Below are 72,089 nucleotides of genomic sequence, written 5' to 3' on the forward strand. Positions count from 1 at the left end.
ATGGCCATACTACCAAAAGCACTATACGAATTTAATGCAATTCCTATCAAAAGTCCAAAGACATTCTTCATAGAAATAGAAAAAGCAGTCATTTGGAAAATAAGAGGACCAGAATAGGAAAAACAATCCTCACTGAGAAAAATGAAGGAAAAGGTATCACGATACCACAACTTTTACTTCAGAGCTACAGTAACAAAAACAGCAAGGTATTGACATCAAAATAAACACGGAGATCAACGTATAGAACAGAAGATACAGAGGGACACCTAAATAAGTACAGTTATCTCACACTAGACAAAGGCACCATATACATACATTGGAGAAAAGATAGCCTCTTCAACAAATGATGCTGGAAAAACTGGAAACCATATGTAGCAAAATGAAATGAGACCCCTATCTCTCATCCTGCACAAAACTCAACTCAAAGTGGATCAAGAACGCATAGGTATTAGATTAGAAATCCTGCATCTAAATCTCCATCATGTCACCTTAGAAACTGAACCCCTCAGCAAGACTCCTCAAGTGCAAGAATTAAAGTCAAGAATCAATAAATGGGATGGTATCAAAACACAAAGCATCTTCCAGCAAAGGAAACAATCAAGAGCATGAACAGAAATCCTACAGAATGGGAGAAAATCTTTGCCACCTGCACCTCAAATAGAGTGTTAATCTCCAAGATATACAAAGAACTCAAAAAACTTACTACCAAAATAATAATAATAATAATAATAATAAATAGGCAAAGAACTGAACAGGCACTTCATAAAAGAAGAACGGTCAAAAAATAACATCTCTAGCAATTAGAGAAATGTAATTAAAACTACACTAAGATTCCATCCTGCTCCAATCAAAATGGCAATTATCAAGAAAACAAGTAACAAAAAATGTTGGCAAGGATGTGGGGAAAAAGGTTCACTCATATATTGCAGGTGGAACTGCAAATTGATACAACCACTCTGGAAAGCACTATGGAGATTCCTTAGAAAACTTGAAATGGAACCACCATTTGACCCAGTTATCCGACTCCCAGGCATATACCCAAAGGACTTAAAATCAGCATACTATAATAATGCAGTCACATCAATATAGCAGCTCAATTCGCAATAGCTAAACTATGGAACCAACCTAGATTCCCTTCAACAGATGAATGGATAAAGAAAATGTGGTAAATACATACAATGGACTATTACTCAGCTATAAAGAAGAATGAAATTATGGCATTTGCCAGTAAATGCATGGAACTGGAAAATATCATGCTAAGAGAAATAAGCCAGTCTCAAAAAACCAAAGGTGAAATGTTCTTTCTGGTATATGGATGCTAACCCATAACAGGGGAGAGTGTGGGGGCAGAAGTAAACAAGTTTGTTGGATTAGACAAAGGGGAATGAAGGGAAGGAGGAGGGATGGGAATAAGAAAGACAATAGAATGAGTCAGATATAACTTTTCTATACTCACATATGAATACACAGCCGGTGTAATTCCCCATCATGTTTGACCACAAGAATGGGATCAAAATTTTAATGGGTTGCACCTATGTATATATAATATGTCGAAATATACCATACTCTCATGTATATCTAAAAACAACAAATTCTAAAAAAGCAAAGCATTTCTATCTTTTGTATATATGTGTGTGTGTGTGTGTGTGTATTTTTTAATATTTCACATTCACCAGGACAACCAGGCTAAAAACCCGCTAGGCAGTTGTAAATACAATTCTGTGTGGAGGGAAAATCTAAGGCAGATCTGATTGTTAAGAATCAACATCTTGTGATGTGAATCAGATCTCACAGAGGTTACAGAAAGAGGAGGGGAGGGAACAAGGGTGGGCAGATACCATCAAAACATATTATATACACATTTGAGCTCGTCACCATGAATCCCATCTTAGTGTGTACAATTAATATGCACTAACAGCCTGACATGGTGCAAGCATGTAATCCTAGTGATTCTGGAGCCCAAGGCAGGAGAATGTCAAGTTCAAGGCAACTTAGTGAGATCCAATCTCAAAATAAAAAATAAAAAGTGCTGGATTTATAGCTCTGTGGAAAAGCCAGTGTCAAGACAGCAGGTTCAATCCCTGGTACTAATAATGAGGGATATAGGTGGTGGAGTGTGCACCATCCAGAGCAGGAAATCACGGCTGGCTTAGGAACTGAGCAGGTTGAGATTCATGAGGAGGGAGGGAGGCAGGAGGGGCATGTATGCTCTGCATTCCTATTTCTTTTAATTAACTCGTAAAGAAAATCTATAGGTTTAGGGCTGGGGAGCTAGCTCAGTCGGTAGAGTGCTTGCCTTGCGAGCACAAGGCCCTGAGTTCAATCCCCAGCACAAAAAAAGAAAGAAAGAAAAAAAGAAAAAGAAAATCTATAGGTTACACAAATGCTGTTCTTTTATACGGTTCATTCCATGCACACAACCTCTTATTGTCTTCCACCAGGATATTTTACTCTTTAACTTTAAAAATGATAGTATAATATACTTCAGGTCTTATGTCCTTATAGTTTCAATAGTTTTATATGAATAAGCAAGTTTAATCAATCTAAAATAAATGCATAAGATTTGACCATATGTCCTCAAAAGATATGTAATTGCAAATTATCTAGAAATTTCATAGTAAGAGCCACCAGCATTGCTTATAGATAGATTACAATAACAATTCAGACACATATTTTCCTATTTGTATTTAACTTGAAGAATACCATACACATGAGGGTCAGTGATATATTTTTTAAAGAAACATTTTTAAAAAGAAGAAAGAAATGCTTAAACGTCACCATCTCTGAAAACTATGAAACAAAGATTACAAAAAAACATTATTTGTGAAGATATCTCAAGATCAAATTTGAATATACTCATTTGAGCATGTTATTCCATTTCAGTCATTAACATTTTTGTTTAAAACAAAAATAAAATTGCCTTCACACAGATACCACCCTGAATTGTTTATCAGACACCTGACGTTATTTTCACTAAGGCTTATATAGTCACCTTGACATGGTCATCATCAAGATCTAAGTCTCGTGATGCTGAATTTATAATCTGGAACCTACATTTACATCAAGATAGATGTGGGAATGAATGGCAGGAAATTAACATATAACTTACTACTCTACATTCCATATATTTTACATATACAAATTCATTTAATATTCATAGCGGCTATGCAAAGGGAGGATGTCAGCATTTCCATTTCACAGATAAAAACAGGAAATTTGGGGAGATCGATTTATTAGTGGTGGAGCCAAGTTTCCACAACCTCTGACCCCCACACATACTTTATGACATTTCAAAACTCTTCAGATCCCTCTGGCAGTGGATAATTCATGTGTACTGGCCCTAACAAATACTAAGATCTGTCCAATTCCTTCTGTGCAGTTTCTATTTCTGGTGATGGATATTCACTTATTCTGTAAACTTCCCAAATTGTAAATGCTGTATATTCTTTTTCCTGTAAAATTCTTGACACCATAGAACAAATTGACCACCATATGCTGCAAATAGTCAGATAATAAGATATGTATTAACATAAATGTTCTTTCTCTTTGCACATATGGATTAAACTTTATGCAGCCTCATTTTACATTCCATCTGAATCCACATGTCACTGGAAACAACCCATTGACATAATGTGGAATGTCTGGTCCTCTGTGTGGACAGATGGAGAGCCCTATTCAGACAACTGTGCAAACAGTGAACAGTAACATAAAATAAACTCTTAGCAGTATATATTCACAATGAAATCAGTATATTTTGTGAAGTGATGAGTGAAAGGGAAGTTCGAGAGCATGAGTGTTTAGATATTTAGGGAGAGGAAGAAAGAAATGGTATAGATGTGGGACATCTCCCTGTGTTTTAATTAATCATTGACAAGTTGAAAGATGGAATGAGATTCTAGGAACCGTTTGAGAGAAGGAGAGGGGATTGTGTGGCAACCTGGTGAGGGTCTGTTTTGAAAGAAATCTAAAAAGAAGGGAAAAGAGCAACGGTTTAACAACAATGAAGGAAATAACAGATGTATATAAAATAGAGTGGAAATTAGGAAAAAGAGTGGACAGGTGCTTATTACCTTTGGGGTCTGCAATACAGACCACGGAGTATATAAAGTTCAGAAGTTGTCTCATCTACAGTTGTGCCAGGATGGTGGGGTAGGTTGTGGGAAAGCCAAAGGAAGTGCCTGAAGTCATCATGGAGACATAAGATTTACTGGGGACATAGGATTTACTGGGAAAACTTACAAAAAGCCAGTGACTGCTTCAGCAAGATTTCAGTGGTAATAGGATAATAGGACCGCCATCCCTCCGGGTACTTCAACAAGCGCTTTGTTTAGCCATGGTTGAAAGCACCAGGGGCATAGTTTATTTCCACAGGGTCCTCAGTTCTGTACTAGGCACAACTTAGGGGTTTTGTATATTAGAATGAAGAAGCAATGACATCATCAGCATGCTAAGTTTGCTTATAGGACCAGCATCCCAAAGAGCAATTGTCCTGGTGTACAGGTAAGAAAAAGAACTTTCTGCAGATAACACTAACTTTCCCTAGTTCCCACTGTGTATAAGAGAGATCCAGTGTCCTTTGAGTTAATATTATCTCCACTTTGCAGTTCAGGCTTGATCTTTTATTCCTTTAACTTGGATGAGATTTTGGAGAACAGAAAAGGGGTACTTGGGGACATGATATTTGGCCATCCCCCTTTTCTCTAGGGTTCATACAGAAGTTAAATGGATAGCAGTAGCAAAATTGGAAATGCTAACACAGTTCTTTTCCCCTGGCCCAGAAAAAAGGACTACTTATTCATCTTTTAAGTTCAACCAGTTAATACTAACCAGCAACTAAAATCAGTTAGCAAAAGTGAACAAAGAAGTAGAACTGTAAAACATGAAGACATAAAATTGTTAATGTATCTTTCCATGTTGAATTGTTCCCCATATTCTTAACCTGCTCAATATTCATAGTGCCCACATTACATCTAGATAGGAAACAAAGTGTTCTTGAACCGAACCTGGATCCTTGCTGATATATTATATATAAAAAGAAGAAAGAAATGCTTAAACATCACCATCCATATATATGGATGCAGTGGGCCAAATGTAGACAGCTTTCACCAGTTTTAATCCACATTTTTCTTCTATGGCCTTCAAAAAGAAGCATCATCCAATCATTGTTCTTCTCTACAACTCCTCTCATGCCAGTTACTCCCTTTTACATTATATTTTAATCACACTGGTCTTCTGTCAATCTCTAAAGTGTATTAAATATGAAATGGGGAAGTTCTATATAACATCACAAAATGAGGAAGTCAAGGAAAAATTGTATGCTCATGGTCTACGTGTATCTTCTAAACCTTCAGTTTAGCAAGTACCTTGATGAATTCTATCATGGTCCTTTCATTGATCAATAGTTTTTAATTGAGACAAGCTAACCAAACTCCTAAGAAATTACTAAGAAAAGTAGAATTCTGAAATGTTGTCATTCCCGTCCCCAAGATGTTGTCTACAGTGGGTTGAATGATGATGTCAGAGAAAAATGTTCACATGCAAATCCCTGACAATTGTCAATGTCACTTCAAGAAAAAAGAGAGAGATGGGAAGACAGAGATGGGAGTGATGTGGCCACAGGTCAAGGAACCCAAGAAGCCTTGACCAGACAGGAAAGATATTTCCCTAGTGCCTCCAGAGGGAAGCATAGCTCTGCTGACATCCCAGTTCTGGCCTCCAGAACTGTGGAAGAACAAATTCCTGTTGTTTTAAGCCACCCAAGTTGTGGTATTTTTTTTTTTTTTTTTTTACAACCGCCCCAAGAAAATAATATATTACCTAATTAATGATGGAGATGATGAAGACATCAGGCTGTCAGGACTTTAGTCATCAAAATTAGTCTGCTAATTCCCTCTGCACTCAAATGGTGTTTAGGAAGCAATCATCTCATTGTGTGTTAATGAATGAGTTTTCTCTGATGGAAGTGTACTGGTCAGCCAGTAAAATATTATGCTGCTTTTGACATTTACATTTTATGACAACACATCAAAATGCTAGTTTTCTTAGTACTATCTTATGAATTTGGTTAGATTGCCTCAATTCAAAACTATTGATCAATTAAAGTACCATGATACAAAGTCTCCAAATTACAAAATCAGTGTGATTACTGTCTGAGATGCAAGAACCTGTAAGTCTTTTTCAGAAAGACCTGGTAGGACCATGATATTGTTTATTATGACAGAAATTTAGCTTATAAGCAAAAATAATAGTATTTAATTTACCAAATACAACATTAAATATATATGTAATATATATATGCATGTCAAAACTTTATGCACATTTTATGGGAATAAAAAATCACAAGGTGCTTTGAATTATTGATAAGTGAACTCCAATACATGTTTATATACATATATATATTTTTTTTTAGTTATTCTTGTTATATGTGTATGTTCATGTGTGCGAGTGCCTATATGTAATATATGAATAAATACATATCTTTAAGTTACCAGTCATTGTTTATTCCTATGAATGTTTAATGACTCGTAACACTTGTTTTGGGACTCGTAGTATAACTTCTATTTGACCATAGGAACCACTGTAGTATAGATGCGAAATCAGAACTTTGGTGATGTTGTGATTGGAGAACCTGCTTCCAACAACCATGCTGTAGGAAACTGAGCCCTTTCAGTTCCATACAAACATGTATGGTTCAGATTATGGCTCTATATAGAGGTAGCAGTGTGGATTCCCTACCTTGTGAAAGAAGACCTATAATAAAATACACATACAAATACATAGAATGCCACAGCATTGTTTTTTACAGAAATTATGTAATAAGGTCATGAAGGTGGCATAGGAAAAATAGAGAAGTAGAAAGAAAAGGAAAAGAATGAGAAATAGAGAAAAAATTAGTTTAAGTGGTTAATTGAAATCAGAATACCTGTGCTAGGTACTTTTTATTCATTATATCTATTTCTATCAAGTCCTGCGTATATAATTGCCTTTATTTAGTAGCAAAGAAATTGAGGCTTAGAAAGATTAATCGTTGTGTCCAAAATCAAAAGTGGCTGAACTAGATCATTATACTGTCGACAGGGCTCCAACATTGATTGGTTTTCTTTTCTCTCTTTCTATGGGAAGGAAAACATTAAATTTAGACATCCACAAACTAAAAGCATGTATTTACTTATGAAATGGGATTGTTCTTTTGCTTCAAGTTCCCCTTTTGTCATTCCATTATGAGGCCCCTGATACTCATTCCTAGGGATACTCTTTTGAATTATATAATAATTTTACAGACTTTCTTAATAGCTGCAAATAACTTGTGCTCCATTCATCATGTTTCATTAGGAAGAAACAAAAACAGAGCACTTTAATTGATGGCGTGGAGAACAGAAGGAAGGTGGGAAAAAAATCATTGATCAGACCACAAAAGCAAATCAGATTCATAATTTAGCCAATGAACTGTTTTGCAGTCCTTGAATACAAGTGAGAATACAAGTGATAGATAAATGATGTTTTCTAATAAGTTATACTAGAAATTATCTAGTCCTCCTATAAGGATTTAAAAAAAGAAAATGGATTACATGATTCAGTGAAACAGAAGTGAAAAGAGTAAGACAACTACATTCTGTGTATTAAAGGACAATGGAAGGGACCCCAGCTTGTGTGCGTGTGTGCGTGTGTGTGTGTGTGTGTGTGTGTGAAAATTCTATCTCCTAATAGTAACAGACCAGAAATATTACTTAGTTAAAATGTCCTTTGTGGGCATTGGAGGAGATGCACTTTTTTCAACAACACTATCCTCCCTGGGAGCATCATCAAATCTTGGAGAGAGTACATTAATGGCCTGATGTAGGGGCATGATATGCACATTGCCAAGGGGTTAAGAGGTTCAGAATGGTATTTGGAATCAACAGTTTGCATTAACTCCTAAGTCTGTCTGTTTGTAGCTGTGTTATTGCAAATAATTTTCTCTCCCAAGCATATTGGTCATCTGTGAAATGAGGATATTAATAGAACTGTTGTAAGGCTTAATTCAGTAGTATGTGTAAATCACTTGTCACAGAATTAAGGGCATCCGTGTCTTATTACGAAGTGGACTTGATTATCATCTTTATCATAATCACCATCATCCCATTATTTTCAAGGTTCATAGTCAATCCACATGGAGGATATATGGTGGACTATCTCTAAAGACCCTAGGAAATTGACTTAGGAGACATGTACTTGCTACACAAAATTCTTGAGATACTTATTTCAAGGGAGGGGTTTTCTTTTTCTAGTTTTCCAAAAGAATATCAACTACATGGGATTTAGTTATCCTATACAACTTTTGATTGGTTTTAATAGCATACATATATACTCAATTTTTGGTACTTAATTTAAATGCTGCTTCAAATTCAAAACTCTGATCCTTGCTAAATTACTCACTTCCAGTCTATTCTACAATACCATCTCTTTGGAGCCAGGATATAATACATATTTTTCCCAAGTGAATATACTTACCCTTCAGCAAAGAGGTCAATTAGTTTAAAAGGTATTGTAATAAAAATATTTACTATTTATTTCTTGATAAATTGGCAGTGTTTTTTTCAAGCTAGTTTTGTACATGAGAATAAATAGCTTTAAGCTCAGTAATCATCCTTATTGACTATTACTATACTTGACATTCACAGTAGAAATTTGTTAAGAACAATATAAAACTGCACATGCCTGTGTAGTGTACCTTACATTGACCCAACATGATTCATTCTCCATCTTTCTCCACATGTTCTTTACCAAGGAGTTTGACTTATGCAAGTATCTATTACATAATTATGCTGTCAATCATGCCTTAAGACATTGTGGGAAGTCTTAGGGAGGGAAGAGAGCAAAAACTGTGTCCATCACTCTGAGCTTGCCTCAACCTGGCTGAGCCCTTGAGTGAAGGTCACTAGTCTCACAATGTATTCTGCTTTATTCAACATTCTTTCTTTTGGTTTCTGGTAACCAAATGTTTTGGGTCTTAGAAATGTGAAACTTCTATACCGCCTAATCTGGTTTCCTGGAAAATATCTTGTTCTTGCAGTTGGGTCATTTGGTTGTAATTAATTCCCTTTCTAAAAAGTAAAGCAATTTTTGAAGTATCTTAAATTATCCTTTTATTGATATTCCTATTATTGCAAACTATACCAGAAAAAAAAATAGATGTTGATTTCTTTCAAGAATCTCACCTGACTTTTAAAAGTCCTATTGGTCCAAATATACACATGTGTGATTCTTTCTTTAGCTAAATGATATTTATCTCTGGATTATTTCTTTTTATCATTACAAATGATAATTTATTTTTCATCTGCTTCTCTTCTAGAGGAGCAATGTTACTTCTTCTTTACATTTATACCATGTTTCTGTCTGTCTTCAATGTGCAGCTATTTAATTTTTCTTGTGGTTCAGAGTTAGAAGTTTTATATTATTCATGCAGGTACAGAAGTCCTTGAACATTCTAGTTTCCTATTCCCCCAGAAATCTTTTTCCTGAGTTATACTGTAACAGAAGACACATAAGAGATTTTAATTCACATTGTACTTGTAAGAAGTGGATATTTTTCAAATAGTATAGAATCCATTTGTCTGTCATGGTTGATCTCAGTTTTTATGTGTATTTTAGTGGGACACTAAAGAAGTTCTAACAAAGCTTTAACAAATACAATTTTGAATCAGAAGACCTAATATTGTTTTAGCATTGACACTGAAAATTAGATAAAAGTTAATTTAAATTAAAAATTCATTATTCTAAAGTAAATAATTGCTTACAGAGAGAAAGGAGGTTTAAAAAATGGAAAACATTAATTTTATTTTGAAAAATTAAGTGGTAGAAAAGAATCAGTAAGCTCTATATAACAGTTTATAAAATGTATAACAGTTTATAACATAATATTAAGATAAAAAGATGGCAGATTCAGGAGTGAGCATATTAATAAAACAGTAAGTGTGAGTGGGTTAAATTTCACTATTAGAAGACAAAACGGGCCAAAATAAAATTCAGGTGTATGACATGCTCAAGAAGTGGTCTAAAACAATAACACACATAAACTTAAAAGGATGATGTTCACAAAAATAGCAGTAAAGCAAATAAACCAGGTAAAATAATATGGTATTAAAATATGCACAAGAAAAAAAAAACATTTAATGAGTTAACGTTTACTCATGAACTCCAAATAAAAACCAAAATCTAGACATAGTAAATATTATCATTTATAAAACACTACAATTTCAAGAAAGTAGGTCTAAAAGAAGAAAATTCTAAAGGGAAGATATGGCTAGGCAATTTAAAAGTGATGAAAACATTATCAATAAAACAAATAGACATTTAAATTTGCTACCAATAACATATATTCTAATTACCTTACTGATGGATCTCTCAATCCTTATTAAGTGGTCTCTTTCAAGCTGATAGTAATATAAGTTTCACAGTATTCTGAAAGCAATTTTGCAGTACACATTTAGTCTGCAAATAATTTGACTGTGATATTCTTAGAAAGATTTACTTTCAATTTTATCAAATATTGTTCAGAAGTCCATCAAGATGAAAACAGTCTAAATAATTAACAATATGGGATTTAAAAAATAAATGTTGATATTTTATGCACTAAGTTTCATGTTCCAGGAATTGTTTAAATTGCTCTATTGCTATATATACCTAAAATAATAAAATTAGAGAAATAACCTTATGAAGTAGGTACCATTTTTTTCCCTATTCTTACTGTGTTGAAAATTAGGCAATGAAAGTTTCAATGATTTGCTCAGAGTTACAACATCAGAAATAGTGATTACAGAGCAGGCAATCTGAACTTCACAGCCTTGGTTCATAACCTTTATGCTGTACAGTTTTCCAATTCTGATCTTCCATTATTATGAAATCATTTACATTCATAAAAAGTAGTCTTCTACAGATTTGTTCTTAAAGTATGAGAAAATGTCTACCACATAGGTAAATAAAATATAAAATTTTCTTTGCAACATTTATAAACACATACAAAAAATCCTTGAATGATATATACAAAAGATCTGTCCAGAAAAGAAAGAATATTCACATTTTCTTTCTGTGGTATATATTTACCAACATTTCTAAAATAAACATGCTCTAATAAAAATATAATAATATGGCAGTGAATGATCATTATGGTGTAATACAAATGGTCTATTATATTCTGTCTTTATTGTATTTTAATTGTAACATACCAAATGGTCAGATAAACAGCACCAGAGATTTCTGAAACATTGACCATAAAGTGTACATTTATTTTTTTCTTTCTGGTGATGCTGTTTCTTATCCAAGAAAGTTTCTGAAAAATTTTTGCGATGGCAATAAATCAAGGTCTAAATCTAAATTCCAAGCTCTTTAGAGCCAAGCTGAAAGGGATAGAGTGGGAGTTGGTAAACACAAATATAAAAAAGAAATTACACATTCTTTCTTAAAAAATAAATCAGGAAAACTGAAAAGTTATAACAGAGCGGAAAAGGAAAAGAAAAGAAAAATCTGGCTGAAATTCCATTTAGAAAAGAAAATTTGTCCAGATCTACTATGAAATAACACATCCCAACATTCCTACTTAAATACACATTGTCATGTTACAAGTTCAAGATATTCTTTTAAAACATTAATCTGCTTTTCCATTTATTCCCTCTCCATTTTTTGCCCTCTTTTCTTTACTTCTTATTTCTTTTTTTTTTTTTTTCTTGTTTTCTGCTTAATAGTAAAATGCAGAGATTAGAGGAAAAGTAATTAAACAATTCTCAAGGGAGCCACAAGCCTCCAACTTTTTCTTGCCATTCCCAGAATAAAACAGTTTTATACCGCAAACACAAGAACCCAATTATTGATTGAACTTTTGCAGAACAAATGCAAAAAGATATGAAATATATGAGTCACATTAAAAACAAATCCAATGATAGATTAGCAGAAAAATAAAATTTGTATTGAGCTGGTTTGGTAAATAGTTAATACTTATAAAATGCTATGAGACATGAATAGATATCAAGACACAATTTTTAAAGAAATGTGCTAATCAGTACTTGGGTGTGTGGGAGAATAATAGGAGTCTCTCTCTTTATCAGTGAATGCACTTATTTGTTCCCTCTGCCCTTATTTATTACTATGCCCTAATTCTCAGCCTAGGAAGGGCTCATTAATACCTTAATGTTGAAAAATACACAGTATTTCTTCTTAAAACCCTTAGATAATGCCTTCATTTTTTTCTACTGAGGTCTTGGTCCCTGATCAAGGTTCCCACAACCAGTCATAATACATTTCCAATTGTACTAATTACACCTTTTTCCTGACTCCTCTCCCACGATAGGAAAAAAAAAAAAAAAAAATCTCAACATTGCATACACATGTCAAACTCTCCAACTGCTGTTTTTGCACCTACTATTTTATCTGTCTACCCACCTCTCCTCACTTGGTAATAATGTTATGGGGTGCAACTTAAGAACAGACCGATCACCACTGAGAAGTCTAAATTTGAGAGTCTTTATTAAGCCGGCAGGCTGACTGTCTCATGCAATGCCCCAAAAAATGGCTATTGGGAGAACAGCCCCGACCATAGGGTTGTAGGGGTTCTTATACCAAAAATCACATCAATCATAAGTGTCTGTTGCTATGATTCGAAATTACAAACATCATGAGACCATCAACAGAGGAGGAAGTGGGTCAAAATGACCCTTACCTAGGTACAAACTAAAGAATGGTTACTAACTTTCACATAATCACTGTTCACATCGTACATTGTTTAGGAGCAATAGGAATCAAAAGAGAGCAATTCTTTACTACATAGGAGTTGCCATTGTATATTATTAAATATGTCACACCAAGTGACTGATGGTGGGCACAGAGGAGGGGTGTTCCCATGGAAGAAGCTTATTTCCTACATAACATGGAGTCTCAGAGCAAATTGGAGTCTGTTTAGTCAGTTCCCTTAGAGTCTGGCCTAGAACATTCTCATGGAGTCAGATCTGTCAGCCCGTCACAATAAGAATTCCTTGTCCATGTTTTTTTTTTATATTTACATTTTTAAATTTAATTATTGTTTGTGAAATGTACTTATATATGTGTTTTCAAGATATCAGGACATAACTTTTCTTAGTCTTATTCTTTGCACCCAGCATGGTATCAAGCCCAAAAAATTCTTAGATATTTGTTGGAATTAAAGATTAACTGCTGCAGGCAACCATTGACAGAAAATGTATACATAAAACAGGTCTAATTGTGCAAAATGTAGAGTTGATTTCTAAATTTTTACTGATTGTTTTAGTCAGCTTTTTCACCACTGTGACTTAAAGATCTGACCAGCACAACCTTAGAGGAGAAGGAGTTTATTAGGGACTCAGCTCACGGTTTCAGAGGTCTCAAATCATAGACAGCAAGCTCTATTCCTCAGGGCTTGAGGTGAGGCAGGGCATCATGGCAGAAGACTGCAGGGAAGCAGAGAGTGAGTCTCCATTCTCCAGATACAAAACATATACTCCAAAGCCATGTCCCAGTTTCAATCTCTAGCCACACCCTACCACTTCAGTTACCACTTAGTTATCCCTCTCAGGGGATTAAATCCTAATTGGGTTAAGACTCTTACAGCCCTATCACTTCTCCTCTGAACCTTCTTGCATTGTCTACATGTGAGCTTTTGGAGGACACTTCATATCCAAACCATAACATGCTGCCCCTAGCCCCCAAAAGCTCACCTTCATCTGACAATGCAAAATACTTTTAGTCCATTTTCAGGAGTCCCCGTAGTCTCAACAGTTCCGAGATTGCTCAAAGCTCAAGTTCAAAGTCTTTAAGGCTCAAGGCAATCTTACGTTGTGAGCTCCTATAAAATCAAAAGCAATTTACAAATATCCAACATGTAAAGGTACTGAGTAAACATTTCCATTTAAAAAAATAGGGGCATAGATAGAAGGGATGGGACCAAAGCAAGACAAAAATCCAGCTGGAAAAACAGGTTCTGTAGCTCCAGGTTCTGTAGCATCTGGGCCACATGGCATTGTGATGTTCTCTCCAAAGGACTTGTGTAACTCTGCCCCTGTGGCCTTTCTGTCAGCTTATCTCTGCTTAATTCCTGCAGCCTTCCTAGAATGATGTCCCATGTTACTGGCATTTCTTAAATCTTGCGGGGGGGTCTCCACTACAGCTTTGGTTTCCTCCTTCCATCTCCACTATTTGACATCTCAGGGGGTGCCCATTGGGAGTCCAAATCTGCTGCACTTTGCCTGACCTTCCAGGCCTTCATTTGAAATCTTGGTGGAAGCCTCCATGATCACCTAACTCCAGCATCCTACATTCCTGAAGAGCCAAATTATGTAGTTGATACCAAGTTCTGCCACCATCTACAGCAATAGCCAAGTTTCCAGACACCCTTAGTGCAGCAGCCTCTGAGTGTCTGGGTAAATGAGCACGTTGAAAAAAACTTCCTAGGCCCCCTTGTGCAAGAAGGGTGCTCCACTGGTCTCTTCTCAAGAGAATATTCACCTTTACTCCCTTGAGCTTGAGATTGGTGTGGTCCTGCCAGCTCTTGAGATGCCCTCAAGCCATCTTTCTCATTGTTTCTAGGAAAAGTCTTCAGCCTTCCTTTAGTAGCAATAACTTCTTTAACAACTGCAATTTCCTTAGTCCTGGTTTTACTCTAGCCTTTCAAGTTCACTTTTTCAAATCTTTCTGCTCTGCTATCTGCTCCTGATTATTACAATAAATTTGGTTAAAAGCTGCCGGTAATATCCATGCCACCACCTGAATGCTATGCTTCCTAGACATTTATTCCACCAGACTGAGAAGTCCATCACTTCTAAATCAGCTTCACAGAAAGTCTTAGAATACAGGCAAAATGCAGACAACTTCTCAGCCAGAACATAACAGGAATGACTTCTACTCAAAATTCCAATAGAGTACTACTTTCCTGAACCCTTTTGAGCTCAGTCTTCACTGACCATGATCCTATTGCCATTCTGTCTCCTGAGCTCCCACCAGAACCAGTCATTAATCTCTACTTTCCACAATCTAAAAAAGCATTTCCAGATTGCCTTACTATACATCTCAAAATTTCTCCCACAAATTCCGAAAAGCTCCAAAATCTTCTGATTGCAGCAGTAACTCCACTTTCAGTACCCATTTCTGTTTTAGTCAGCTTTTTCGCTGCTGTGACTAAAAGATCTGACCAGCACAATTGTAGAGGAAGAAGAGTTTATTAGAGGTCTTATGGTTTCAAGATCTCAATTCATAGACAGCAAGCTCCATCCCTCAGGGCTTGTGATGAAGCAGAATATGATGGCAGAAGAGTGTGGCAGAGGGAAGCAGAGAGAGAGAGCCTCAACACTCCAGATGCAAAATATATACACCAAAGCCACGTCCAAATTCCTATCTCCTCCAACCACACCCTACCATTTCAGTTACCACTCAGTTAATCACTATCAGAGAATTAAATCACTGATTGGGTTAAGACTCCTACAATCCATTCATTTCTCCTCTGAACCTTCTTGCAACGTCTCCCATGTAAGCTTTTGGAGGACACCTCATATCCAAACCATAACACTGATATTGTGGGAAAGAAACTTAAAAAAAAATCATAAAATCTGTCTTTGCAAATATCTAAAGGCTATTATTAATAATGACTGAGAGTGAGTCATCAGTTTGACCAAACTGATCCATAACCTAAAAGGATCTCTACCTTCCTTGCACACCCATCCACAGGCTATTAAGTTGGATGATGCATGAAGTTAATCAGGTAAGGTGATCTAAATCTGTTTCTCAATTTTTTTGTTTGTTTTTGGTTTTGTTTCTAGAAAACAATCGTTCCCATTGCATTCCTGCAGTAGTAGGGAAATGTCAGTAAGTCCCTTCCTTTCTCTTGTGTAGTTTCTGGAATTGCCCACCATCCAGCTGTCTGTTAGTCTTGAAGTTATTGATGATAGCATTGCTGATAACCCCACTCTGACCACACCCCACTCTCATTAACATCTTTGAGTATTTTTTACTAGAGGGTGCTTAACAACATATTCATTGATCAAGAAGAGCAGAATGGAGTTACTGTAATTTCTCACTAAAATATTTTCATTACTGGCTTGAATTAGTTCCCTCTCATTCTATTTATTAATTTTCTTTCAATTCATCCTTTGAATTCATCCTTACTCTTATCTTGCCCCATACATGCATGTGCAAATATTCTGCTATATGTTGTCCTTGATTTTATTTTTATACATTCTTATAAAATGTGCATAAAAATGCATTTTATAAATATGAAATTCACAAAACTTTTTTTCTATAAATGTATTAGTCTTTTCACGCAGCAGTATACTTTTACCCTGTTTCTATGTGCATATTTAGTATGTTCCTTCTACTGTTAATGTATGTTCCACAGTGAATACCCATCATGTTTTAACTTATAGTTTCACTGTATGATGACTATCTAGATGGCCTCCAACTCTTAACTGGCAAATGATACTGTGACAAATATTTTCTATTGGTTTGTTCCTGTATAGCATTGCTCTGAAATATATTTCAAGAAGGGAGATTATTAGATCAGAAGGTACACACACACACACACACACACACACATACACACACACTGATTTCAACTAAGAATTGCAAGATTGCTTTTCAAAATGTCTATACCAGTTTATATTTACAGGAGGGTTTCATAGGCCCATCCTGCCCATACACCAATTCTCAATAGTGAGCACATATTTCCTAACCTGCTGAGTCAGGGTAGCATTGTATTGTTATAATTTCTTTATTTTTTTTTTCCTCTATGAACCTGAGCATTTATTGGCATGCTTCTTTGCGGTGTTAGTACCTTTAGGCTACTAGAGCAAAATACTTTAGATGGGGCACTTTATAAATAAGAGAAATCTATTTCTCACAGTTCTGGAATTTGGGAAATCCAAGATCAAGATGCCAGCAGATTCAGTGTCTGTGAAGGCTTGCTCTCTTAGCTTCAAAGATGGTCTTGTTGCTGCATCCTCAAATGACAGAGGACAAGTCCATGCCTCTTAGTCTCTTCAATAAGAGCAGAAATCCTATTAATGAGAATTTCACCTTCATTGCTTAATGACCTCCTGAAGATCCCACCTCTTAATACTGACTTTGGTGATTAAGTTTCAAGCTATGAAGTTCATGGTAACACATTCAGATCATAGCACTTGCCTTCTGGCATTTTCATCTATAAATTTCCTCTTCAATTTCCTTGCAAATATTCTATTTGCATTCTTAAAATATTCTTTGTGATAACCTGGTACATTTTAGATTTTTATTAATGAATGCTTTTATAAAATCAAGATAAATAAATAAATTAATAAATAAAACTCACATTTATTTATTAAAATTAGCCTAGTCTATGCTAAGAAGAGATGATTGATTTTGGTACCCTATTTATTTACTCACTTTATGATTCATATTTATGTAGTTTTATTTTAAAAGGCATTTTCTGCTTTGGTTTTCTATTACATTTGCAGACCTATCTTTGGCGTTTCCGTGCTCATAGATTAAAGGTTTGGTTTTATTTTCTTCTAGTAAAACTGTCCTCCATGCTGCTTGATGGACACTATGTCCTCTACCAACTATTTGTGACACCACTTCATTCATGGAGTATTAGGTTTCTGAACATGGAACTATTCCTGAATTATCTATCCTACTTCTTATGCTAAGTTCTACTGCTCTGTCAATAAGTTGTTTTTATTAGTACAACTTTGAGGATGCGTTGTATCACAAGTCTTACATTTTCACTCATTTTTAAAGTTAAGTGATTTTTCTATGGTATTCAATGATCCAATAAAAACGCTTGCATAAATTTGTTAAGATCTTCCCCCAAATCCATTTGAATCAGTTATTTTTATTTTGAATGACTAATTTTATACATAGACAATGTCCAAACCATATATAAAAATTGAACTCTGACATAATCTGCAGTCATCAGCCCCAGGTAAACAATCTGTGGTCTTCAATATTCACCTGAGAAATCCAGACTGCACTAAGCCAGACTTGGGGAAAGTCAGACCACTATCTCTAACATAATCCAAGAAGGCAAAAAACAACACCTGTAACCATTAGCTCCCCAGCAGCCAGGATCTCCCATCAGAACATACCTCTAGCCTTTCCTTTTCCTCTGCTATAAAACTTTGCCTCTCCTCTGCTTATCGGTGAATCTCTGCCCCAGCAAAAGTGACAGTGGCTGACAGCCTGTTCTTACTTGATTGACCTTCATTTGCTTTTATGATTGTTTTAAATTTAAATTAATTTTGTGAAAACTAAAAGATTTCCAATGAATTCTTTCACCTACCTACATGAAACAAATGTTCACTTGTGCAGAATAGCCTTTATTTGAATTGTTTTAAAGCTATTTTCCTAAGTGTCTGATCTTTATCAGGTTACTTAGTTACATTTATTATTCGGATTTTCTTTAACTCTGTTTTTCTACATCGTCTAATCACTGTCTTAGAGGAAAGTTCTAGAATATCTAGAGTCACCTACTGAGTGTTTATTTCTCTTTAATTATGGTTGCTATTTGGTGTTACATTTTGAGTTCGTGCATATAGGGAGGATTATATCTTCTTGCTGTAATTTTCATTTAGCAACACATTGCCTTCTGTCTGCTATCATTTTTTTGTTCTATATGATGTTTTGCTGATAATAACATTTGATTCTTCTTTCTCCCTTCCTTCACCTTTTCCTTCTTTCTTCCCACTTTCCTTCTTTCAATTCCTTTTCTCCTTCCTTCCTTCCTACCATTGCCTGCTATAAAGTCGTTGTTCATCATATTTGACTGTGCTTTTTGTATTGAACATTTCTTAGATTTTTATTTTAATTTAGATTGAGGCTCCTGGATGTGTGTGTGTGTGTGTGTGTGTGTGTGTGTGTGTGTGTGTGTGTGTTTGCTAATGTGAAATTTCAACTTATTTCAGTTACATATTAGAAATTCTTTGTTATCTTATTTCAGAATGTCAATCTTTATTTCGATTTTTATATGTTCTTTTCTCCTTTAGTTCATTTGTTGCATGACTGTTTTTGCAAATACAAAAATTGTATTTTATATTTTTGTTTTTATGCTACTGTGATCTTTGTATTAAGATCCACTCTCGTATCTACTAGCCCAGTTTCTTACATTCATCAGTGACTTGTGCCCTCCTAATTTCGTATATTAGCTTACTTTCCAACTCCTTTTGCCCACATTCTTCCAAAGTCTAAAATTAATACTGTCTAAGGACTTCATGCTGGATGTGTTTGTGGTGGCATGATTTCCCTTTGATTTTACTCTTCACTTTTTGAACAGCAATAAACTTTCTTAAATTTTATCATGATCTGTATTTCCTATGGCTTGTAAAAGCCTTCCGAATTTATTTGTTTGAAAGGTTTCACCAAAAATGTTTTAAAGTGGGCTTCTTTGCAAAATTTTTGGGATTTTTAAAATTATTATAATAATTGTAGTATTTATTATTATAATAATTATATTTCACTTATATTAAGTGAAAATTTGTCTATAAAAGAAGAGGATCACAATTTTACCTATGTAATATTCACAATTATTCAGATAACTATTATCTTGCATTTGAAGCATCTCTTGATTAAGACACTAGGTGGCCTGAGTTATTGGAGATGTGGGGCATAAGATGGTCACCCAAGATCAGAGAGGCAGATTACACTTGAGTTTTCACCTATCTGTGCTCCTAAGCAGTGACTCCCACCAGGCCCTTCCCTTCATACCAGGAGGCGATTGCCTTTACTCTTTCCAAGGACACCTATGTATGCATGTATTTATTTATTTTATTTTATTTTTTTATTTTTACAGACTGCATTTTGATTCATTGTACACAAATGGGGTACATCATTTCGTTTCTACGGTTGTGCACAATGTAGAGTCACACCATTCGTGTGATCATACATGTACATAGGGTAATGATGTCTGTCTCATTCCACCATTTTTCATAGCCCCCTGTCTCTCATTTCCATCTACATAATCTAAAGTTCCTCCATTCTTCTCTCATCCCCACCCCCACCCCCATTATATATCATCATCCACTTATCAGGGAAAACATTCGGCCTTTGGTTTTCTGGGATTGGCTTACTTCATTTAGCATATTTCATTCAGTGTGTGCTCTCTCTCACTTCTTCTATTTCAACAAGGTTGGCTGACCCCTTACCAGCTAAATCTGGTGTTGATAAGAGTACATAATGCTCCAAAATTACAGGAATAAATGAAAATATAAGAAAAGCAGATATTTCCAGATAGCCAAGCATGTGGAAAAGGAAGTAACCATGTTTCCCTCCTTCGCCTCTCTTTCATCTTTATTCTCTTCTATTGAACTTAGAACATTTATGCAAAAGTAGATATTTTAGATGCTTCTGGATGATGCTGTATTTTTTACATGTTTGTGCCCTCAATTTAACTAATAGTAAAGGGTCACTCCATGTATTTTCTCCTCAGTGCATATGTCAGCCTGTGAGATTGCCAAACTGTATCCTATAACAAAGTCAGAATTGTGTCTAAAATCAATACTCGGAATTATATTCAAGTGTAACATCACCCACTATGAAGAATTCTACCCAAATCTTCTGTCAATCATGTCATCTGGCTAACAAAGGACACCTGGCTTCCATTTATGGAGCGAATAGTATTATTTTTCTTTCTCACTAGATAAAACCTGATACTTCCAAATACTCTAGCTGTTCAGACAATAGGCATTTATATCAAACATCTTGCATTTAAATCTGTTTAAAATAACCCTCAAAATAGCCTCTGAAATCTTCACTATGCTGAGAAATGTTTGCATAAAACTTGAGAAGAACAAATACAGAATGCAGTCTAATAGTGCAATAAACTGACCTTCAATACCTATAACAGTAAAATAAAAACCATCAGTTTCCAGGACCTGCTTCTTAGTAAGAAATAACAAGGCATATTAAACAACAAAATAAAAATAAATTATGCTAATTAGACTGGCTTGATCATCACACATATATGAAAACATCAAGTTGTACTTCATAAATATGGATAATTATTATTTGTCAATTAAAATAAAGCTTTAAAAAATTTGATGCATGCCTGATTTATTGGTAGTCTACTTCATATAATATAGAACATTTATATATGTCTCCATAAAAATAAATTTAACTAGATGCACTGTACACATTATGAAGATTATTATAATTTCATTTCTTTAATTCTCTCAAGAGTATGATATGGGTGTTTTCATTGTGTTCACTTGATGAAGGACAATGTTACTGCCAGTTTGTAGAATATAGGAAAGTAAGAAGTGTTAGGACTTGAAATTGAGAGTCACTTACTTAAAAGTTACATCACAGTTTGTCACAATCAATAACATGTTTTGCCTGTAGCTTTTTTAGACGAATATAATATCTCACTTGTTTTAAGATTTTTCTTCCCTAAAAGCATCCTGAGGCATCAATTCACATTATGAACTAATGGCAACAATTTTGTTCTAAATCCCTAAGGAAAGACGTTGTCAGAATGTTGGCCAGGATTCATTATATGTATTTTTGTTTGTTTAATCTTCTGCATAGGAACCATTTGAAAAATGGTGCTTTTAATGAAACAGATGTGGGTCTTGCAATATGAAGTTAAATTTGCTGTCCTTTCAAAGGCAAAGTTTTTTTGCACCCTCAAAATTCAAAAGCATGGAATCCTCTTGATTTATTTGGCATTTATTTGACTCTGCATCAAACAAATAACCAATCGAAAACAACCAGGCATTCTGGGCTGCCAAACTTCACCTCGGAGGTGAAATCTCAGTCAATAAAAGGCTTGTGTTGGAAACCGTGAGTGACATTTAACTAAGAGGTGCAAAGCGCATGGCTGTATTTTTGAAGCCATTCCTCCCACACAGCTGTCAGCAAGTCTAAATTAACTCTGGGAGTCTATAGGTTTCAGTGATGGATGAAGATGTTTCAGCCACATCCTGGAACAGCAGTAATGGGCTTTGAAGTTTGTTCAGATGCCTTTGCATTTGTGTTATTGCATTTGATTTTGCTTAAACCTCTTCCTGTGTTATTATAGACAAAAAGTTATAAAATCCTCATATGCAATATGCTACACTTTCCCTTATGAGAAGATTTCTTGTGGTTGCTGTCATAGGTATCATTTGTGCTAAATCTGTACCAGTTGTAAACCAAAAGCAAAATATAACCAGCTGAAAGATGTTGAATTTTTAATATTATTAGAAAATATGATGTATGTATTTCTCCTACAAATCATTTCAGATATGATCAATAAAGTTTTATTTGCTTTCATGTCCTCTCCCTTTTTACTTTTCTCACAGCATTCAGAAGTTAAAATGTGAGAAGGTAATTATCAGCTTAGTCTTGTTAAGACTCAGCACAGGATAGTTATGAAAAATGCATTTTTAATCATGCTATTTGGGGGATAGTGCCATCCACACTACACTGGTCTTAGAGAAAGCATTTCCATATTGAACTTTTTTTCTTAGTGAAAAATGTGCTTCCTTTTTGCTTTCAATTGGAAATCAGCAAACTTTTTTGTAAAAGGTAGTAAATATTTTAGGTTTTCTGAACTATATAGTCTCTCACAAGTACAGTACTTAATTCCACCATTTGTGTACAAAAGCAGCTATAGATAATATATAAGTGAATGAGTATAGTTATATTTTGATAAAACTTTATGGACACTGAAATTTGAATATCATATGTCTTATGTGCCATGAAATAGTCTCATTTGATTTTTTAAAATAACAGAAACATATAAACCATTCTTTGTGTGGGTCAGAAAAAAAGAGGGAGATTGCTAACTTTGGTCCACACATAGTAGTTTGCTGACCTCCATTTTAGATAGTTACTAAGAACCATGCAATTACTAGGCATAGATATTAAATATCAGCCTAGATCTGCTTGGTCATTGCAGAAAACATAATGAGAGGAAACTGTATCTTTAATAATATTATTTTAGACTGTTAAATTTATGTGGCAGGTGAAATCCTTAGCTTCCTGACTTAATTTGTGCATACATAGTAGGAAAGAATGGTGTCCAGAACTCTGGTGCTCTTGAAAAGTCTTAGAAAATGAGAAAGGCAAAGATGACCTTCAAATTTATACCTTTCAGAAGTTGCCTTTCAGTTTTAAGTAATAATGTACTTGTTTGCTCTGAAAGGACCTGTATTATATAAGTGATGAATGATCTCTTATGAAATAATTTCTGCTCACGATGAAGCATTTTCTGCTTCTCTAGGATGAAATAAACCAAGTAAAATTTGCACATATATTCAACTGTGTGATACTGACACTCTGCAGTTGTTGTAACTTGCCTATTATATTTTTATTCTTCAAAGCAGATTTCCAGAGGTCAGAGAAAAAGATTTGAACAAATACGGACTTTCCATCTTTAACTTTCATCAAAATGTACTTTGAAATAAGCATTTCAACCTACATAGACTAAGGAAAACTGTTTTGAAGCAACTCTTACCAAAAATTCATTTAATATCAGAAAGTTATAAAAACGATTATAGATTTTCTTTCTGGAGGATTAGGAAATTAAACACAATAGGAGGCCTATTTTCATATGGTTATTATTTCTTCTCCTGGACAGTATGTTGTAAGAGAAAACTTTGTTGCTCTTTAGTTCTGGGGTTTAGCCAAATCATACTTTCTCCTTTCACCTCAGTGTTTTATATGTGTAGTCCATTTGGAAATATATATATATAAGTCTGGTTGTTTTAGTTAGCTTTTCATTTCTGTGACCGAAATGCCCAACAAAAACAACTTAAAGGAGGAAAAGTTTATATTGGATCCGTGGTTTCAGAGGTTCAGTTCATGGTTTGTTGACTTCATTGCTCTAGACCTAAGGTCTAGACCCATCCAGGGTATATCCCCAGTAACATACGTCCTCCAACTAGGTCATAAATTCTGTTGGTTATCAGTGGATTAATCCAGCAAGTAGATTAACCCACTGATGAAGTCAGAGCCCTAATCATTGCCTAAAAGCTACATCTCTGAACTTTGTTGTCTTGGGGATCATAAGCTTTGGGGGACATTTCAAATCCGAATTGTTAACACTGGTCTGACCAATAGATTTATCAAGGGTCACATCACATATGCTGTACATTAAGGAATGAAAGGGTATTTTTCTAGGAGACAAAAAGTAGAAAAGCCAGTTAATCCAAAAGAAAGAGCGTATAAAAAGCATAAAAGCACAAATTAAAATGTAACATGTACAATAAAACCAATTTGGTGTTTGGTGTCCATAATTAAGGCTGGTGTGAGCATGGAGATCAAACATGGAGCACTTTACCTGTCATGGACAACAGTGGAGGCTTCGTCCTGCAGGTAGTGGGAGACCATTAAGGAGTTTTCAGCTGGGGAGTCATGTGATGACAATTGTACTTCAGAAACATTTCTCAGAGCAAAATTAATATCAATACCATTAGTGATAAAAGGATCAACTTCTGTCTTGTAATATTAACAAGTTATCATACCTTTTACTAAGAGCTTAGAAGAGCCGACTTTAGAGGAGAGCTGACGAAGAACCCAAGCTTTGGGTGTGCTACATATGAGGTAGCTGTGAGACATTTCAACAGAAGTTCCAGAAGCAATTGAAACACATATTTAGAACTCAAGAGAAGATTTTGGGGTAGAAATAGCAAAGACTGGAAACTCCCTGTGTAATATTTACATATGCATTCATTCAACAAATTGAATATTTACCATGTGCTAAACAGAGATCCAGGTAGTTGGGATGTAGTATTGAGATACAGCAGGCTCGTGCTTTCCAAAGTTTCCATTTTAGTCATTATATTTTAAATTTCTAAATAACCCATGCATATAATTTATGAATTCAATCCGTATGAAGTGTACAAAATGAAAAAGTATGTCTCTTTCTTATCCTATATCCTCAATTTTCTCTCCTGGAGAAAAATATTCATAGATAAACTTCCACATTTATCTTTTGCAATATAATTTATAATCAAGTATACTTACATATATCCTTATGTAATTATGTACATATTTGAAAGCACATTTTACAGTCTTCATATATTTCTTTCATTTTTCCTTCAACAATTAGTTTTACACTCTTCTACAACAACACAGAGTATCTGTATTATTTTAAAAACATAATCTAGTAAACATATATATATATAAAATTTAGCATTCAAATAACACTTTACTAAGGTGACTATGTACATTGTTTTTGATCTTTTTTCCTTCTACAGTGATATATCAAATATTCATCCAGCCCTGAATTTATTGCTAATATGTATTTTTTGAAGATTAAATGACTGTGTCAACAGTGTATACATTTTAATACCTATTTCCAAATTATTCTCCAGAGACATCATAATAATTTACTTTTGCATCAACCAAAATCTGACGGTAGAAACCTCACCAACTCAGTGCATTCTATAACTCCCTCCATTTCTATTTTATATTTGCTTTTGGAAAGTGAAATAATGTATCACATTATTGTTTTAATTTTTAAATTATGAATGATTTTGAACATTTTCCCATATATTCTTATACACTTTTGCGTCCTTGGAACTATATCTGTATATCCTTTTTTCCATGTTTTAATTGACTCTTGGCTTTGTTCTTGGTGTTTCATAAAATGCTTTGATAGACGTAAAATATTAGCCTTCTTTCCAATGTTGCAAATATTTTTTGTTTTGTAAATTTAAGCTTTGCAGAGTTAAAAAAAATACCACCCACAAACTTGCTTTGTGAGGTCTACTTTCTGTGCTTTGTGTATAAGAAATGTCTCACTTCAATGTAATTATTTTAAAAATTTCCCAAATATTCTTTTAACTCTGCAGACCAATTTAATTGAAAAATCACAAGTCTGCAAGGTTCCTATTAAGATTCCAATTTTGTAGCTAAGAAGTAAGACTGAGAGACTGAGAAACTTGCTGTTGGTCACACAGATGTATTTTATTGATCCTGTGTTTGAAATCAGGAAACTCAGGGCAATGAGAATATAAACTCTAGCCTAAAGAAAAGCTGATTGTCTTTTTAGATGATTCCTTCCTGTCCCTTCTGATAGGCCTGCAAGGCATCCATTGCCATGTGGTTGTTCTTAATGAGAACAAGTCAATCACTATAGAAAGCAAAACTCCAACCAAGTAACCAATGAAGACTATCTGCGTGTTGTTTAAATGGCAGATTGTGGGAAGCTCTCCTTATTTAGCAGAATTAGACTAGGTCGAGCCATGTGACACAAAGGTCTGGCTTCTAGAAACTGCCGGGAAGCATGTGGTGGGAGTGGTTCCCTGTCTCCTTCTGGAATTTTCCCCCTAAGAGGATGGCTCCCCTAACTCCACCTTATCCTGTTCATCACAGAAGAGGCTCCTCCCTTTCCTGGCCCCCTTTACCTGTATATTATAAATGAAGCAGAGTTAGGCGACTCCATGTTATTGTTGTGATAGGCCAGAGCTGGTAAGGCTGGAGCCTTTACGCCCTCTCTCATAAAAAGAGCATTGGCTTTTGTGTGCTCATTGAGTAGATATGTTTTTTGGGTAATAGATAGAAAAACTGCCAACATCCTCCTCTGGCAGTTAACCCTTTCCTCCTCCACGCGGGAAGTGGCAGAGAGGACCCCCACAGAAGATTGTATTCATTGATTTGAAGAAGAATATAGGAATAACATGTCTGTTATGTCAATGAATGTATTCTGCACACTTGTAAGTGATGTGCCATTTTAAAGAAATTTCAGTGGTAGACTGAAGGGATGAAATCCTCTGTCTCAAGAGCTTACATTTTGAGATTTTTGTTTGAAGATAAATTTTTTCCTATCTTGATATTTTCGTATTTATTGTAGCTTCCTGAATAAAATCAAAGAAAGGGTTTTACAAATATCATCATTTTCCAGTAATATAAAAATTCTCCACTGTGGAATCTGGCAGGATCCTCTGCCAACAGAGCTCTGTATTGCCTTAGCTCATGAGAGTGAGGGCTGGTGGTTCTCAGTGGAGTCCCTCTCCAGGGGTGATTTTCAACCAGAGCCAACATCATGACCCCTCACAGGCATAGTCTAAATCTAGTGACTGATTGATGCAGCATTATAAGGGCCTGGAACTTTGACTTCAAAGGGGAGCAGGCCTTTGAAGAATCATGGCATGTACAAGCTCCCCGGGAGACTCAGGCCTCTATTTCAACAGCATTATTCCTCACCCCCTACCCCTGCCTCCAATCTTGCTTTCCTACCTCCTTGTACTTTCTAGACTCTTCTCTTAATAAGCCCCCCCCCCCGTACATTCAGATACGCAGTCTTTCTCTGAATTTGACCTACAATAAACATACTGCTTGATCTTCTATGAATGTTTGTGTAAACATCCCTATATCTGCCATTTTTAATACCTGCTTTTAAAAATGAAGTCGAAGTTTTATTAGAAGGAGTAAAGTCATTTCCTTCCTTGTTTTGCTCTTCCTGAAGCTTTTTTATCAAAACTTTATTCAAACTGTCCACAACTGATGAACTTTACAAATTGAGGGACTGTAATGTTAGGCCTTCCTGAAAACTCCTGTTGGAAATTTTAGGATTTTTGTCCAAGAGCTTAGAATCAGCAATAAAAATTGAGGAAAAAGAAAATAACTAAATAATTCATCCATCCAAAAGCTGACCAAGGAAATAGATGTTCAGTTTTCACTTGGAAGTAATTTGCCTCAAGGTGAACAATTAAGAAGTCAAATCGAACTAACAACACTTAATACCTCTTTAACTCCATGATGCTCAAAGATCTCTCTTTATAACAATGCTGTTTTAAGGACTATTAAAGTTTATAGTTTCCTGATGAATGTTGCACAATTATTTTATTGGGTTCTTCCTAAAGAGATTTGTTTCTTTTGGGATATAATTTGTCAAAGTGCATAGTCATAATAACTAATATTGTTATTAATTTCAATGTGTCAGAAAATCTTTAAAGCTTTGGTGAAACAGTGATGAATGAGATTAGTCAAGGCCCTTTGAATGAATGTGTGGTATGGATGAGATGGCATAATTTCTCTATATTTGAAGAGGCATTGTAATAAATGTTAATGTAATATATTCTATCAGATTAAGGCCATTAAAAAAAAAACACACACACACAACAGTTGAGCAAGCGGTCTTGCCAAATGGCAACTATAAGGCACTCTATAACTCTTGGATTTAGATATGATAAAGTCTATTACACATTTACTGAGATCCCCCATGGTTAATTTTAGCCTTTGCCTTCCTTTATTTTTTTTTTTTGTTGTTGTTGTTTATTTGTTTTGTTTTTTAAAGGTAGTTGTAAGGCCACTAGACTGGGATACTGCTGGCACTTCAAATTCCTATTTCCTATTTGAACAAACCAAAGCCCAATTTTCTAGTTACTTGTAACTAGAAAAGGCACTGTTATGGTGTAAATACTAGATGTCCCTCCAAAAGCTCCTGTGTAAGACAATGCAAGAAGGTTTAGAGGAAAAATTATTGGAATGATATGACTGGGTTATGAGCTCCTTAACATAATCATTTCTTTAATCCCCTGATAAGGATTAACTGAGTAGTGACCGTAGGCAGATAGGGAGTGCCTGGAGGAGGTGGGTCCCTGGGGGCAGGCCTTGGGGACTATACTTTGGCCTTGTTCAGAAGAGCTCTCTCTCCCTGCTTCCTGGTCTAGTGTTCTGAGCAGCTTTGCTCCACCACACCTTTCTGTCATATTGTTCTGCCTCACCTTAGGCCCTGAGGAATGAAATTGGCCATTAATGGACTTAGATGTGAATCTATGAGCTCCAAAATAAATGTTTCCTCCTCTAATGGTTCTTGTTAGGTCTTTTGGTCACAATCAGGAAAAAAGCTAACTAAAGCAGACACCAATCAGATATAACCAACTAACATCCAACTAAAAACTTTCCACTCTAACCAATCAAAAATGTATTCCTTGTCTTATTTCTACAAATATTTATTGAAGTTTTTCTTCTGGTTCCTCTGTAGCTGAAGTGCTAGGTCCCTCTGTGTCCTGGTGGAACCCCAATTCTTAAGTCTGAATCCTCAAGCAAACTCTAAAATTTCAATGCCATTCAATTGCTCTTCTTACACCTTTTATATAATACCATTGGTTCCCTTGATGACATTGTTATCATCATTCTACTTCCTTTTTGTAAAGCAGAGACTATATTTCATACAACTATGCTTTCTTTTGTATATTGTTTTTATGGAAAGGAATTATCAAAAAGTTGTAGCTACCAACTAATGCAAATTGCTTTGTCATATTGTTGTAAAGAAGGGGACTGGAAAATATAAATATTGCTTCAACAAATCTTGATTCAGCACCTCCATTGTACCAAAAATTGCTTTAGATACAAAATCTAAGAGGGACAAAGTATCTGCTTTCACTGAGTTTTATCTTAAGGGGACAGGAGGCACTAAATCAAATCACTTCACAAATACTGAATTCATTGTCATGTATTCGTACATGCACATAGCATAATTTGGTGAATTTCATTCTATGTTGCTCCCTTTACACACCCCTCCTCCATTACCTTCAAAACTCTTCCTCTACTTCACTGTTCTCCTTTTTATTTCTGTTCTCCTCATGGCCTCTTTATGTCATCAAGAAACATGATAAACACCATACATGAGAGATTGCTTCTGCTGCAACATGCGTTCTATTTCACAGTAAGCTTTTCTTTTTTAACTAATAGAATTACTGTCAATTTCAGAAAAGGTGAAAAATATAATATGGTAAATAGGAAAGCCAGTAACATTATTAAGTATTACATACTGCATGTAACTGTATATGCTATACTTTTATAATACTGGCAATTCAGTAGGTATATGTTAATACCAGCATCACTAACAAACATCACAATAAATGTTGTGCTCAGTGTTAACAACAGCTACAAATTCACTAGGAGGTCAGGAGTTTTCTTCTCCTTTATAATCTTGTGAACCACTTTTGCTTATGTAATCTGTGGCTGACAAAGACTTCACTATGCAACACTATATTGTAGATTTTGGACAATGCATTATTTCAGGTCTTCCACAGTCCTATTCTCCCACCCTGTTTGCTGTCTCAAAACAATAGGTTGATAGGGCCTGTCCTAGGACCTAACTACATCAGCTACTTTCACATTTCATAAAAATTTCAAATTGTATAAACCTTCAACAAGATATTTTGAAAGTACAAATACAGGATTCCCAGAAGGAAAGCAGAGGGAAATGCTTTTGGGGAGTCAAGTGTTATCTTTCATTTTGACTTCAATTCAATACAAAAGGGATTCGTTGGTTGCTCTGAGTACCAACCCAGAGTGACAGTTTGCTGCCATTGTTTACAATTCATTCTTTGGATGAAACCTTATGGATACTGGTTTGCTCCTGGCAAACCAGTTAATTCTCTGTCATCCAAATAGTTGGATAACCTAATAAACAAAAGAAGAAACCAACAACATAAAAGTTGAATCACAGAACTGAGTGTCCTCTGCCTATTAAGTGTGAGGGGATATCTTTTTGAGTAGTTTAGTCTTTGAAGGGATCTTGTTTATCTTTTAGTTACCAACCCTCCTAAAGGAGCTTTTGATATTTTCTTTGTTTGATATTCTGATATCTGCTACACTGTACATATTTTCTTTTCTTTTTCTTTAGATTTGTGTTTTGAGCTTGACTCTGCATTAAAAGAACATTCCACTGACAAACTCCATCAAGTAATTAATTAACAGAAAGGTGAATTATTAAGTAAATCTACAAGGGACTAAGGCTAGGAAGAGAAGGATCTGTTGAAGGATTCGAGGAGTCTGTTCTGGGCAATTTCCAGCTTTCCCTTCTGCACAGTGAACCCGTATGCTTTTGGTATAATGGGAAGTTAGAGGAATAAAAATATCCTCACAAGTAGCAGTCTAGAGGTGGAATAATAGGAAATGTCATCATCCTACTTGGCAATAATCTGGGTGGGAAACTTCATCACCTAATGAAAAAAGCACTTTGATGGATTAATGTAGTGAGGTTTAAGAGAAATATTCTGATCATTGCAAAATCAGTGAAGATGAAAAATGTGAGCAGGTAATTGAATAGGAAACATTTATATGGCATTGAAGCTGTGCTGGCAAAAAAAATTATTATTAAAGTAACCTTTTATTTAATATATCATCAGCTATAAGATGTGCTTTGTAAAATTTCAGCTTGGAAGGACTTCCTTTTTAATCGTGTAAAGTTTTGGCAACTCTTTTTATTAAAGAATTTCATAACTGAAACTGAACACAGTTTAGGGTATATAAATTAAAATGAACTTCAGAGACCACATAGGCAAGCATTTTGGAGCATAAAGACTTTTCAGTTAATCATAGAGATGTTCGGTACATAACCTTCCTTATGACCCGGACTTACCTTGATAATTTTTATACTTTGTGTTTTATGTAATACCATTGCAAAAAAAGAGAAAAAAAAAAAAAAAGCAAGAAGAGAAATGCTAAAAAGCTAACCAAGAATACCCTACATAAAATTATATAGTACATACTCATAAACCAAGAATAGTCCTTAAAAATAGAGCAATTCTTTAAATATCTGGGTTTTTTTTTTTTTTTTTTTTTTTTTTTTTTTTTTTTTTTTCTATTCTTGTCAGGAACTGGTTGTATAACCCCCTTCCTAGGGCTTATGGACAACAGGGTAAAAAAGGAGCCACCCTTTACTCTGTTCCAGTGTGTTCTGCATTTCCCCTGGATCGTTAGCTGGAGATATTTGTTGCATTGAGTTATGCCCCTTTCCTTATTTTGTTATTAGTGATTATTAGATTTGATGTTCATTGTTGATTATAAAATTGCATTAGAAGTTGGAAGGTCGAGAAGTTCTGCACTGCTCTCAAATATGGTCACCTCCCTCAGTCCTATTTTCTTTATTCATTCTGATTGTGGATAAGAGAGGACCTTAGTTTATTGCCATTGTGATCAATAATTTCATTCCACTTGGGCCAGTTTTCATTTTCTTCAAGCAGAGACTAAACTTCAGAAGAGCAGCAATATCTGGAGAGATTCTGAGCATGCAGTTTTATCTTCATTTAATTTATTTGTGAGGTTACTCTTTTTTAAATAAAGGATATTCATCTCCCATATAGCTTAGTGATATCAGTCTTGCTTTTAAAACCAATTTGGGTTAGAAAAAACAGTAAAAAACAAAATAATTTTACTTAATTTAAAATAGAGTATGATGTTAGTAACCATACAAATGCAATTTGAAAACCAACAATCACAAAACAGCACTGAAATAAATGACGTTTGAGAAACATTTCCTCACGTGAGACTGCTAAAAATGAGGGACCCAAGTAAAGTGGAAATAATATAGAAACGGACTCAGCTGGACAGGACCCAGAAGCAAAGAGCTCAGAAAGGAGGTGGCACTGGCAGGTATTGAGTCCCAGGGAGCTGAGTTCCTCCACTAATCCCTCCAACTTTAGGTCAAGGTCAGAGAGTGGAGCTGAGAGTCTGCTGGTGAGGTCAAGTGAGAGGAGTGCTGCAGAGACTGAGGATGAAGCCCAGAGGATTCCAGGCTGGTAATTTAATAAAAAACTCAAAGGGAAGGAAGTCCAAAGGTTAAAACCAAGTTCACATCAGAAGTGAAATCAGCTACCCAACCAAACAAAATGCACCAGACCACAGATGAAAATATCACTTTATCTTTTTCCTCTTTTTCCTAAAGTCAAACCAATGACTACGTTTTCAAATATTGCAATCCTTTCTCTCTTGCTTTGTAATTTTCATGTGACATGGCCTAACCTTCTATAGGGATGTGCTGGTTTTAAGAATTGTTTTAAAAATACTAACTTAAAACTAGTAAGTATTGGTCAAAAATTGTCTAAGTTTAACATTATAAATGATGTAATGTGGAGCATTTCTGGAAGAAAATGATGTTTATATTAATATTTGTCTAAGTAGAATGTTTTTATTTTCCAGAGTCATTCGAGGACTTAATTTTTTCTGCAAGAATTCTGAAAAGTTCTCTGCAGAGATGATATGGATATCTTCATTTTGTCAATTGTTTAGTATTCTCTGCTAATGATGCTGTAATAACTAGTAAGTAGTCCTCAGTTGTCGATGTCTCCTATAACAGCTCCTTTACAGCTACCATAATGCATGGTTATTTATTCATCCTTACGAGTACTATACATATTAGGAAAATATTCATATATTAGTATATATTCATGCTAAGTCAGAGAACCTGAGTAACTCACACAAGTACACATTGTTCAGATGGGACCCAGACAGAAAGCCAGGACTTTGCTCTTTACCACCAGTGGCTAAGAGTCTAGGCCTTGGTTTTTCATAAACCTATATTCAAATTTGACCTATTCTCCATCTTACATACAAGAACTTTAGAGAATTTTTTTAAAGCATCAGGATTATAGCCTATGAAATTGTACTAACTGTGATAGCAAACACAGTGAATTATTGTGAGATTTAAATAAAATATGTCCTGCATTTATTCCAGTGCTAGAACACCTAAATATATTTTTCAGGTTTTCTGTTCATATGTGTAAGAGAAAAATAAAATACATTTGAGTCTCAAGAAATTTAACAAAACAAGAAAAGTTTCAGCCAAATTGTGAAAAGCAGAGTTGGCAAATACTCTTAAAGATCGTATGCATTTTATCACTCAAGTGAATTTCCTATCTTTCTGTAGAAGTTGTGTGGGGAATAAGGGAAAAGCAAATATAGAGATAAAAGCAATATTAGTCAGTGGCAGTCTGAGAATATAATAAACATATGCAGAGACACAACAGAAAGGAGTCTAGCAATGAGGGTGAGATTTCTAATGACATTGCATAAATTTTCACCTTGCTGAGGTCAACATGTTTAGTTCACATGTGTATAGGAATAATATTGCCTGAAAAACCTGAGTGGTTAAGATCAGGAATCAGAGAGGAACCTGATTTGAGCTGAGCTACAACCAACTAGCTATGTGATCTTGAGCAAATCACTAGAATTCTCTGTGCTTCAGCTTCTCATTGCTAAAATGGGGATGCAAGATGATAAAATAATATCAATTTAATGTATTTACTATGAAGACATAATACATTTACCTTGATAAAGGTGGAAATTTTGGCCACTACTTAGTGGTGTGAAGTAAGCAATAATAAACATTTATTATAATATTTAACTCAAGGGATATTAGTCATTTGCCCAAGTACAGAGAACTGGCAAGTGGCAATATAGAGATTACAATTGCCAGATACCTGCTTCTGAGCTGTATATTGTGATAGGAAAGCTTCAAGTGCTGTCTAATGAAGTATAATATTAGGGGTCATTCTTACTAGTAAGATGGGGTTTTTATGTAGAGGGAAATGAGAGGGAGGGGTGGGTATGAAAAATGGTGGAATGAGACAGACATCATTACCCTATGTACATGTATGATCACACGAATGGTATGAATCTACATCATGCACAACCATAGAAACGAAATGATGTACCCCATTTGTGTACAATGAATCCAAATGCAGTCTGTAAAAAAATAAAAAAATAAAAAAGATGGGGTTTTGAAACCTTCTAAGAGTGAATAAACCAAGCTTCAAGAATGATGTGATATAAATTTCAGCAGATGTGAACTCCAAAAATACTCAAATAATTTGACATCAAGTATCTGATAAAACTATTATGCATTCTCTTTGAAGTAAATATTTATTAATTTTGGCTCATATCTTTATTAAAAATAGCAATATTAAAGTGGGCACGGTGGCATGCTCCAATAATCCGAGATACTTGGGAGACTGAGACAGGAAGATCAGAAATTCGAGGCCATTCTGGGCAATTTAATGTTTCAGAATAACATTAAAAAGGGCAGGAATGTAGTTTAGTGGTACAGCACCCTTGAATTTGATCCCCAGTACAAAGCGCACACACACACACACCAAGCACATACAAAATAGTGTTGTGGTAGGTGTGGTGCACTGTAAGGGTCCCTCTCTTAGTGAAATTTGTCATGACACAAAAACGGACAGAAAGGTTTACTGGGCCATTCGAGCTGGTCTCCTGGATTAGGGGGTCAGCGCTTTGCCTGAGGCCATTGTATTCAGACAGTCTTTTGATGCCTCCAGGGAAAATGTAAAATGCCAATAGCTGTCACTGCTACTGTGACCTGTTTAAATTTTTTAAAAGCAAAACTATGAAGATTTTTAGTCTAGGTTAAAATAGTGACCTATGGTAATTCTCTTAAAACTTGGAGATACAGGATGGCTGTGACTTTGTCTCACTTCTAGGACAGGTATATAAAATGTTATTACATTAAAAATAGGGGCTAGGGATATAGCTCAGTTGGTAGAGTGCTTGCCTTGCAAACACAAGGCCCTGGGTTCAATCCCCAGCACCGCAACAAAACAAAAACATTAAAAATAAAGACCTGGACAATTCAGAAAGTAGAACTTGTGTGATGAAAGGACCTAAATTAGACACCCATGATTTACTTCTCTGAGGATATGAATCCAATAACAGTTTCACAGTTGCCAATACTGTGTTCTCTGTCATGCGTTGGCCCTCCTAGATCACAGAGCTTAAATGTAATATTGTAAAGGATAACAATTTTCCTGGCAATGCCACAAACTAAAAGATGTGGGCCTTAATCATAAAGTGCCAGATTTTTAAATCCTTTTCACAAGTTACTTTATCTTTTGAACCATGTGGTATTGTACAAACAGTAGTCATTTCATTTATTTATGACACATCTTCTGCATAGAGGAGACTGAACTAAAAACATGACTAATATCTATTTTGTGTCATTGAAACAAACATTATAGACATTATAAGTCACGGAAGAGTCAACTCATTTTAATGATTGGGATAGCCTTTCCTTTGCCAAATCTCAAAACCATTTTACTTTAATCCAGAGGACAATATGGATGACAATGTAGTCTCCTTAACGGGAACAGGGCATGGTTCAGAAAGGTCTTATAGGAAGTCCTGCAATAAATCATGTGATAATCAGCCTAGTTTCTTACCTGGTAGGCAACTGCTCTTTCAGACCTGAGATAGGTTTCTAAATACACCTTCCCATATGCTGACGTAGGCAGTTCGACTCTCAAAGCCAATGAAGTGTCCAAACTGTGGGTATGAAGCATAGTGTGCTGTGGGTTTTCAGAGGTCAGATTTCTCTTCCATTTTTTGATGTTTAGAATCCTCTGTTAAAACATGAAGATTAATAGCCCTACAAGACAAGTGAATCATTTAAAGTGCTAAGCATCAGTGATAAGCTAACCATCTGATGTTTGGAACAAGCTAGCAGGGGAGAAAAGCATTCTCTGTCACAGACCAGTGATCCAGTAGCTATGAAGATGATTCTGGTTTCAGCTGTGTTAGTTCCTCCACATGTTCACCAGAGAGCCTCAGGGAAAGAACAAAAGGCAGCAAGCAGACTCCATGTTCAAAGTATTTATCACCTACTTAGATAAATGAAGACAAGTGAAGTAGCTTAAATAATTAGAGTTGCAAAGAGAAAGATACTGAATTTTATCAAGTTTTTTTAAAAAAATTCACCCATATATATGAACTCAGGAAGGTATTGTTTTATTTATTTATTTTCTCTCTCTCTCTTTTTTTTTTTTTTTTTTTTTTTTTGGTTGTTATTTTTGTTTTTTTGGTCAAGCCGGAAGAATGAGTGGGTTCCTTAAGAACAATGGTTCTTAAGGTACAATCTCAGGACCAGCAACATCAACATTATCTAGAACATATTAAAGATGTAGGGCTGGGAGTATAAGGGAAAACTGAACCTTCCTCTCATATTTTCTGTGAACTTCAAACTGCACTACAAAAAAAGGCCTTATTTTAAAATTGCATGTTTTCAGAGCTCACTTACATCTATGTGCTAGAAACTCTAGGCTGATCTCAGTAACCTGTGTTTTAGCAAACCTTCCAGGTGATTCTGATCCATACCATTATTTAAGAATCATTGTTGGAGAGTATGCCTGTGCCCTACAAAGCCAGTGGTAAGTCTACTTTCAAGTCACAGACTTTCAAGTGGAAATCAGTCTCTAGTCTATTGTCCATTTGCTTATAAACTCTAACCTAAAATCATACAAGTGAAACAATTTCTGGAAAGAGCTTCCTGTTTTAGACAGGAACACTTTTGGATCAAGATCACAACAAATGATCCAAGCTTGATCCAGTGTGTGCTCCAGTTTAAGGAGTAGGGAGCCAGGTTACTCTTATCATATGGATAAGAGGTTTGTCCTGAAAGAGGTACAAGACACTGTCATATTCTATTGGCAAGAACTTAGTCACTGGGCACACCTACCTGAAGGAGGTACTGAGGGACTGGAACTCATAGCCCCTGACTGATTAAGCAACTGATTAGACCTACATTGCATGGAACTAAAGATGGGGCATGGTGAGGAAAGTAGCACATCTAGGAAGACAGCAGTCTCCATTGATGTATACTGGGAAACTGTCAGACTCATCTAAATGATTAAAAGTATGACCTAATTGGATTTAATATATTCATGTGAGGGTTCTTATGTTAATATTAAACATGATGCTTACAAACACTCTTCATAGATTAAGATATTGTGATAAAGATGTTAAATGAGTACCACATTATTAATACAGAACAACCCTATTGATATAAAATGTGTTGAGAGAAATGGTATGGATTCTATTATTTTCTATGAAAAGTACATTTTTTAGCAACTCCTATGTATCTAGAACTCTGCTTTTGTGTTTGAGACACAAGAGTCAACATGATGAAACTGTAAATACCCAAGGAATAATAAATTTCACTTAATAACAGCAAGAAATAAACAAAACTGTTTGAAACTCTTATGCCTAGGTAGGAAAGGTTAAATATGATTATTTTTTAATACTCTTTTGTGTTTTCCATGTTTGCTATTAGAGGCATGCCTTACTTTTATAGTCAATAATATAGCAAATGTGTTTTTTTCTTACAAAAGAAAAATGCAAATAGAGTTCCATAAAATTAAACTGCTGCACTAAACAGTGAAAGAAAAGGAAGATTTTATGAGGGAATCTTTTAAATAAACACTTCAAATTACTCCCAAGATTGGCCTTGAACCAGTTTAGATTTACTAAAGGGTTTTTTCACCTTATGTATCTACAATCTTGAAAAATCACAACTGAACATTTTTTCCAGGCCTCTAGAAATTCATTCTGAAAATCAAATAAAGAGGTTCTAGTGTTCCTAACAATTGCATTTATTCAGAAAAAAAAAAAAAAAACAAAACAAGAAGATGACTTCTTCAAACGAAGATCTTTAAAAACATCAAAGCTTATTATAAGAAGACGCTCACATCAAAGTCAATCTGGATTATACTTTTATTTTTCAGGTAGCTATTTTTTTTCCTCCATTGTTGGTAACTAGTTTCTGTGAGCCTTAACCATACTTTACATACCTCCTCTTCTGAGCCACAGAACTAGATTACGTTCTCCAAATTGCTTTTAAAAGATGGTTGCCGCTCACGGAGCCTCTAATGCCTCTACGGACACGTGGGTAGAGAGATGTGTTGCTTTCAACATAACACACAAGAAACAGAAGAACACAACTCCTGTGTCATTCATCTCTTCTTCTAACTGGTTGCAGACAATGATTAAGCCATTGGAGGTGACAAAACTAAAAGAGAGAGGAAATCTCTGCCCCTGGGTCACCAGTGGAGGAGACTCATCCAGAAGATCCATGTTGGATTACTATGTCAATGACAGTAAATTCTGTCAAACTATGTATATAGCACAGCCTATTTTCCCCATGGCCTAACCTACTAACACCTCGGTTGGTTGTTAGCAGTGAGGACCTACATTCTGCTATATGCAGGTACAACTTTGAAGTAAATCCAACCCTGGGCATGGGGTGGAATGATCCTTACAGGAGTCTTAAAGCAGAAGAGAACTGAGTATTTATTATGGAAATAATGAATTTCTTGGGGTTAGAAAACTGGGTTAGCAAAGAAGATTGTAAATGATCTATAAGGTTAGGAGGTGATAGTCAAGAGAGGAGGAAATTGGGATATCAAGGTCTGGAGTAGGAGGGTCGCCTGGAAAAGAAAAGAATTGCTGGAATCCAGAAGCTGAGGGAACCAAAAAATCTCCACTCCAGGACAAAGAAGAGCAAATGGAAACATTGGGCACTCTAGTTTGCTGTGCCAAATAGGACCTGAGGTTTGATCAGACACATTAATCTTCATGCTCCTTGGCAGGCCACTATCCCATACATATCCCCACTGTCAGAAGACGATTTGATGATTCAGAAGGAAAAGTCACTGAATCACTTCAGTGTTACTCCATTTACATTCTGCTCCCATTGTTCTTGAGGATTTAACTCAAAAGATCTGAACTGCCAGATCATAACAAATGCACAATAGTGTAGTCAGAGAAAACTGCCTTTTTTTTTTTTTTTTTTTGCTTGAAACATAAAACCTTTATTTCACATTTGCATTTTCCCCAAGTCTGTTTGCTGTAAAAATCTGAAGCTAAACACAAACCCAGCCTGTTGCTTCTTCCAGAGAACATTAATTGTCTCCAATCATTGTTAGAGCATCTGTTTCACATTTTGACAAGTGCACTTATCTTCTTTTTCTCCTTCATATTCCTCTGGTAAAAATAATGAATAAATTACAGAGGGATGACAAATGTGTTGGTAATCAAGATGAAACACAAATGAAGTGGAAGAGCCTGTATTTCTTTGCAGACTTGTAAATTGCTTTCTTTTCTTATGCATTGACATGTCTGACTTAGAAACTAAAAATACCACCACATGGGAACATTAGCAGAATTTCTCCAACAGAAATTATTTTTCATCGAAGAGATAAATACACAGAATTTCTTTCTGACATCATGTATTTTACTTGCCTCACAATCTGGATATCCCAGGAAGGATAATTGTAAGGAGCTTAGATAGTAATGAATCTATAGTACATGACAGTTGCATCTGAAAATAATTGCTAAATCCTGCATGGAATTTGAGAGTGTACAGTTGAAGAGAGAAATATTTACTCAAGTTCAAAAAAATCAACCTCTGCGAGAAAGAACTGTATACTGGGTACCAGGAGGAATTGATGCCCTTAGATTGTGCATGAAAAGACTCAGTGTCAATTTTACAGTTTCTGCAATCACCGCATGCAGGAGTCTCATTTGTGAAAAGTAAAAGGTTGTGTCGATTAGTAGAGGTCCTCAATGGTGGTCTACTGGCTAAGGTTTGAAGAAGTATTTTTTTTCTTTTCTTTTATTGTAAAATTTGATTACCTTTAGAAAGGACTGACTCCACTTTGTCTCAATACTATTTATTTTTTAACATCTGGACAATGGCACCTATCTGGAGTCCAGACATATAGGTTGGCAGGGACCTAAAATAGACTCTCTTCAAACATTTGAAGCTCAAATAGTCTATTATTGTGTCTTACTCAAATTGTTAAAATCATGACCCTTTTCCTTCCTCCACCTCTATACTTCTAAATTTGAAACCAGAAGCATGAGTTCAGAACCTATAGAGTTTACATGATCCATTTGAGTAAATTCAAGCTTGCTAAGAAGTTATTTCCTAGTTATGATAGAAAAGAAAAACATATATATATATAATGCATTTCTTTATTTATTAAGCAACACATGTGACATATCTTTACACCTTCATGCTAACCAAAGCATTGGCATAAATGCTACTGTGTATGGACACTTTTTTGAATAATAACTTTTGCCAGAGTTGTTATACAGCTTCACGGATACTCTAAAGAAGAACAAACTCTTACCATGCACCTCCAATTCTATAAATGTATATGAAAGTTTGCTTTATGAATAGATTTGCTTGAGACTGCTAGGATCAATGTAAATAGCATTGCTTGCAAACATGAGTTCCACTTTGCATATGCAAATATGTTTTGAAATTTAGAGTTGCTTCTTTGCATGGATAAACTATGTCCCAGTAGATTTGAATGAAGAAGGAAATTTCCAAAGTCATGATAAGGAGCAGACACAGTAATTAAGAAATTTCTCTGTTCTTAGAAAATTGACACATACTATATGTGGAAAACTGCCATTTCATAAATATATTATGTGGTTACCACCATATGGACTCTTTTGCTACACTATTAAGATGCAATTAAGTGAAGACTTCAGATGAATAAATGAATATGATTTTTGGTTTCAAACATAAATTAATTTTTTTAAGTTATGTGAAAATGTGTCTCACTTTTTCTATGGTTTAATGTGCCACATAAAAATAAAATATTAAAATATTAGATGGGGTTAGAAGTTAAATAAGTTCCATACATTTCATATTAGGTTGCTTAAAACTCCCAATTTTAATTCTTTCCAAAAGATGAGTGTGCTTTGGAATAGTGTTTCTTCCTTACATGCATTTCTATCTTTCTTCACCTAATGGTGAGGAAGTCGTCGTTACATGTCAACTTTTTTAAGATGTTATAAATTCTAGCAATAACATTAAACCAGAAACATAAAAACATCCTTTATTCTGATTTTTTAAAAGAAACATATTTACTATGGTTGGTTCACTACCAAGAGTATCCTAAGGAAATAACTTCAATGAGACTGGATTTAATAACATTTTGTATCATGGTTGCCATTCTTGGCTTTCTTCAGTTTGAATTCTCCAGGAAGTCAACTCAGACTTTGTCACTCAGTAAGTTTATTAGTAGGTGACCTTGAACTCACCACTAGTGGAGAGGAGGATGCAGGATTTGGTAGAGTCCCAGTATCTTCATCCAACACCTTGGTAAGTTAGGGAGATCATGCAATGAGTCAATTTGTTCATGCCTTTATAATTCTGTCTTTAGCAGATGTGGAATATGGGTTGCTATAGAAGGGTATGGGCTGGCTATTGCCAGTCCGTGCAGCCCAGGGCATTCCTGAATTAGCTGATTTGCAGACCATTTGCCAAACACATTCCCAGCAGCAGAAACAAGAGTTGAGCAATGCCTCTCCAGATCTACAGCGTCCACCCCTTGCACTGTTCAATCTAATTTTTCATATTTCTGGGGAGAAGCTACTTTAATTTTCTGATGAATCTCTCTGCTAGGGGAAATCTATAGGACAAAGAGTAGTAAGACAAGCTGCAGTGGCCCCCTCCCCAGTCACTTTTGTTCTGATTATCACAATAGATGCCCATTATTTCTGTTCTCCATTACCCAGTATAAATTCTCTGCATTATCAGGGAATAACTCAGCTTGTGTTAGGAGTTTAGCTACTGATGCTACCCAGTCCCTCTCTGAACTAAATGTTGTGATCACTGATGTCACAATTAACCATTATAATCAGGGCAAAATAGTATAAAGAATTAACTGGATCACTCTAATACTCAACATATCCCTCCCTATCTGAATTATTTAACAGCAGTTCTACCTTCCTTTTGATGACCAGTATTTAGTAATACCTCCCATATCATGATATTTCTTCTATCCTTTGCAGTCCTTGAACAAAGTGATCCCAAAATGCTCTGTTAGAAGTCAAGGTTACAAGAAGACTTTTTCCATATTCTGTGTCCTAAGTGTCCCCCATTAAGGACTGGATAGCTCAGTCTTTATGTACTGATGAGAAGTTAATTGTTGAGAAGTGAAGGGAGGGGTGGGGTGGTGTGGATGGGAAGGACAGTAGAACGAGACAGACATTGTTACCCTATCTACATGTATGATTACACTGCTGGGGTGACTCAGCACCATGTACAGCCAGAGGAAGGAGAAGTTATGCTCCATTTGTGTACAACATGTCAAAATGCATTCTACTGTCATTTATAGCTAATTAGAACAATTTTTTTTTTAAAAAAAAAGAAGTTAATTGATTATTTCCCCTCTCAAGAATGTATTTTCTTTGATGTTGATCTTGTCCAATACTCTGTTCCAACTGTGGAAATATCTTTGCAAGGAAATTTCAGAATCTAGAATATTTGGTGGTACATGTTAATCAGATTATTAGATGTTTACCTCAAAGCACTTTGTTCTCCAAACACTGACCTTTATGTTACTTCTGGTCTCATTCCCATGATTTTCTTGATCTCATCTACCAATCAAGCATATTTCTAAAACTCTATATTGAAAATTAGGTATTCAATGAATTACTAGCAGAGACAAGACAACATAACACATTCTACCCTCAAATTAAAATTTCAGCTCTCATAAATTACTTATTTAGAAATTTTTTATTGAACTCCATTTGGACAACACTGTGTTAGATACTGGAGATACTGAGCTGAATAAGAAATGGTCCTTGCCCTTAAGGAACTCAATGCAATGGAAGTTCCTCATCTTTAAGCAGATCAATTTGAACAAGCATAGCCAGTGTTGTGGTCCCAGTACGCAGGAGGTGGTGTGAGCCATGCAGGGGAAGCAGGCAGGAAAAGTAGTCAATAAAGTTTCGTTGATTCTCATAGGTCATGAGTCATCCATGGATGGGGATGCTGAAAGTGTCAGACAAACTTGACTCTCCAAGCATATTTCTGAATTGGACTTGTTTGTTGGTGGGAAATTTAAACCAATAAATATTTTCTACCAAGTTTTAAAGATTCTTCTGTTAGACTGAAAATAAAACAAAGCATGTGCGCACACACACACACACACACACACACACAAAACTATACAAAGTGAAACTTAGCACTTTTCTAAGGGTTGCTGATTTTAGTTTTAGATGGTATTCCTTTTGTCTTTGGCATTGTGAGAAAAGGGAATTTTTCCTGTGATTTGGGATTCTGCTTTCATATATTTCTGTCTATTCTTTTAACCATTAATCTATTTACTGACCTCTTTTTTGGTGCCATCAAATCCAAAAGCATTATTTGAAAGACATATATCCTTTAAAATTATTTCAAAGACAAGACATAAGAATGGACTCAATTCTCCTGACTACAATTTCCTCTTCAGGATCAGAGTTCCTTTGTAAGGCAATGAGCGCTGTGTGCTAGAGGGGAAGCAGGTAACCATAAGAATAGGGCCCCCTAGAATCATCCGCTTAGATAATGGACCACCCTGCCCTCCCAGATTTATGATGTCCCTTTGACCTGTCTCTGCAAACTTGCTACTTTGGTTTTATCTGTTCTTGAAGATTTTTACATGATCACAACTTTAATCAACATTCAAATATGCTAGTTAGATAAACAATGTAAATATTCATGGAAATGTCCATTATACATTAAGTCGGGGGAATATGCACCTATCTGACATGTTATTGGGCTTTATTCAAAGGCAGAGTTATCATTTTTTTACATGTTTTGCTTTTGTTGTTCTTTCGAGAACAAAGAATGCATGGTAAGGGTGCCAAGTAATCATCACAGACTTAAATTAATTGTTTAGGTCATACAATAGAGAGTGTATCTGTAACAACAGGATATTATATCAATGTTCTGGCCCTGATTACTCAGAGTAAAAGCTATATCCAGGCTGTTTGTGAATAGTAATATTTCAATCTGTCTTCAATTTGTGACAGGATTTGTCTTCCAGACCACACTGAAATAACTGATAGAAGGGGAAAATGGATAACCACTTTGCCAATGATAAAAATCAACAGCTGCCCTCCCTGCGACATAAACTTAACCTTTCCAGCAATGATTGCAGCCATGGAACACAAGTGACTCTGGTAGCAGCAGCTTTCCTAACTGTCTGGCCCCTAGACATTTAATCAGTGCAATCACATCTGGGTTTTGAGCCTTTATCCTGGGAATGAGGATAGGCAGAGGGCCAGTATGTTAGGAGTGGGATTAGTGGTAGGCTATTTGCCAGAATATTCATCCCTGACCTCCACATTGCCTGGCAATCTGCTAATGAAAATGGGGTGGGATACTGCAAAGTGATACTTGTAAGTCCTGCAAATCAAAGAGGAGTTGATTTACACCCTCCAGGAACTTCAGGGTACACAGTAAATTTAGAAGACCCGCCAGTTTGTTCACAAAGGTATCTTCTACAGTGGTATTGAAGTCATTAGGCATTCCTTTTATTTTTCTGCTTTTCTGAAACATTAAACTGAAGGAACAAGTAAAACCAAATAATCTCTGAAAGAAAAAAATATGTTCATTCCAACTACCGGACAAGTATAATCCTGCTCCTTAAGGATAGGAGTAGTGAGCCTTTGGAGAACTTGAGAAGCCTTACTTCCTTCCTGGGGTGAATCCGTGCTATCCTGCTCTCTGTCCAGTTGTGTGGGTGAGCTTAGTCACATTAATTATTCATTTAAGACTGAAAAATAGATTTGAATAGCCAATTAGATATTGCTAAACTTTCATCTATAAATTAGAAAAGAAGTAAGAAAATCTCATATGACAAAAAAATAAACAGTGGAAATGATCATGGTATTCCGACAGAAAGAGGTAAAAGACTAACACAGGCCCTTCACAGAAAATGTTATCCAAACGACCAATAGCCTGTGAAAGTTGCGCTCAGCACCTTTACTTATGAAGAAACTTGACCCATTTCACATCAACTTGAGTGTCTGACTGAAACTAAAACAAACGAAAGTAAATAGAAAAAGAAAATTTAAATTACCAAAAGTTTGCAAAAACGTATAGCAACTGGAACTCTCGTGCACTTTTGGAAAGAGTACAAACTGGACAACATGTTGAACCCTTTGAACGTGTGCTTGGTGGTATTTCACCAAAACCAAATATATGCCCACTCCCTGCTTATATCTCCTAGATTTACACCCAAAAAAAGTAAGTGAACATATAAAAATAACACGTATATAATATAAATAAAAGCGGTATCCATAAAAGAAAAATCTAGAAACAACCCAAGTATCTCAGCCACAAAAGAATGGCATATTCATACAATTAAGTAGTAATGACACTAAAAAATAGAATGGACTATTGCTGCACTTAGTGAGAGATGAATTGCATCAGGACACTCTTGTAAGTAAAAAGAAGCCAAACAAAATGAGGACTACATATTTACACAATAAACTATTTTTTTATTAGTGAAGTATAAATTTTTATTAGGTTATATGGGGGATATTGATTCTAAAGGGATGGAGGGAAACTTCTGGAGTGATGGGTATATTATATATCCTAATTTGTATTATCATTGTCCAAAAATATACATTTATAAAAGTTTCTCAATCTATATATTTAGCCTTTTTACATTTTGATTAATATAAATTTTCTCAGTTCAAAATAACAAAAAATAAATGCACACTGTTAAAAAAAAACAAACATAGAGGAAACAGAGATATCTAAAATATATGGGTGTATGCGTATAATATATATGTAATTTTACATGAGGAGCATGGAGCAGGAAACACAAACTATAATCAAATCAATAATGCCTATTTTAGGTTCACAAGATAATTGGAAATTAATACCTATCCTGAAGAATAATCAAATTATCACATAATTTTAAAAAACATCAGTTTTTTAAAAAAGTCATGAAAAAAGAATCTAACACTGCAATCATTCATAGTTTAGAAAAATAAGAATAAATACAGAATTGTAGAATGAACTAAAGAAGGAAGATATAGCATTTAAGCTTTAAGGAAAACTGAAAATAAAGATTTAATACTCACATAAAACCCTACAAAAAAACCCTACAATTAAATGAATCTAAATAAATAGCAAGGAAAAAGCAAGAATCTGTTCGTTTAAAGCAGAAATGAAGTCAAAATTGAAAATAAGTTAAAGACATTACCTTAAAAATTGACACTGTAATACAATGTTACTCAAGTAAAATGAAGAAAAACAAATTATCAGATTCAGAAGCAGTCAAAATTTAGAAGCTAATAAAGTTACTTGCCATTCCATCAGAAAATTTTGATGAAAATTCTGATATTCTGAAAATGCAAGTTATCAAAATGTACATAAACATGAAATCAACTCCATGCAGTCACATCTTCAATATTATTCATCGCCTTGGCAACTTGTTCTTGTTCACCTTTCATATCCAGTGAGTCAACAAGTCTGGGAAATTCTACTCTGTCAATATAATTTAATCCAACTCAGTCCCTCCCTCCCCACCACCTCTATCCTAGTTCAGGGCACAGACGCCTTTCACTTAACCGGCAACAGGATCCTTCTCCTGACCTTTCCCCCTCTTCCCTCTCTATCCTCTTTTTTATTTTTTTTTAATATGTTCTAATTAGTTATACATGACAGTATAATGCATTTTGACACATTGTACACAAATGGAGCACAACTTCTCCTTCCTCTGACTGAACTTCTCAGCAAAGGAAACAATCAATAACCTGAAGAGAGAGCCTACAGAATGGGAGAAAATCTTTACCACACACACCTCAAATAAACCACTAATCTCTTAAAGAACTCAAAATTATTAAAACCAAAAAAAAAAAAAAAAAAAAAAAAAAAAAACAAACAAATGACCCAATCAATACATGGGCTAAGGAACTGAACAGACACTTCGCAGAAGAAAAAATACAATTGATCAACAAACATGAAAAAATGCTCATCATCTCTATGAGCTTTTAAAAACACTACATCCATACTGATCACTGACCTCTCTAAAATATCAGTGTGGTCATGCTATCATCCTGAATAAAATTCTCTTGTGACCTTGCCACCTTTGTTTCCTGGACCAAAACTATCACTAGAGGATTCAAAGTTCTCTGGGTTTTATGCAACACACTAATCTGTTCAAGAACAGATTCTGTCACATCAACAAACATTTATTAACAAACAGGCACAAGAGTTGGTATTCACATATTAACTTTTTTCATTGTGTTTCGCTTTTAATTTTTCTATCCAGTAAGTTTTTCTTTTTATCTAAATGTGCTCCTTAGAATTTTGTGGAGGAATTTGGTGGTGAAGATTTTGTTTGTTTGGAAATGTCCTCTTGCTTTCACTTTTACAGGATGTTTTCATGGACTGTGGAGTTCTTGAATAGCTATTGTAAATCAGCCATCAGCTTTATTGGCTTGCTGGATACTTTTGAGTTTTCTCATATGATGTTCCATAGTGATACTTCAAAGTGTCCAAGTGTCAAGTTGCACATCTTTGCTCTGATTGCTTTGAAGAACTTTTTGAACCTGTCACTTGACGCCTTTATCAGTTTTGGAAAATTCTTATTCACTATTCCTTCAGATAGTGTTCGTGGCCTTTATTCTTTCTCCACTTCCTCTGGGGTTTCAATTATAAAAGTCAGGATTTTTCACTCTTTCTGTTTTTATGTTGTATTATTTTCTGAATTTTTTTCATCCAGCTGTTTTTCATACATCCATAGGGATATTTTCCACTGACTCATCATTCCTTTTTGTACTTTATAAATTTAAGGTGAGCAACATATTTTGATATACATGGACATATAGAGAAATGATAACTATAACAAGGTAACAATATATCCATCATAATTTCCTATAGTCAACTTTTAAATTTGTTTGATAAGAACATGTCAATCTAGTCTCAGAATATTTCCAGTACATTATACAATATTGTTAACCATACTTATGCCATACATTAGAGCTCTAGATTTATTCATCCTACATAATACCCTTTGTACCCTTTGATGCCCATCTCCCTTTCTCTCCCCAACACACCCTCTAGAATTTGTGGTTCAATTCTATATCTGTTTATTTAATTTTTTTTTTTTTTTTTTGGTTTTGGTCCTACATTTAAGAGACATTATACTTCTTTTTTGTTTGTTTGTTTTGTTTGTCTCAGTGCTGGGGATTGAACTCAGGGCATTGTGCTTTCGAGGCAAGCACTGGACCAACTGAGCTATATCCCCAGCCTGATATCATGGTTTTGCTGTGGATAGATTATTTCATTTAACACAATGCCCATTAGTTTCATCCATATCATCACAAATGACATGCTCTTCTCTTCAAAATATGATTCATATTCTATTTCATATGTGTGTACATTTACATACAGATATCAATTTCTCTATTACTTTCGTTCTTTTGATGAATCCTTTCTTTCTCTCTCTCAAATCTGCTTGTAACCCCCTAATCGAGCTCATAATTAAAATTGCTCTATTTCTTTGAATTAAACTTTTAATTTTAGAAAAGACTTAGATTTACAGAGAAGCTGTAAAGATAAGACAGAGGCTTCCCCTGTACCCTATATCCAAGTTCCCCCATTGTTCACATCTGACATTAGTAACGTCAAATATCACAACTCATTACACAATATTGTTGTTAATAATTCCATTTTTAAGTTCTAGAATTTTATTATATGTTCTTTTATATTTTCTGGGACTCTGATAAAATCCACCTTGTAATTTATTTTCCTCAAAATGCTAATCACAGTTACATTAACATCTTTGTCTAATAACTTCAACCATGGGGTTATTTCTGTGTCAATGTCCCCTGTGTTTTTCTGTTTCTTTCTGTTCCTATTGTTGGCATAGTTGACAAATTACTTTTTAAAGTCAGCCATCATTTATAAAAAATTATGGAAGTTCTGGAAGACATACTTTTATGAATACCAGAGAAAGTTTATTCAAATCCTCTGATAGGATACTATATTAAACCAAAAGATAATTGAACTGTTTCAAGGTTTGATTCTGCCTACATTGGGTACACTTGCCCTACTAAGGAGTGCCTTTCATGGGGTCCCTCCTGAAACTCTTGGATGATAACTAGGGCTATTAGTATTTGGTGGTTTGCCTACTCAAATTTTTGTCTCTTTGACATTTTGAGATTGAAAATGATGCTGTTTACTTAGCTCTTTAATTTCCTGCCTGGAAAAGCAACCTGCAAATAAATATCTTAAAAAAGAAAAAGAAAAAAAAAAAAAAACTGAATTATTTAGAACCAACTCACCATGATATAGACCTTATAAGTCCTAATTGTCTTGGCAGCACTGAATTTTTATTTAGGCTTCCTCAGAATCACATAGTCCCTCAAAGCTCTCCCAGCTTCTTTACCTCTTAGCCATGGGTCTCTGTCTGGATTTCTCCCACCCTTGCTGTGCTCCATGAATTTAAAGAAAAATGGTTCACAGATGCATAAGTCTCAGATCCTCCAGCCTAGTTACCAAGAAAGCTCATCGATGTTCTCAAATTGCTTTCTCTAATTTAATGTGGTCTATCTAGTTTCTTGTTTTATCTATCACAAGTTTCTCTATCTTGGCTAAATGTGCAAGTTCTCTGCTCCATTCTTGTACTGTTCATTGATTTTTTTTACCCATTTTTAAAGTAAGACAGATGCAATGAAATATACAAGTTGTAAATACATCGCTAAATATATTATTACATAAGTAGGCACTTGTGTTACTGACTCCTGAATTAACATATTAAGATGTGGAATATACCTAGTATCACAGAAGGTCTCTGGAGATCCCTTTTAGTAAATAATATCCCCCATCCTGCAGAAAACCACTATTCTAACCTCTGCCTTCCTTGACTACTTTTACCTGCTCCTGAATTCCATATACATGGGATCACACAATGCACAATATAGCCTGTGTGTCAGCTTTCTTCAAGCAATACTTTTTAGAATTGTGCAGGCTTGTATCCATAGTTTGCTCTTCTTTGAACTGATGAGTAGTTTTTCATTCTATGAAAATGTCACTGTCTAATTTATCCATTTTCTCATTGATAAAGATTGTTATATCCAATTTGGGATTCTTTATGAATATATTTGTTATACACAATCTCATACAAGTTTATTCGAGATTGCCGTGCACTCACTGTTGATGAATACTTACTATCAATCAGTGTTCCTTGATGTGAGGCAGTACACCCATTCTCATCGGAGCAAGCGGATGCTGAAAAGGTATTCTAAAGTGCCATTGTTTACTATTTTTCTGGAAATACTAATCAACATAAGTAGACAAGGAAACTAATAGAGGGGAAGGCAAAAACCATCATCATTATTAGAATAAGATGCCCTAATTGAAAAACTTCCCAAAACACATAGACAAACAAAAAACTAAAATAAGCTATTCTTCTTAGAAAATTCACAACAGATAAGATGGTTCAAATATGTAATGGTCTTCAAAATTATTCTTAAAAAAAATCAAAGAATTTATACAAAGCAGCCGTATTTATAACATGGAATCCGAATATCCACCTAAAAACTACTGCATTGGTTAAAGAGTTGATTGATTGGTGTAATATAATTTGAATTGTCTCCCTTCTTGATGTCTATATCTAGATGACAGTTTTTAGAAAAAAAAAACATATTTTCTAGAAAGAGCACATAATATGTACTTTGTCAACAAGAAGAAAACAAGGCATTTTCATGTTTATGAGAGAAATTAACAGAGATAATAGGGACTGTATGAGCATTGTGTTTAATAAAGGTAAAATGACTGAAAATGGAATTGCCTCTTCCTTGTGATTGGCTAACAAAAGACCTAGAGGACTAATAAAACCCTTCTGTAAAATGGTCCTGGGGGAGATCATTCTCTCTATATTTTATTCTTCTTATAATCAAGTTAACAGAAACCAAAGAAATAAGCAACTGCATTAACTAAGTAATTCAATCTCTGAAGTTCAACATTGTTTATTTAGATATGAGCCAAGTAAAAACATACTAAGGATTTACAGAAATAAAAAAGTCTTCTAAGAGTCTAAAGTATGTGTAAATACACATAAGAAAGTAAGATTGTGCTTTCAAAACTAAAAATAATATATTTATAATCAAATAAATATAATGTCCATAATATGATGTTTTCAATAATATTTGTCAGTACAACCTGGTACATTTATTTTCTGTTTATAATAGTCTCATTAAACCCTGATTAAATCAGTAACACAGTGCTAGGTATATAGTAGACAATTCATAATCGTTGAACTTGAATTTGAATCAGTATCTAGGCTAATGGTTTGTAACTCTATTATACTCTCTTTCCTGGCAACAAAAAGAGATTTTTATTCCAAGTCTATGACCCCTAAAGTTTTCTGGATGGTTGGAGATGAAAGGGAGAAAACACAAACATTTTCTCTGGGCAAGGCTTTCTCAATTTTCTTGTTTTGGGATAATAAAGCATGAGTTTTAATTAAGTTTGTAGGCTTACCATCTGTGAGCATCTGGAGTTTCATTCTGTTGCAATGTCGAAGCAAGCGCACCAATTCCAATTCTGAAAGTATGGAATACGTACAATAAACAGCAAGGTAAGGGCTAGCAGTTATTTTTTTTCCCTTTCAGGTCACTTCTCATGCCATTATGGAGTCTGCTAAAGGGTTAGATTCATCCTTTAAAATGATGTCTGCTCTTTATTGCATGCATCAACATTTTATGTTTTCTTGTCCTTTTTTCTTTCAATAATATATTTTAGACTTCAGATTTTATATTCTTAGCTAATTGTTTGGAAAGTACAGTTTTTAAAACCATAAAATACAGTTTTTGAGTCCATTATTTGCCTAACTAATAAGACAAAATTTTTGTTTTACATACAGTTAAATTTAAAACTCAGATGATAAAAAATAATTCTAAGGTTTGTTATGTTTTTCTTATGAAATGAAAGTTCGGAAAATAGAGAAGGCTTCATCACATCCTCAGATCAGCAGAATCATTCTGAAGAAATAAGTGATGACCAGACCTTTTGGAGGTAACAAACAAGAAAACCATGTCAACTATTGCAAAACCATATGATCATAAATTACGGTACAAGAACACCTTTATTAAAATCTAATTTAATTATCAGTGTTAGTTAGCATATATGGTTGGAAATGTACTAAATTTTGACTTCTGTTATAATTCTTATCAAAAGTATTGATCAAATATTCTGTAGGTGGGGCCAAAAAAATATTGTGAAAAGCATAAGCCATAGTCTCAAAGTAATTTCAATGGATTCCATGTGTTTTCAGTTTAAAGGTTTACCTCTGTCTTTGTCTTTTTTTTTTGGACTGGGGATCAAACCTAACAAATGCTGGGCAAGTGCTTCTCCACTAAGCTGTCTTATACTCAGCCTCATTTGAAGATTTTTGTTTTTTGTTTTTTCCTTAACAGTGTCCAAACTAATAATCTTCTGTAAGTTTAAAAAAGCATTTTACAGTCCGCCTAATGGCACACACCTGTAATCTCAGCTGCTTGGGAGGCTGCATGGATAACTTAGAGACACCCTATCTCCAAAGTAAAAAGGGCTGAGAGTGTAGCTTAGTTGATAGAGTACTTGCCCAGCATGTGTGAGGCTCTGAGATTAATCCCAAGTATCACAAAAAGGCAGGGGACATTCTAAGGGTTTACAGGGGACATACTAAGGGTTTCTATAAGCCCTTAGTAATTTTTATGATCTAAAAAAATCATAAATCACTTTTTAGAGATCCAGAAAACCTTTTTATTAAAAGTGTATGTGTGATTATGTACTGCTAAAAAACAAACTACTCTAAAACTGCCTTAAGCCCACAGTTATATTTTCACATGTCATGACTTCTGAGGGGCAGGATTTTGCATAGGAAGCAGCTGAGCGATTTTTTCTTTTTGTGTGACATCAACTGGGCTATCTAGTGATAATTAGCTGACAGATGGTCTGGTCCAGAGGGTCTAAACAGCTTCCCTCACATGTCTTTGGCGTTTGTAGTGAGGAATAGGAAATAGTCGACCAGCTTGCCCACCTCTGGCTCCTAGATACCTGGGTTTCCTCACAAGTGTGGCAGCCTCAGGGTATTGGCTATGTAGGATGGCTCAGGACTCCAAATGAAAGGCCCTGGATAGAGCTGCCAGGCTATTAATGACTCAGCCTCAACAGTCTCTGAATGTCACATACTCTTCATTTTAAGGATTTAATCACCGAGACTGAATCAAATTCAAGAGAAATGGAAGTAGAAACTGCCCCTGAATGCTAGAAGTAACATGGTATTTATGTCCTCCTTTAATGTAGCACAATATACAGAAAAAAATGTGTATGTCTCATGAATGTGCAAATTCAGAGATTTTCACATTTGGGTACAGTGAAAATTGAGCAATCAGATTAAGAAACAGGACATTTCCAGCACCAGAAGTCCCAACTTGTTCTCCTCTTTCTAGTTGTTATTGCTTACTCCCTGAGGACAATTGCTGTTCCAACATCTGAGTGACTAGCTTAGTTATTGTGTTTTGGTTAAGTGAAGCCAGATATATGTCCTTTTGGGGGTCTAACTTCTTCTATTGAACTTTCATTTTTGAGAGAATCCATCCATATTGTTGGATGTAGTTTTGTGTTTATTTTCGTTCACGTTCAGTGTTATATTGTGAGAACTGTAGGGGAGTCCATACCTCATCTCTACCCTCTCAGGGTCTGGATGGTCCTGAGAATTAAATTAACATAAGGATAATAGGAGTAAAGCCTGCATATTTAGTATACTTCATATGACACAGGAATCCTCAAAGGAAAATGATGGCCCCAAAGAAGTGAAAAATCCTAAATTCTTTGATATGAGGTTGAACAAAGACAGGCAATTGTGGAACTTATGTTGGGAGGCTAAAGGAAGTTGAGAATGATTTTAACAAGGTTGGTTTGTAGAGAATTATTTTGGTCATGACTTTCCATCAAAGAATGCTTCTTTTTTCCTGATATAGGAAGGATGTCTTTCCCATTTTTAGGGGAAAAAAATGGAAAGTTGGGATAGATTTCTTGCATCTGTTGTTTCTCAAGTGCATATAGATAAAAATATTTCTACTATTGAGTGGTGTATTTTAGGGAGCATATTCTACCATCATTCTTAATATAGCAAATTTATCTCTTCTGCTTTAGAATAGATAGATATTTAGGTATTTCCTATTTTGGATTTTTCTTGAAACTGCAGGGATCATTCATTTGTAGCCTTTTTTTTTTCAATGAATGTGTATAGTAGGGGGATTTCACAATGTCTCATGGAACAATAATTGTTTTATCATATTAAAAAATGGTTGGGCTTTTCAGTTTTCTGCTTGCATGTTTTTGATACATATTTGTTGTAGATGGTGTTAAAAAAATCCATGGCTGCCTAAATAAATTAATTTTTAAAAAGAAGGATCCGTTCCCAAATGTTATTTTGAGATATCATTATTACTTTTTTCAAGATACATTTTACTATATATATTTAATGAATATTGCGTGATATTATGGGATACATACAGATAAAAGGATCAGTGAGGCAAATTAACATACCCATTCTCTCATGCAGTTACCCATTTTTGTTTGTTTTCCTGACATGAATCTACTCATTTTTGTATGAATCTCGAATAAAGCCCAATTTTATTACCTATTGTTTTCATGTACATAGTATATCTAAACTTGTTGTGCCTACCTTTCTGCTACTTTGTACCATCTGGTCTGCATCTTTACATTTCCTGAGCACAATTCTCCTGCCTCTGGTAACCACTGTTTCATTCTCTCCATATATTTTATTTTTTTTCCAGATTAAGTAAAATAATGCAAAATTTTCTTTCTGGGACTGGCTTATGTTACTTAATGAACTGTTCACCAGATTCATTCTTGTGGTGGCATGTAGCAAGATCTTACTCTTTCTTAGGACTGAATAAGATTCCATTGTATATGCTTGTGTGTGTGTGTCTGTGTCTGTGTGTGTGTGTGTGTGTGTGTACACCACCCTTCCTTTTGTACACCACTCTTCCTTTATTCATTTATTATTAAGGACATGTAGGTTGCTTTTGCATCTTCACTTTTGTGAATAATATTGCAATAAACACAGCAATACAGATACCTTTATGTGGTCAGTTCATTTCCTTTGGGTATATGCCCAGAAGAAGGATTGCTGGGTTATAAGGTAGTTCTACTTTTAATATCTTTAGAAACCACCATAGTGTTTTCCGTAATAGTTGTAGCATCCCACACACCCACCAACAGTGTCTAAGAACTCCCTTTTGTTAATACCTTCACCATTATTCGTTTTTTGTTGACTTTTTCTAAGTAGCTACTCCAATGTGTGTGAGGTGGTTTGTGATATGGGTTTTGATTTTCACTTTTATAATGATACTGAGCACTTTTTTATATGCCTGTTGGCCATTTTAATCTGTTTTTGAGAAATATTTGTTAGGTACTATTTCCCATTTTAAAATTCAGTTTTTTATTTATTTATTGGTTTTTGCTTTTGAATTATATAAGTTTTTTTATGAATTTTGGATATGGACCTGTGGACTGCTCATCAAATACATAGTTTTGAAAGCATTTTCTCAGACCACAGTCATTTCATTTTCTTAGTTGTTTCTTCTGTGTAGAAGCTCTTTGGTATGATGTTGCTACATTTATTTATCTTGGTTTATGTGACCTGAGTTTTTGGTATGATAGCTAAAATTATTACCAAGACCAATATCCAGGAGTTTTTCTGCTGTGTTCTCTTGTAGAAGGGTTATAGATTTTGGTCTTATGTTTTATGTTTTTTAAAATCCATTTCGAGTTGATTTTTGCTCATGGTGTAAAATAAAGGTCAAGTTTCATTCTTTGTCTATGGAAATCCAATTCTCTCAACATTTATTGGAGAGACTTTCATCTCCCCAATGTAACCTCTTGGTATCCTTCTCAAAAATTAGGTAACATATACATTTGTATCTATTTCTGAGCTCTCTGTTTTGTTCCATTGACTTTCATGTCTATTTTTATGCCAGTATCATGACATTTTGATTACTATAGTTGATGAAGTACCACTATTTGTAATTATTGAACAAATATCCTATGTGTTTATTCAGGAAAGTGGCTGAAAAGAAGGTGTTTCTACATTGCTTTTTAGATTAATGTTGTCCAAGATTAGGAATTACTAATTATGAAATTATGGCAACTCTGTTTTTCAGAAACTTAAAAAATTTTTTGTTAAATCATAGCTCCATTCAGCTAAATTGACAAAATAATGAAATTTTCCTTTAAAGAGTTCAAGAATAATCTATTATAATTTCTAAGTATAATAGATATAACTATAAAGTTTTTCAGAAAAATATAATATTCGCAAACTAAATTCAAGAATCACTCATCAGGTATAGAGAAAATAAACTTTCTTACCCATAAAATGCATCATCAACAATTTATTTCAAGCTGAAAGTAAATTCAAATTTGATTTTAAATTTAAATTTGAAAAAATAAAAAATAAATAGCATAGTTTTTGAGAATGACAGTGGATTTTCAGTCTGTATTCCCACCAACAGTGTACAAGAATTGGTAGATATTTCTCTGGATTCTGCACATTTCTCACTTCATTGTTCAAACATTTTCATTATGAAAGGTAGATAAATTCATTCTTTGTTTTCTATAAGTTTTGAACTTATGATTATTTCTTTAAATTTAAGGTTGGTTTATTCACATTGACTCCCTGGCTGACTATTTTTCTGGCTAAAATGACCAAAGCGAAAAAGACACAATTGACTTTGAGAGTTTTATAAGATAATTTTCATGACTTTTACATGTGTAATGACTGGATGGAAAACAAATTCTGCAGAAGGAATCAATTCTTCACTTTTATATTTATGTCACTTTGAAAAATACATGAAAGGGTTTCAGGTACTCTGTTTGTCGTATGACAAAATTTCCATTCCTGATTTTAAGGTCCTTAAAAGATGTCTTTAACTTTGATTTGAGCAGCAGGCAGTGAGGGGAGGAAGGGGGGAAGGATGGTAGAATGAGACGGACATTATTACCCCACGTACATGTACGATTGTACCAATGATGTGACTCTGCACTGTGTACAGCCAGAGAAGTGAGAAGTTCTCCATTTGTGTACAATGAGTTGAAATGCATTCTGCTGTCATGTAATACTAATTAGAACCACCACAACAAAAAAGGTACCTTTAAGCCAGATGTGGTGTCTTTAAGCTAAGCAATTGGGGAGGCTGAGGTAGGAGTCGCAAGTTCAAGGTCAGTCTCACCAATTTATCAAAGCCCTCAGCAACTCGATCAGACTCTGTTTCAAAAATTTTAAAACAGGGTGCTGAAGAGTGACTCAGTGATTAAGTGCCCCTGGGTTAAATCCCTGGTGCAAAAAAAAAAAAAAAAATGTCTTTTACACAACAGCTATGTTTGACTTTAATCACTGTTAGTAGATTGACTATTTGGTGTTGAACAGTGCCTGGTTCATGCTTCTGGGTTGGGGATTGTACGGAAAGTCCCTGTTGATATGAATCCTTATATGAAGAAAAATGTGAATACCAGTCATATTCCTCCTCTTCTATTTCACAAGACCCATGCACATAGTTTGTGTTGACTCTACTTTTTCAGCACATTCATCTTTTAGTTAAATTTAAATAGCAAATTACAAGGATCACAAATGATGAAGAAAAAGACAAACTAGCAAAGTGAGATTTCACGAGCAAAATGGCTGGATTCCAGCCAAGTTGATCCCTCATGGTCTTCTGCATACGTGAGAAAAACTGAGGTCAAGTATGGAAATCATTGCCTGTGGTTCATTACCCTCACTGGTCATGTCATCCTTTTAGGTCAAGTTCTATAGCAAAGCCAGAATTTCCAAAATGTCAGATGCAAAGTCATCTCCATAAACAACATTAAAATAGAAAATTTCATAATTCAATAGATGTTTTCATATAATGAATCCCATCTCATAAACCATAAAACAACCAGAAATCACAAATTTTTTATTCAACTTATCAGATTATTCCTGTGGCATTGCAACGTTGGAATTCCAGAGTCTCTGAAGCAAAGAAACAGCTTGCAATTATGACTTATTTTGGCAAGATAAATTGCAAGCAATGCTAATCTATTGATATAAAGTTACAACTTTTCATTTCTTGCCATTAAAAATATAAACCCATACCACTCATTCTAGTAACATGTTTAAAATAAAATTGTTTATCATTGAAGACATTATTTTACATAGAGAATAGGATGAGATTTCTGGAGACAGATTAGGACCCAAATCCATCTCTGACAGTAACTGTTTGCCCTTGACAAACTTACTTAGATTCTATGTCTATTCTATGAACAAGAATATTAAATATTTTTTGATGATGCTCAAAATGTTATCAAAAGAAATGACATATTTTTAAAAATTCCTAAGTATTTGACTAGCACACCCCTATAAAAGACAACTCATGCCAAGTAATATTTTACCATGTTAGCCTAGAAAATATGTATTCTCTTTTTTAAATACTTTCATCCAGCATTACTCCACTAGATAATTTTTCTTGACCTCTATTCATTTCTATAATTGATAATTCTTATTGCTTCTCTGAATTTGTACATTTGTCTCTTTGAGACCACCTTAAAATTGTATGCAATATTAGGATTTTTTTTCAAGTTCAAAGCACAGTTAATTTATCTATTTATTTATTTATTCATTCATTTATGACATTTTTGTTCTAATCAGTTATACATGACAGTAGAATGCACTTTGATACATCATACATAGATGGAGTATAATTTCTTATTCTTCTGGTTTACATGATATAGAACCCCATCAGTAATAATATCTGATTCATTCTACTATCCTTCCTGCCCCCGTACCCCTTCCCCTCCCTCAGACCCCTCTACCTGAAGTAACTCTATTCTTCCCTAGCCCATCCCCTTACTGTGAATTAGCATCCATATATCAGAGAAAAAAATTGACCTTTGGTTTTGGGGAATTGGCTTATTTCACTTAGCCTGATATTCTCCATCTCCATCCATTTGCTGACAAATGCCATAATTTCATTCTTTTTTAAGGCTGAGTAATATTCTATAGTATATATACACCACATCTTCTTTATCCATTCATCTTTTGAAGGGCACCTAGTTTAGTTCCATAGTTTAGTTATTGTGAGTTGAGCTGCTATAAACATTGACGTGGCTGCGTCACTGTAATATGCTGATTTTAAGTCCTTTTGGGCATAAACTGAAGAGTGGGATAGTTGGGTCAAATTGCGGCTGCATTTCAAGTTTTCTAAGAAATCTCCATATTGATTTCCACAATGGTTGCACCAATTTGCAGTTCCACCAGCAATGTATGGGTGTACCTTTTCCCCCACATCCTCGTCAACATTTATTGTTGTTTGCATTCTTGATAATTGTCATTATGACTGTAGTGAGATGAACTATTAGAGTAGTTTTGATCTGCATTTATATAATTGCTAAAGATGTTGAAAATATTTTTTCATGATTGTTGACCGATTGTATTTCTTCTGTGAAGTGTCTGTTCAATTCCTTAGCCCATTTATTGATTTGGTTATTTGGTTTTTCAGTGTTAAGTTTTTTGAGTCCTTTATATATCCTGGAGATTAATGCTCTTATCTGAGGTGTATGGGGTAAAGATTTTCTTCCATTCTGTAGGCTCTCTCTTCACATTATTGATTGTTTCCTTTGCTGAGAAAAAGCTTTTTAGTTTGAATCCACCCCATTTATTGATTCTTAATTTTACTTCTTGTGCTTTAGGAGTCTTGTTAAAGAAGTCAGATACTAGGCTGACATGGTGGAGAGTTGGGCCTACTTTTTCTTCTATTAGGTGCAGGGTCTCTGTTCTACTGCCTAAGTCTTTGATCCATTTTAAGTAGAGTTTTGTGCACGGTGAGAGATAGGGGTTTAATTTCATTTTGTTACATGTGGATTTCCAATTTTCCCAGCACCTTTCATTGAATAGTCTAACTATTCTCCAATGTATGTTTTTGGCACCTTTGTCTAGTATGAGATAACTGTATTAATGTGGGTTTGTCTCTGTGTCTTCTATTTTCTACCATTGGTCTTCGTGTCTATTTTGGTGCCAATATCATGTTGTTTTTGTTACTACACTCTGTAGTATAGATTAAATTCCGGTATTTTGGCTATTCCTAGTCTCTTATTTTTCCAAATGAATTTTATGTTTGCTTTTTCTATTTATATGAATAATGTCATTGGAATTTTAATAGGAATTACTTTAAATCTGTATAATGCTTTTGTAGTATGACCATTTTGACAATGTTAATTCTGTCTATCCAAGAGCATAGGAAATATTTCCATCTTCTGAGGTCTTCTTCATTTTCTTTCTTTAGTTTTCTGTAGTCATCTTTCACCTCTCTTGTTATATTGATTCCCAAGTATTTTATTTTTATTTACTTAGAGGTAAATGAGACTACCAATAAAACATATCAAAATCTCTGGGACACTATGAAGGCGGTACTAAGAGGAAGGTTCATTGCATTGAGCTCATTTATTAGAAGAATAATAAGTCAACAAATAAATGACCTAACATTACATCTCAAAGTCCTAGAAAAAGAAGAACAAATCAACACCAAAAATAGTAGAAGACAGGAATAATTAAAATCAGAACTGAAATCAATGAAATTAAAACAGGAGAAACAATTCAAAAATTTGACAAAACAAAATGTTGGTTCTTTGAAAAAATAAAATTGATAAACCCCTACTGACACTAACAAAGAGAAAAAGAGAGACTACTCAAATCACTAAAATATGTGATGAAAAAGGAAATATCACAACAGACATGACTGAAATACAGAAGATAATTAGAAAACTATTTTGAAAACAGTTTGTACTCCAATAAAATAGAAAATTCTAAAGACACCAACGAATTTCTAGAGACATATGACATACCCAAACTGAATCAGGAGTACATACACAATTTAAACAGATCAGTTGCAAGTAATGAAATAGAAAACACCATCAAAAGCCTACCAACCAAGAAAAGTCCAGGACTAGATGGATTTTCAGCTGAGTTCTACAAGACCTTCAAAGAAGAATTAACACCAATACTCCTCAAAGTATTCCATGAAATAGAAAAGAAAGGAACCCTTCCAAACTCATTCTGTGAGGCTAGTATCACCCTGATACCAAAAACAGACAAAGACACATCAAAGAAAGAAAAGTTCAGATCAATATCCCTGATGAATATAGATACAAAAATTCTCAGTAAAATTCTGACAAATCACATACAAAAACATATTAAAAAGAACCACAATCAAGTGGGGTTCATCCCAGGATGCAAGGTTGATTCAACAATAAATCAATAAACATAATTCATCACATCAATAGACTTAAAAACAAGAGTCACTGTAGAGGTCTTTCACCTCTTTTGTTAGATTGATTCCCAAGTTTTTTTTTTTTTTTCCTAAATTCTCTTTCAGAGGATTCATCATTTATGAATAAAGGTGCATTCGATTTATGAGCATTGATTTTATATCCTGCTACTTTACTGAATTCATTTATGAGTTCTAGAAGTTTTCTGGTGGAATTTTTTGGCTCTTATAAATATAGAATCATGTCATCAACAAATAGGGATAGATTGAGTTCTTTTCCTATTCATATCCCTTTAATTTCTTTGGTCTGTCTAATTGCTCTGGCTAGAGTTTCAAGGGTGATGTTGAATAGAAGTGGTGAAAGAGGGCATCCCTGCCTTGTTCCAGGTTTTAGGGGGAATGCTTTCAGTTTTTCTCCATTTAGAATGATATTGACCATGGCTTAGCATAAGCCTTTACAATGCTGAGGAATGTTCCTACTCTCCCTATTTTTTCTAGTGTTTTGAGCAAGAAGGGTGCTGTATTTTATCAAATGCTTTTTCTGCATCTATTGAAATAATCATGTGATTCTTAACTTTAAGTCTATTGATATGGTGAATTACATTTATTGATTTCTAGAAGTGATAAGTGGATGATGATACATAATGGGGGTGGGAGGGAGGCAAGAATGGAGGAAGCATAGACTGTATAGAGGGAAAAGAGGGGTGGGAAGGGTGGGGGGAAGAAAAATAACAGAATGAATCAAACATTATTACTCTATGTACATGTATGATTACACAAATGGGATGACTCTACTTCATGTACAACCAGAGAAACACGCTGTACCCCATTTGTTTACAATGAATAAAAATAAATAAATTTTTAAAAAAGGACACCGGGAAGATCAGTAGAGTAGGACAGTGAGAGTGAGGGAGGAAGAAGAGAAAGGGGAAGGCAAATGGAATGAATTTAACAATACCATATTATATTCATTTATAAAGGTACCAGAGGGAATTTTCCCTTTATGTATGTATTAGTAGATAGAGGAGGGAAAACAGCAGGGAAGGAGGAGGGGAGGAAAGTAGGTTGGGTAATGGGGATCAAAATCAAATTCTTTGCATGTATGATTTAGTCAAAATGAATCCAATGACTATGTATAAGTATGATGTCCTAATAAAAGTAATAAGAACATGAAAACAAGCATCACATGATCATCTCAATAGATGCAGAAAAAGCATTTGACAAAATGCAGTATCCTTCATGTTCAAAACACTTGAAAAACTAGGAATAGTAGGAACATACCTCAACATCTTAAGAGTTATATATGCTAAACCCAAGGCCAACATCATTCTAAATAGAGAAAAATTGAAAGCATTCCTTCTAAAAACTGGGACAAGACAAGGATGCTCTCTTTCAACACTTCTATTCAACAATGTCCTTGAAACTCTAGCCAGAACAATTAGACAGTTGAAAGAAATCAAAGGAATACGAACAGGAAAAGTAGAACTCAAAACTATCACTATTTGCCAATGACATGATTCTACATTTAGAAGATCCAAAGAATTCCACCAGAAAACTTCTAGAACTCATGAGTTCAGCAAAGTAGCAGGATAAAAAGTTACACCCATAAATAAAACATGTTCCTATACATCAGTGATGAATCTACTGAAAATGAAATTAGGAACACTACTCCATTTACAATAGCCTCAAAAAGAAATGTTAGTCTCTTAACTTTTATTGTCTACATCATTTCCAACATTTTAGATGAATGTGACATCGTTCTTATAGGGCTCCTACTAGAGTGTTCAGCTGCAGGTTCTTAATAAATATTTGAAAGACCAATTGTAAAAACGAATAAATGAGACTAGTTCAGATGGCAAAATAGTCACCAGGAAGATGTGACCATGAGAAGACAAGGGGCCAGGCAGTTTATCAATTGCTCTATAGGCTGCTAGTCAAATGTGGCTACATTTATTTGATTTCAGGGGAAAGAATTTTGTATTTTCTAAAAGTGCATTTTTTCATTTTGTTAGAAATAGTTTAGTGTTCATGTGTGCATATACATGTATATATAAAATGGCATCATAATATAAACCTAGTTTAATAAATTCTGTATTTTTCCTAAATAAGTAGGCATTTCCAGTGAGATAATTTTAATGGCTTCTCTTGACAGTTCTAGTTTAGATTGGTGCTAGGTAGAATGCAGTGGACAGTGTAGATTTATCTTATACAGTTCCTTGGAAGAAGCTGTGGTACTACACTGTCATAGCAAAAAAAGAGTTTGTAGTGGAGATTATTAAATGCCAACAGGAACTTAAGTCTTGACGTTTTTGGTGAATGAAAATTTTGGACATCTCTGCAATTAGATATGGCTGGTTACTAAGAGCGAATCTGTGATGAAGTTATGATTCACACTTTTAGGCCAGACTTGTAGAGAATCTCCTGTGCGATGGTTGCTTCCTCCTGCTTCTGCCACCAGCAGGTGCATGAGGACCATGACTTCACTTTCGGCCAAACTGCCCAGGAAACCGGCTATTGAAACATAGGTGCTTCATGTAATAGCAGCAGGCTGACCCTAACTAAACTGGCAGTGTCCTATTTAAGGAACTTTTTTAACTGATGAACTTTAAAAGAAATTATTATGTGCATTTTTATTATAGAATACTTTCCTTTTTATTAAGAATGTTTTAAACACATACTAAAAAGATTTGGCAATGAATTCACATACCAACACCTACTTAATAATTGGCATTGTGTCACATGTATTTTATAATTCTCCCTACACTTATGCATTGACTTTTAATTTTTTACTTTGAAAGTAAGGTAAAGAAATCATGACTTTTTTTCCTAAAACACTTTAGAAAGCATCTTTTTAACATGTAAAAAATTACTTCCAAGGTTTTCTGTTGTTACATAATATCTAGTTCACACCAAAATTCTGTTATTTCAACAGTTGCACTTTATGCCTGCTTTCTATTAACTGGAATACTCATTAAGGTCAAGGCTCTACATCTAGTTGTTATATCATTTTAATCCCTTAGATAAGAAGAGCACTGTTTCCTCTGTTTTTTTTTTTTTTTTTTTTAATTAGGCTTTATTATTCATTTCCTGTTGCCACTATAACAAATTACCAGAAACTTCATGGTTTAAAGAAATACAAATTTATCATCTTATAGTTCTGGGATTCAGAAGTCCAAAATAGATCTTAAGAGAATGAAATCAAGATGTCATTAAGACTGGTTTCTTCAGAGGGTTGATGATACAATCTATTCTTTACCTCTTGCACATATAGAGGTTACCAACATTCCTTGACCCCAACTGTATTCCTATAAACACTGTCTCTGTGGGCACATCAACTCCTTCTCCACTGTCGTCAAATCCCCCTCTAGATTCTTCTTATAAGGACACTTGTGATTACCTTTATAATTTACTCAGGTAAATCAGAATCATCTCCCCATCTCAGAATCCTTAAACATATCTGCAAAGTCCCTTTTGTTGTAGAAGGAAATGTTCACAGGTTCTGAGGATTTGGATGTGAATATCTTCATGGGTTATTTTTCAACCTACCTTGGTGTACATGATAGATTCTTTGAAGAAACCAGGTCAATTGTGCTAAAGAATGCCATTCATTCTGGATTATCTGTTACTTCATTGTGCTACTTACTCATCTAAATTCTATATTTCTTATTCAACAGAGACCTGGTCTCAAGACTTGAGGAAATCCAGACCAAACACTTTAGGCAAAAATAATTTATGGGAGAGTCTGTGATCTTCATGTTATATCATGTTGAAGGATGTAGATTTTCAGATGATTCCATTATCAGTTATATTAATTTTAGTCACATTGGTTAGTTGGTTGTGGCCAGTTATCTCCATTTATTCATTAGCAATTAAATAAACTACGGGGTTTTATTTTGACACTATAACTATGCTATTCCCTAGTATTTTATCTAATGATTTTTGCCACCAATTGTGATTTTACTTATTTTACCTATTTTTATTTCCAACCTATTTTGTAAATCTCTGAACACTTTGCCAATCCTGTCCAAAGAGGGTAATTTAATCTTTCTTTGATACTAAAGGATCTCATAAATGCTGGGATCATCTTCTGAACATTAATTTTGTTTAAATTTAATAGAAGAAGAAGGAAACAAGGAAGAAAAAAATGTTGATGACTTAAGAGCACTTACTACAGGGATCTTGTTTAAATAAGCTTTGAAACAATAATCATTTCACTATCTTACAGTGGTTTCCAAAAACAATCTATTGAATCAAACCCATGAGCAGTAATGACATTATAATCAAATCAGAAATGGTCTTCTGTTCTTTGCATTATAATCTGAGTTTCCCACACTGTGCAAGTTGGAATTTTTCAGTGTCATGGTTTTTGTTGGCTCACATGTACCTGTCTGGACATGGAAGTTACTCTTGGTGGGACTTATCAGACTTGTTTTTCTCAAAGGGGTTGCTTATGTCCAAATGAATCTCACTGAGAAAATATGCTTATATCCACCTCCCCATTTGATTCTTATTCTCAAAAGATTAGAAACATTTTGTTAGCAGGGAACAGATCAGACTTACCCTGGGAATTTTATTTGAGTGAAATTTGGTGCCAGTTTTTAAGGTTTCCATTTCTAATCTCTCTCTGTTTATGGTGAATCACCGTGGCCAGGAGTAAGTGGGAATGTGCTGGCGCTGGTGTGGAAGAGGCCAAGCAGCTGCTTCTTTTCTTCGTTAGGTATTGGTTATGAGCATAAAGGGAACATTTGTTAGGGTCAGGTATTTAGGGTAGACAGGATGAACTTCCTGACTAAGATGTGTAACCAGGGCAAGCTCTGTAATTTTGTTTTCTGAATATAGTCACAGGAATGATAGCCAGACCTTCAAAGACACAACGTAAGATGGAGGAAAAGATTAATTCCTTTTAGTTCAAATATTTGTTTTTTTTTTTTTTTCATATAAGAAAATTATCCAACAGGGTGAATTAATGCTGAATTTTGTTTTGGTTTTAGTTCTTTTTTTTTTTTTTTTTTTTCCCTAATTTCGAGATAGTTGGATTAACGGACGTAAAATCCAGAAACTGCTTTCACTTGGGAAGGAGATGGTCCTCTGGGAGACAGGAAGGCAATGTTCTGCAGTTCTCAGTTTGCCAGGTGCTGGGATCAGGACTGACCTAACTTTTCAGGCACTTGAGTCCTGGCCAGGCTGTACCTCAGTCTTAGAGAACCTCATCATTCAATGCTCCTCCTTCTTCTGGAAAGACTGGGAACCTGGAGAATTTGAGTAGAGCACTAGGAAATGAGCTCTTCTGAAGGATATACCTCAGCATATTCCCTTAGAGGGTGGCAAAGTAGAGAAGAGGACCTGGGCTCCTCTCTGAGGACAATGTAGGTAGGAGTATGGCAGCACTTCACTTTCCTCTAGCCTGTGGTCTTCAAAATTTAGTGCTGTTCAGCGTCACTTATGGAACTTGTCAAAAGCTGTTTTATTAGATTGTACCCACAGAGTCATGAGAATTTGTATTTTAATAAATTCCCAAGTGATGCTTTGCTAACTCTGAAAAACACAGTTTTTCATTGATTGCTATAGCATCTTTTTCTATCAGAAACTCAGATTTCACTCTTACACCAAATAGGCTCCCTGGACAAACATATGGGAACACTGACCTCTTTCAAAGCAGTGTCTGAGAACTCGAAATGTGCTGATCCTCTCCAGATGGGTCCTCATATCTCTTTCCCTGTGACTCCAAAAAAAATTATGTCATTAACCAAAGAACCCTAGCAGGTGTGTTTGAAAACTCTTCTACTTGGTATAACACTAAATTGAAACATAAAATAATGATTAATTATCTATTCTAGAAATTAGTCACCATGCAGAATGGCATGACCTAATGTCTTTGTCACTCCATGGATTAGGGATTATGCTTCCTTATCTCAGACTTAATTCCATAAGACTAGGAACTGCAAAGTGGGTATTCAGCTCCCACTCAGTGACTACTTGGATTCAGTCATAATTAAGGTCACCAAAATAGATCCAAGCAGCTAATACAGAAGGGGACAGAGCCCCAGGAGAGGTACCTGCCCACCTCCAATCTTTGATTATCTGAGGGATTTCTGTGGCATATAGTTGGCTGCAATCAAAATTTTGTGAAGTGAGACTCAACCTCACAATAATATAACACTTCTTTTAACCCAGTTTCTATTCTTTCATTGAAACTACATGCTCTTGCAACTCACAATTTTAAAATACGAGAAATGGCACCAAGAAGAAAGAAATAGCTTCTGGCTATTACAGTCGATGCAATTAGGTGAGGGAGGCAAATATTAAATAGGAATAACATAAGTTATGACTAATCACACTGTTATAAGTAAAATGAAGAAGGAACAGAGGCAAAAAGGACCTTCAGGGGTAAGTTGTCCCAGGAGCTGATGTTAGAGCAGTGTACATTAAATTTATTCATCACCCATTCCACAGATACCAGTTGAATCTTCACTCTCAGTCATTCTAAAGCAGTACTGCCCAAAAGAACTTCCTGCAATGGTAGAAATGACCTGCAATTCCTGCACTATCCACTATGCAGACTACGTGTATCCACTGAGCACTCAAAATATTACTAGTGGGACTAAAGGGATTCTTTTTATTTGTGTAGAATTTTTTAAGGTCGCATGTGCTTAGTGACTACCATATCGGACAGCCTTTGCAGCCTTTATGGTAACTCAAGAGAAATATATGGTTTTGTAGGGAAAAGATGTCAAGACTTAGGGACTACTGAGAATCTGCAAAGTTTGGACAACAGATGGAGACCTGATAAGGCAGAAAGCCAAACGTGTTGTTCATATCCAACACATTTCCAACTGTACTTCTCATAACCTTCTGTTTCCTAGCTGTGCTGTTCACTTTTTATTTGAATCTTTCCAAATCTTTCTGCCAAGACCACTGCTCTTTTTTGCCAATTTGTCTGTCTTTCCGATTTTCTTTCCCCAGAACCTTTTGTGATTTTTTTTCCCATTTTCTCCCTCAATGTATGTCGAATCAATATCTTTTTCTTGCCTTTGAAAATATTAACAGTGCTGAATTGGCTTTCTTTTTGCCAATATATTTGCCAATATGTTTTAATTTATTTACTTAAATTAATTTATATGCTAAATTTTTCTGGAATATCCACTCATATCAATACTTTTGGCTAAATATTATCTGTATTAGCAATATTTTATACAATGGTAATTTTTAGAGATCCCTGTATCTATCAAATAAACAATCAATTGAGGTTTCTAAGGTCAGTCAACATCACACAGTAGGAATTAATTATTTATTTGTTTTGTGTATCCCTCATAAGAATGTAAGTTTATTTAGGAAAGAAACTTTGTCTATTCACTTATATTTTCCCATTGCCTGAACAATGCCTGTCCTAGAGTAAATGCTAAGTAAATATCGTTGTGTCAATGAATCATTTTTTGTGCTTTTTTGGCACAAAGTGCCATCAATTATGCTTTGTAATTCTCTTTGTGAATAATAATAATAAGTATTCTTAACTTTTTCCTCCTTATCATCACTTCTATGTAAATGATTTAGTAAAGATCCCAATGCTGTATTAAAAATGATCAGGAGGCCATTGACCTGAGATCATCTCTGTATCTTGATTTCTTACCTAACAAACTGCAACCTAATTTAATGCATGATTAAACTGGAAAATTTACTTAGGAGTGTGACAACCAGCTGTGTCTCACCCACTCACTACCAGTCGAGCTGCAGCAGCCAATCACAGGTGGCCGACTGAGCGGGTAACTGCTATGTGGAGGAGAGCTCTGACTGCTGCCTGACTCTCAAGACTTTCTTTGCTCAAATAGATTCCACTAAATTCAAACTATCTGAACATTTTCTTTCAACATTAGCACAAATATCTCTTTCTAGTAAGAATACAATAGTGGTAAATCACACACAATCAGTGATCCATTCACACTTATATTATGCACCTCAGAGCTTCGGACTGCTGGTCACATTGGAGTGATGATGGAAGAGGAGGAAACATAGACTCAGATTATGACAGTAGCTGACACAAGTGCCATGCACATGATGTTTTGGTAAATTGAGTTTGAATCCAAATACAATTAGAGATTTGGGTCATCTTAGAAGTTTTGGAAGGGGCAAATTTATCAGAATAAATTTGATTCCATTTACTTCATGAATACAACAAGAAAAACAGCAAAACTGAGAGATAACTTTCTATTTGCTTTGCAGGTTTGGGGCATAAGCAGTTAGAGTGATATTACCCAAATCCTGGATATGCTGGTATATCTCTTTCCATACATTAAATCCAGAAAGTCAAATCAGGTCCTTTTTCTGCATGTTAAAATTTGCTATCATTTTTGCAGCAATGATTCATTCAAGCATTGGTAAGAGAGACCATGCAGAAATGATCATATGTCTCAGGAAAGCAAAGCAAAGGGGAGGATGGAGAGTCTCCCTGAGCTGTGGCCCTTGTGATCCATCATTAACATGGACAGAGAGGAGACGGACCTTTAATAGAAACTGGCTAATTTCTTTAGAAATATCTCATTAAGGCCACCCTTCCTAAGCTGCTTCTCCATTAAAATGTGATAAATGAATTCTGCCAGTGCCAATTCCAGACTGTCTTTCTTTCCTTAATGAAATGAAGACACGTCATGCTGGCAAGCACTCAGGACGGAGATAATCATTCATGGGAAGCTAGAGGTTCAGCAGTTACCCAGCCCATCACTGCCCCACAGCCCCTGGAGATGGGAACTTCAGAAGCCTTTGAGGTTTGCGAATAGATTTATTTTCATTTTACTCAGGGGAAAAATAACTCTATGAGTTTGAATTCTCTTTCTTTTCTTCTTTCCCATGTATCTATTTTTCCTTTTCAGATGTGCTTTGATACACTTGCTCACTGATTTTAAATATAAATCAGTTGGATTAAAATTAATATTGTTTTAAAGGTGAAATAATTTTAAATGATGTGCCTTTAGGTGGTGCTGCATTTTATATGATAGTTTTCCCTTTCAAATATTAGTTTTGAGACTTGATAGACAAAGCATATGGCCTTAAAGAATGTATTTCATTTTTCCAAAGTCTGATTTGGCTCACTGGCCTTCACAAACTTTTACTGGCACTTTTCCTCTCATTCAAAATTATTGGGAAAAGTTAAGGAGCTTGTTCTTACATTTTGAAGTCTCTATAGCCTTTTATGGTGCACCTCTTTTCTCAAATTATGCATAACCAAGCCTACGATTGTAAAAGGATCTGAAACTCATACTAAAATGTCAATGGACATACTCTCAAAATTACCTCTATGAAAGGAAGTTTCCATATGCTAGATAGCTAGCCTTTGACTTTAATTTTTCTAAGGTAAAATTACACACATAAACACACATACGTGCACATCCTTATGGGAAACATATTTCGTTTATTTTGGTTTCTTTGAAGGATCTCCCAGGTAGACACTTTAATTTACCTTACTAAACCATAACTTCCATCAGTCCGACAATACAGCTCTTAGTTGATACAATAGCATTAAAATGTATTGGTGTTAGGATAGCACTGGGATTAAAAGAAAAACTCCAAATTTTAGAGAATTTATCATCAAGAAAAAAGTATACATTTGTCAAACACTATATGGTTGTCTTTTATATGCCAATTATTTACACATGTATTCTCTATCTTTGTTGACACTTTGCTTTTAAGAATGAGAAGGTAGTTGTGTTACTGTAGTATGCTGATTTTAAGTCCTTTGGGTATAAACCGAGGAGTGGGATAAGCCTCTTTTTTTTTTTTTTCTACCTGTGGTGAGGGTAACCCTGGCTTTCTCACAACATAAGAGACAGTGCAAATCAGGAAGCCAGAGAGATTTCAGGGACAGTCTTGGTTATAAGTCATTCTTATTGTTATCAACCAAGGTCCATGAGAACTATATTAATCTCTTCCAAGAGTAATAGGGTCCTCCCTTTCTGCAGGCCCCATTTCTTAAAGGTTCCACTTTTGACACTACCACACTGGGGACCAGGCTACACCACAAGGACTTTTGGGAGACACAAGCAAACCATGCCAGAACCATACTGGGGACTAAGCTGAGTCTTAGGTTATTGGCTTAATAGACTGCATATATGTATAGCAAGATTTTAGATCCATTGAAATTTTTACTCTTTATACCTGGTCTTAGAAGTAGGTAGAGATTGTTACTTCCAAAATATAGACTCAGAAAATAAGTGGCTAACTCCTCACCCTACTGAGAAGTAGCAGAGAGATGAGACTTCAAGCCATTTTCTCAACTTCTTTGGGAGTACCAAGAAGTACGGTGGTAAAAGTTAAGTCCTGATGTCTCTGTATGTTATTAACAAATCTAAAAACATATCCATACGTATGGATAATCCAAAGACTGCAGATCTGAGGTCATCATTTTTCTTGCTACTGGGTACTTCATAACAGTAATCATTATGACTAATATTACAAATAATGTTAGAAAT

This window comes from Sciurus vulgaris, assembly GCF_902686455.1.
Source record: "Sciurus vulgaris genome assembly, chromosome: 2".
NCBI lineage: Eukaryota > Metazoa > Chordata > Mammalia > Rodentia > Sciuridae > Sciurus > Sciurus vulgaris.